The 60,948-nt window shown below is 40.1% G+C and overlaps 2 protein-coding genes across 3 annotated transcripts; one reads left to right on the top strand and one right to left on the bottom strand.

The window, feature by feature from the left end:
- Nucleotides 1-515: 515 nt before the first annotated feature.
- Nucleotides 516-1,316, top strand: CCB3 (cofactor assembly, complex C (B6F)). Its single transcript, XM_087393202.1, has 2 exons — nt 516-1,090; nt 1,183-1,316. The coding sequence occupies exons 1-2, from the start codon at nt 568-570 to the stop codon at nt 1,281-1,283; spliced, it is 624 nt and encodes a 207-aa protein (XP_087249328.1). The 5' UTR covers nt 516-567; the 3' UTR covers nt 1,284-1,316.
- A 5,607-nt stretch (nt 1,317-6,923) lies between these two features.
- On the bottom strand, nt 6,924-15,418 carry LOC147888232 (uncharacterized). Of its 2 annotated transcripts, none has more exons than XM_087393200.1 (6): nt 14,846-15,418; nt 12,686-12,764; nt 9,695-9,857; nt 9,449-9,577; nt 8,717-9,120; nt 6,924-8,615 (listed from the first exon to the last, which is right to left on the bottom strand). In XM_087393200.1, the coding sequence occupies exons 1-6, from the start codon at nt 15,298-15,300 to the stop codon at nt 7,308-7,310; spliced, it is 2,538 nt and encodes an 845-aa protein (XP_087249326.1). In that variant the 5' UTR covers nt 15,301-15,418; the 3' UTR covers nt 6,924-7,307. The 2 variants fall into 2 exon arrangements, with proteins under 2 accessions (XP_087249326.1, XP_087249327.1); XM_087393201.1 differs by having other exon boundaries at nt 14,839-14,972.
- Nucleotides 15,419-60,948: the final 45,530 nt, after the last annotated feature.

Raw genomic sequence — 60,948 nt, 5'->3', positions numbered from 1 at the left:
TGGCTATCATCCTTTCGATCATTCCGCTCCATCTTGCTCTTGCTTGACTAAGGGGTGCTTGCCTTGTCTAGTTGACTCCAACCTCCTTGTTGATTGCCAAGATTCAAGCCTTTGCTATCATCCAAGACTTCAATCCTTCCACTGCACCTTGCTCTTGCTTGACTAAGGGGCCTTTGAGTCCACCTGTGCAAGCTTTGCCAGATTCTCCCCGTACACTTGCTTGCGTGAGTTTAAAATGGTGCTCTATGCATCAATCTATTTAGGTGTTGTAGCAAGAACGGGTTGAAAGAAGTCAATGTCCAAAGGAAAAATTAAGGAACCTTTCCTTCAGAACTTCTAGAATTTATTTAGCTACTAAGTGTAATTAGATAAGAGAACTCACTAGTTTCATACACCTATAATATACCTATATGTGTTACATACTATTGTCCCTTAGTTTGTAGTGTTGGGATTGTATCTTCTAATATAAGTTGAATGGGAAAATCATTGCACTTAATGCTTGAGAGGAGGGCCTTTTCATGAACCTCCCTTCAATGGACACAGCCTTATCACAATTGTTTCTTTGCTATGGCAATCCTAGTGTTAGCACCTCCTGCTCTTGCTCAGCATCTACGCCCACGCCCACCTTCACCTACGTCCTTGGCATTGAAGCAACACCGACGTCTCCACACACACAAATCTTTCTCACCTGCCAAATGCAGCGCCTCTCTGGCTGTCCCCTTCGTTTCCGCCTCTCTCCTCACCGCTTCCGCAAAATCTATCAGCATGGACGGCGTGCTGCCCAATTCTTTTAGTGTGCTTCAAGCTTTGCCTGTTGCAGATTTGGACCCGTCTCTCGCAAGCCTTATGATCGGTGTTCTCGGCCCAGTTTTTGCATCGCTCAACTTCCTTTTCATAATCAGGATTGTGATGTCTTGGTACCCTCAACTTCCCGTGGACAAATTTCCTTATGTCATAGCGTTTGCACCAACAGAGCCTGTACTTGAACCAACAAGGAGACTTATTCCTCCAGTGGGGGGTGTGGATGTGTCGCCCGTTATCTGGGTGGCTCTCTTGAGTTTTTTCAACGAGGTTCTCTTAGGGCAGCAAGGTCTTCTTATATTGCTTTCTCAGCAGCAGACTTAAGGTCTTGCCTGAATCCAGAGGTTTCTCTCTCGCTAAGGACGTTCATTTGTTTTCCAGATTGTGTTCTCGTTTGCCAACTTCTGTGCTTGTTCTTGAGGATCGTGACTTCATTCTTGCGAGCAATGTGCTTGTTTGGAGTCCAAGTGCTATTGGCTTGAAATGAGATTCAACACGTTCCCATTTTCATTCAACGAATCTAGATTTCAAGGCACATCGCTGGCTTTGGATTCTGTAGAGCTTGCAAAGCAAACGAAGGAAGCTAATGTTTTCTGAACATACAAAACTTGGAGTATATTAGATGAGCTGGGGGTATGTAAGATAAGAACAGTTTAGCCTTTAGATTCGTTTAAATCAGATGTCGAAGGGACTCGAGACTTTTAACAAGAGGATTTTTCAGCCAATGCGTACGATCCTACTTGGTAAACCGTGGAATATGAACATGTCCTGTACAAAGAGCTGAGCAACTTGTTGAGCTTGAATACCCTCTTTATAGGAATGAATTTGTGAGAGGCGATCAACGGCAACCATAATCTGAACATTGCCTTTGATGATTGAAGCAATGTCGCTATGAAGAGGGAGGGATCAGCTTGCCTTGGTAAGCATCTTAAGCATGTCAATCATTTGAGGCCACTGTATGTTTTGTTAATTCTAGGATGGGCAGTACGTGGTATTTTTGTTAATATAAAGACAGCTTACACAAGCCCTTGTTGTGATGTATACAATATCATTTGCCAAAGAGCAGCTTGCAAACTGCTCTTTTTGAAGGACTTGCGGGAAGTCCTTGTCTTGAGCATATTTGCGTTCTTGAACTCTATGAAACAGCAGTAGATAGCCTCTCTCTTATCTTTGGCTCCTTCAGGATCAAGGGATCGCAGCAGAGGGGAAGGGCGATCGGCTGAGGCTCTTCTTAATTATTTTGCATTAACTTGGATGGTTGTGTGGAAACCAACATGGATTTCTCCAATAATTGGTTATTGAACAAAAGTGATTCATTGCATGAAGAATTCATATGAGCCAATAACTTTTCCATCTCTTTTGGACAGGGAGCCAATGGAAAAAGAGCATGGTGAATAATGCAAATGCGACGAGGGAAGACTTGAGCTTTGAGGCCTTGAAGACCTTCAAGTTCACTATGTTGGACTAGCTTGTGATAAGCTAAGGGAAGGATTTGATCTTCTAAAAGAAGTAAAGAAGAACAATATTATCTTTGTAAATCCATGTGATGATATATACCACATTTAGATGGGTGTTGTGCATGACAACAACGTAGAGTTAAATACCCAATGAACAAACTATAAGGAGATGAGCAAACAATATTAAACTCCTACAAGTAGATAGGGATGCAATGATGCAACTAGATTTAAGAAGTGTTGGACAAGCAATGGCAATGAAGTGAGAAAGAGCACCCAACAAATGGGAAACGTGTGGATTCAATTGTGTGGAGCCGAAGGATAACCAAATCTCCCAATAGGAAGTGCAAGTTTAAAATACCATGAAGTAGTTGCAAGAAAGCACAACACCACATCCAAATGGCAAAGGTATTGGAGATGATAATGATAGTGTCAATATAGATGATATCTTCTTGAGTTGGGAAACTTTGCATTGCAACAATGAACACATATGTTCTAATTTCAGTCACTTCCATCGTCCCTTTCTTTGATTAACATTTTTAACTCTCTTTAAAATATGAATAATGGTCTTGTTCTTGATGTGAATAAATTGATTCCACCTTTGGACATGCAACAATTGCACATGGTAACTCATGACATCCTTCTACAAGGTGCCCTACCAAAGAAAACCTTCTAGAGAAGCAAACGCAAACTATGTAATGAAGATACAAAATGAAACATATCATGAGCTAATAGTCTGATCCAATAAGGTTGTGAATAAACACAACAAGTCTTGTAAGGTTCTTTTGCAAAATGGCCAAATTACCAAATGGTTATATACGAAAATAGACAACAAGACTCTAAATTCAAATTGACCATTTTGAAAAGTAAGCAGTATTCATATGCACACATGCATCCCAAAGGTCAACTGGTGGACGATGGTGGATACTAGTCCTTCCTTAACAACAGTGCAAGACTACAAAAAAGCAACACTATAAATAAAATTTGATTGAGCCAACTAATGAAGTGAGAAGATGAACGCAATGAAGATACAAATGAAACATAACATAACAATGATCAAACAGTGGATAATTCATGGATTTCTCCAATGATTGGTTATTGAACAAAAGTGATTCATTGTGTAAAGAATTACTGTGAGCTAATAACTTTTCCATCTACTTTGGACAAGGAGCCAATGGAAAAAGAGCATGGTGAACAATGCAAATGAGACGAGGGAAGAACTTGAGCTTTGAGGCCTTGAAGCTTCAAGTTCACTATGTTGGACCAGCTTGTGATAAGCTAAGGGAAGGATTTGATCTTTGAACCATTTTATCTTTGTATACCACATTTGGATGGGTGTTGTGCATGAAAAACGTAGAGTTAAATACCCAATGAACAAACTATAAGGAGATGAGAATACAATATTAAGCGCCTACAAGTAGATAGGGATACGATGTTGCAACAAATATAAGAACTGTTGGACCAAGCACTAGCAATATAGCAAGAAAGTGCACCCAACATGATGGGAAACGTAAGGATTCAATTGTGTGGAGTCACAGGATGACCAAAGCTCCCACTGAGAAGTGCAAGTTTAAAATACCATGAAGTAGTTGTGAGAAAGCACAACACGTCCAAATGGCAAAGGCGATGGAAGATGCGAATGATTGTGTTGATATAGATGATATCTTCTTGAGTTGGTAAACTTTGCATTGCAATGAACACATATATGTTCTAATTTCAGTCACTTCCATCATCCCTTTCTTTAATTAATATTTTTAACTTTCTTTTAAGATATGAATAATGGTCTGAACAAACTATAAGGAGATGAGAATACAATATTAAGCGCCTACAAGTAGATAGGGATGCGATGATGCAATAGATATAAGAACTGTTGGACCAAGCACTAGCAATATAGCAAGAAAGTGCACCCAACATGATGGGAAACGTGTGGATTCAATTGTGTGGAGTCACAAGATGACCAAAGCTCCCACTGAGAAGTGCAAGTTTAAAATAACATGAAGTAGTTGCGAGAAAGCACAACAACACGTCCAAATGGCAAAGGCGATGAAAGATGCGAATGATTGTGTCGATATAGATGATATCTTCTTGAGTTGGTAAACTTTGCATTGCAATGAACACATATATGTTCTAATTTCAGTCACTTCCATCATTCCCGTTCTTTGGACATGCAACAATTGCACATGGTAACTCATGACATCCTTCTACAACCCAAAGAAAACCTTCTAGAGAAGCAAACATAAACTATGTAATAAAGATACAAAATCAAATATATCATGAGGTAATAGTCCAATCCAATAAGGTTGTGAAGAAAGGCAATAGGTCTTGTAAGGTTCCTTTACAAAATGACTAAATTACCAAACTTTTATATACGGGAATAAACAGCAAGACTCGACATCCATATTGACCATTTTAAAATAGTAAGCAGTTTGCATACACACACATGCAAATAATGGAATCCCAAAGGTCTATTTGTGGATGATGGTGGATACTAGTCCTTCCTTGGAAACATTGCAAGCCCACGAAAAACCAACACTATAACTAAAATCTGATTGTACTAATTGATGAAGTGGGAAGATGAACGCAATGAAGATATAAATGAAACATAACACAACAATTAGCCTTGCCAACATTGGTTGTGGTGTAAGAATCTTTTGCAAAATAATTGGTTCACAAATGGCTTAGAGGTAATTCGCAACAAGCACTTTGCATCCGAATAGCACAACTTTGTTATGCACATACACAACTAAAGGATTACTACAATCACATTGTCGATGATGGTATATACTAGCATCCTTCCTTCGTAGCATGCAATTCCATTGTGAAACAACTAAAAAGTTAATGAAACTTTGTCATGTCTATAGAACTAAAGGAATACTATGGTTACATTGTGGACAATGGCGGACAAGTTAGCATCCTTCTATTCTAGTATTACTGCACCACAAAAAATTACATTAAATTATGTCCATCAGGAGTACGTTTGATATTTTCCAGTTTGGACAATCTCAAAATCATGGGATTGTCTCAAATATCCTAAAACTAATTTGGGTACACCTTGTTTGACCTAGGGCAACATATGTGAGGTCTCATATGGTTGCTAATTATGCCATTACCAATGCATTTATTTAAGATGCTAAAGGCTAGCACCCATTATTCTTGTGTCTTTGTATCACTCTACCAACTCTTCATGATGCCATGCAATAATCATGATGATGCTTATCACTTCCAACGATGTCCAAAAAACCTCTTTATGCACATTTGTCTCTCACTATTTTTATAATACCATGCAGAATCCCATTGTTTGTGAGCTTGCAAAATCAGCTTGATGGGCATCTATGTGCGTAGAAAATCATATATGAAGCTACCTCCAATGCATACCCGTAAGGCTGTTGCTTGGAGTATGAAGTCCACATGGAATGTGGTTGCAGCTGTCTACATGTCTTGCAGGGTCAAGGAGGGAGTCAAGGCAATGCTTGAGCAAACCCTTCGCCTAGATCAAGAAGGCCAAGCGAAGTTTTCGCGAGCACTCGGACTTAACTCACTTAAGGGCACATAGTTACTTTGTTGGTACTTCAATATGCTTGCAAATTTGAAGTCCTTGGCACATGGAATGTGGTTGCAGCTGTCTACATGTCTTGCAGGGTCAAGGAGGGAGTCAAGGCAATGCTTGAGCAAACCCTTCGCCTAGATCAAGGCCAAGTGAAGTTTTCGCGAGCACTCGGACTTAACTCACTTAAGGGCACATAGTTACTTTGTTGGTACTTCAATATGCTGAAAATTTGCTGTACCCAACTTATGTGCTTGAGGTATAAGTTCAAGGTACACTATTGAACATAACTTTGCACAAACAACTGAAAGATGTCCTCTTTCATTTGATGGGAGCATAACGGGAGCTGCATCTATTGTCATCATTCTCAAAATCAGGCATGATAGAGTTTCGGCCTTGTATTAGGTTCTTCTTGTGCACATAATCACTGCACATATATTGCATCATGGGGGTTGAATCTGCCCATCATGTTTGCACATACTGCATCATGATTGGCGAATTGGCCCTTTATGTAACTCTACTTGCAAACCCACCCACAAAATTATATTTATTTAAAGAAAAAGCTTAAAAGCAGATGCTGAAAGCCCCATATAGGTGGAAACTGCAGAATTAAATAAACTCAGAAAATCAATTTCTAGTTGATATATCTAGAAAACTCTGATATATTTTTGTTCAATTTGTAGAGCACTAAGCAAGATTCAAAACATGCAGAATATTAATCAAGATAGCATGGGCTTGTAATCCAGGAGTCCATTGATTACATGGGCTGTACAAGGTCGACAAATACTGCAAATCAAATAGCACGAGTCCCCACCCTCTTTTTCAAATCTCAAATCATGAAGTAATTTTGCTAAGCGATTTGTGCAGATACTAGAATTAACTATTGTGTATACATATCATTTCGACAAGGCAATCTACTGCACAACTTTCATACTGTCATTGCAAGCTGAACAGCTTAAGTTGTTTGGATGGTCCATTTCAACATAAAGCCTCCACTAGCTGTACGGAGGACTCTCTTAAACAAATAGAAGCAATCAAATGAGCAATATCACAAGTACATAGTCCTTACTGAGAGGCCTCAAAAACCAAGAATCCTGAAATAGAGTCAGTCTATTACACTGCCATACAATACAACCTGCTGTGACAATTTCCACACACAAGCAATAAACAATCTGGCAGTCAGATTTCCTTTTGAAAACTTTTCGTATACAGTATGCAGCTACATCCTCGGGGTACTATTCAATATTAGAATATATTCCACATCAAACAGCCTTTCATCTTAAGCCAGCAATCTCTTTTTCCACGAATATGCATGATTGCAACTCATCACAGCTTTCTAATACATGTGTCTCATGAGACCTCTGTACAGCAAAATCACAATTTACACTAGTAGATGGAGGAAAGTAAATACAAAAGTGTGAATCCACGATCTGTAGGTGAGCTCCTCAAAATGGAAAGGGGCTGGGCCATTTAAAATAAATTGCAGTGAGGCAACAGATACTTTACCCCTACGAGCCATGCTTATATGCTGGCATTGTTTGCCCATCTTCCTGGGCATGGTAAGTATGTCCTCGATCTTGGACTCGATACCCAGGACCAGATTGTGAAGCAGCTGCAGAACCTGAGACTTCAGGAGTCAAGGCCTGAGTTTGGTGTACATGGGAGGCTAATGCATGCCCATATTGAAGGGCTTGTGTCTCAGATAAATGCACAGGATAACTAGGAGCATGAGGAAAATGTAGTGGTGGATAAGCATGAGGCTGAGCATATGCTTGTGTGTACGGCAAGTGAGGAGGATAAGGATACCTGTCTTGATAAGTTTGCTCAGAAGACACTTGTCTGTTTTGAGCATTGGAGTCCACAGCTTGATTTTGATGCTGCAAATGCGCTGAATAAGGAAGCCCTTCATCTTGTCCGCGATAAACTGCTTGGTCTGAAGGCACAGGTACACCCAGAGCCTCTGCCTCGACTCCTTGTCCCTGCCTAAGGTGTGCATACACGTATCTGTCACGACCGTAATACTGTTGCTGTGGCACACCAATACTTGATGCTTCAGGGCAGCTTTGCAAATGAGGATGGAAACCTTGTCCGTTGTCTTGAATGTGGTATGCCACTTGTCCCGATGAAACCATGCCCCCAGATCCGTCAGATTCAGGCACCTGCTGTTGATGAAAACTAGAAGGATATGCATATGCATGGTCTTGCACATAATATGGCTGCTCAGAAGTAGAGCCACCCTGCACCTCCAATGAAGAGTTGCTCACTTGTGAATGATACACACCGTCATCTTGTGTATTGTAGGCTTGCTCTGAGATAGGATATTGGCTTCCATCTTCCTGCCCATCGTAACCTTGTTCTGAACCAGGGTAACCATTCTCATCTTCATCAACCGGATATGCTTCTTCCAAGTCGGGATCACCCTCTTCATCATCTTCCTCTGCATAATCACCTTCTTCCTGATCATAAGCTTGTTCTGATTCCAAAGGACCACCTGATGTGTCACCTTGGGGAATGTGTGATAAAGGCCCATTGACATGATACCCAATTCCATCTGGGTAGCCCTGGCCTGACTGCAACCCATCCATTTCAGATAACTGTGGCTGTGCGCCCTGAAAAGACATAATGTCACCCTCTACATCCAAAGAGACATGATAATCATGACTAACATCATATGCACCATGATCATGCTCTGGGACAGGCTGTCCAGCACCATTATTTCCATCACAGATCTGAGACTGTAGCCTCAACCTTTCTTGATACTCCAGCAACTCCTTTTTGTACTTCTCCCTTTCTTGTTGACCACGTTCTATATACAGCTGCAACCAAAACTCAAACCATCATTTGGTAGAAGACAACGCATCAGAAACTTAAAATCTTAATGATATTGGCAAACCACCAAAAGAAAAAAGCAACTCACAGCCTTCTCATTCTCAGGAAGCCTGCTCCACATCTCAATGACCATCTTGCTGATCTGCTTATTTTTCTCCGGATGCAGCTGCCTTAATCTTGCCCGCTGCTCTTTGAAAAAAATATTGTATCCAGTTCTGGTTCTTCTTGGTGCATTTGGATCTTTCCTGTAAAGAAATTCTCTCTTCTTCCCATGAAGTCGTATCTCAACACCAGGAACGTCCCATTCAGATCCGACACCATCAAGTAGGCTAGGAACACTGGCAAATTGCTGAACATTGTTGTCCGCAGGGACATGGTACAAAACACCAGTAAGTTTCTCAGTGCCTACAACAACAGTGACAAGGTATCCCTCATCAAACTTCCCACTGATAGCACCTGTGACAATGGTACCAACAGCTGCAGCAGGATCAACTGCATCCAAAATCAAAAGTGAGAAATAATAAATATGTTGCAAACTCCAGATCGAAATAACATTGTTATAACAATTACATCCTTGTATAATGATGGTAGCTACAGAAAAACTTCGTCAACACCCAAAGACGGATGTGGAACATTACTGACAAATGAAGACATATGTGCACACTCACACGTATAATAAACCAAGGTTTCTGCAATGAGGTTCAGTCACAGTCACAGCCCTGGAGATGGCAGACTTGGAACGAAAGCTAGCACTCAGGTAGGAGTTTTACATTACAAGTATAAAGTGGATTCTAACTTAGAAGCATAATAAGAGAACTACCTCCAAATACTTGCATGGGATCCAACTTTCTCTTTCTCTTCTTCAATGATGACTTGATTTCAGGTGGAGCTTCATATGGAGATCCAATGTCAGCTGCAAGCAATGCTGGACTAGGTGCAGGTAACGGAACTACAAGAAGCCACAATAATCACATAAGTAGATGGCCTCGTAGAACCACAAAAATCACCCAATCACCCACAAGCAGGTCTCCAAAATTTACCCAAGCAAGTCTCCAAAATAATATACCAGGAGGAAACCGAAGTTGCCCGTCAGTTCTGAAGTAATAAACTTGCTCATAGTGAAACAGCAGGTTGGTGTAATGTTTGCGGAGCACAAAAGAAATACTAGGTGAAGGGATTGAGATGTCTAAAGTCTCAGCGAGCTCCTTCCATTGTGCATTTCGAATGACCTGCAAACATCAGGCAATAGATAAAGGGGCAGGGAGCTGAAGAAGACAATTCAATGATTGCCTTGCCGTATATAACAAACACTGCTTGCCGTCTTCCTTAATGAGATTTGCACACATTCTACAACACTTACCAACAAAATTCAAAGCATATGGCTTTACTCTCACAAAACAACGTTCTATCTTGCATTCAATTATAAAACTAACCGTCTAGCTTTATCTTCTAAGTTCTTGTCATGGCTACTAGCAGGCAAGCCAAAACCTCACCTTGGGTAGGCCAAAGGAAGGAATTATGAAAAAACAGAGGCAGGCCACATACTCAAAACAATATGGCGTAACTAGTTATGGGAAGCAATTAGGTAAGCTAAACCCTCCCTCCCAGGCCATATCAAACGAAGTACCCTAGGCAAGGGACACGTGTTAGCCATGCAAGGGCCCAAAACAAATATTCACAATTATTGATAATCTCAGGCTGAAACACATTGTCAGTAAATTCATTTGAGTAAATTTAAATCCTGAATGGAATGTAGTAGCATAAAAGACATAAATACTATTAGATAACGGTGATGCAACCATATAAGGGAGCAAATATGTCTCCCTTGCATCTCCCCAACCACAAGGCATTGTTGAGGTGACAACAAACTTCATGAACCATCAAGACCTGACCTTTTTATCCCGTTAGTATAGCATCCTTGAAAATGATGTACCCAAGATCCATGGTCCCCTGAAGAAATAGTTCACTTTCATGACATTGATATACAACGAATTTATGTACAAGCATCTTGAAGCCCGCTTTTGCTCTGCCTTACTTCATTGGAAATAAGCATATCATCACATGACACTGCTAATCCCAGAACAGCTCCATCAAACAGAGTTAAACCAAGAGCCACAACCTCATACTCATGCAACTCCATGTGGAACTAAAAGTTCACTTTTGCCATTTCTCAAGTCCATCAAAGAAAAGATCCTTGAGCATATCAAAAGGGTCATCAACTTTGGAAGGGAATGCAATGTCTTATTATAAGTATTTTTTAAAGGTAGTTACTCAACGCAACATACAAAAACAGCCACCTCTCTTTTGCGCACATAGGACTAGAGAGGTAAAGGGTGAACTATATATATACTCTGATTAAGCTTCCATAGTTTGATTACTTGAAAACCTCTTCTTCTTGAGTTTTATTGACTTGGAAAAGGTGAGGGAGGAGGGAAGATGCTCGATCTATTCACATCTCGCCAAAGACTTTGGGCTAGTTCATCACAATCTTCCTTCATAAAGGTCTCCATGTCACCACTGGTTGCTGTCAAATTACATTCAAGATGTGTGGCAGACTGCAGTCCTATCTACACTTGAAAGCAACTTTCCCCATTCATGTATTGCTTTCTTTGTCCTTGAGTCAACTTTCACATATTTTCTTTGATAGATAGTTCAGATTGAACACAATCTCTCTTTCAAGAAAAGAAATCTTCTTAAGCTTCAATCCCACATCAATTTATTCTTCAAGCCCCTTAGCATTCGAGACGTCTACTTGATTCTGAATGAAATACATAAGCCCACATAAAACTCTTTACTCCTCCCTTTTGTCCTCCCCCTCAAACCTTGTGCTTGAGAAGAGTCCCCCGCAACAAATTCACTAGCCTTTTCATCTTGCCTCAGCAAAAGAATTTTTATATGTTACACTAGAGAAATCCTTTCAACAAAACACAATGCAGCCCTTTCTACTTGCTATTTTACATGCTGACATAATACTTAGTTATGAGATCGAAATTCCCAATTTGAAATGTGTTTGTTTCTGCGCAGCACAAGAAATAAGTGAATAGTATTGAAATTCTCCTTTTTAGGTGTTCAACTATCACACAACCAGCAAACGTTGTGTGAAGCTTGGACTTTAGCACAGGATAATTACAAAGGGGTAGAAACTCTCACTTAAGGAGCAGATTTGTTGAAACTTCAGAACCACAATATATGTGACTACATTCATAGTCACCATGAAATGTTTCATTGAAACAGTTTCAAGGTTTCTTCAGAAACCTTGAAACTTTTGCCTATGAAACATCTGTCAAGTGGATATGTATACAGTTTCAAGGTTTCTGAACCATTTCAAGGAAACCTTGAAACTTTTGCCTATGAAACGTCTGTCAACTGGATATATCGACTTGACAGACGTTTAATAGGAAAAAGTTATCATATTTGATGTAACTAAACATCAAACCTACAACTCTATAGGGAATAGTAAACTTTAAATGGTTACTTGAAGTTGAAACCTCAATTTTTTTCAAAACTCTCAAGACTACGTTCTAACTAGTAACATCATGGTACATCACACCGTGGTTGCAGTTCATCCATGTATGAATCAATCCAGATATAAAACAAAAGCCTAATATGTGAGATATATAATATATGAAACGTATATACATGTAGAGTATATATTAGATATTACCCCAAAATTTCAGAAAACATATATACATATCTTTTAAATTCAATCTTTTTTTAAAAAAAAACTTTGATATGCTTGCATTTCAGGAGTTTCATTGAGATGTTTCAAAGTTCCTGGTCCCCGATTTATTCTTTTAACGCTATATTGGATTTAATACTAAAGAATACTGTTTCCAACTGAAATATAGACCTAGTGCAAAATAGGTAAATATTTAACAGCCAACTATGTAAGGAAAAGAAAAAGCACAGAATTGGGAATAGTCAATCTCTCTCAACTATGGCAACAAAATATGAAAGCTGGCCGAGCAGAAAACAACCATCAATTTTCACTCTTCTTTTTCTCTTTCATATGTCTTGAGCTAAGACAAGAAATAAAGCTTCAAAGGAGGAAAAGCACCTGCTCAAGTCCACCTCGTGCAGTAACTTCCTGATACATGGCATGTAGATCCATATCTTTTTCTCCCACTTTAGGAACCCTGTAAATCCAAAGATAAAACAGCAGCTTATCAGCTCGCCAATCTAATTAGTCTCCTTATATTGCCCTCTTTGAGAAGCTTTGAATGTGCGTGCATGCGTGCGTGCGTGTGTGTGTAAACATGTAGATACAGTATATATACAAGAAGGTTTTATTAGGCAGTCTGCAAGTGGGGCATCGAAACTTTCTTCAAATAGAACGTAAAAGATTATGTATAAAAAGCTATCATTGCATGAGAAGCGTTGCTACCTTGCTCATAAAGAACATGTAGGCCTTTCTTCAAATAGAACATAAGAGATTATGTATAGAATCTAGAAAGGCATCATTGCATGAGAAGTGCTTCAAGAGGCGTACTTGATTCGGGAAGGGGCCCTTGACTAAGGAGGCACAACTTTATAGGTATATGCATCTAGAATATGTTCAGGTATTCGTGTCTTGTACATGCCTCCTTTGAGATCTCAAGATGGCTTCTCTTTCCTGTGTGCAAGGCCTTCTAAGAAAACTCCTTTACAAGTATGTGAGGCAAGTGAGAAACCCCTAGTCTATAAATTTCCTCATATAAAGGGTCTTTTATGCATATGTACATACACCTACATGTTCTTTATGAGCAAGGTGGCATGCAAGTCCAAATGCATTGTACTTAGCAAACACCCACTTTGAGTGGGAGTCTTTTGACGTAGCAACTGGTTGAGGGATGGAGAGCGAGGAGTCGCAACTTGAGTGCCGTGAGGAGACGAGGAACATAATGCTTCGTTTCCATTGCTCCTTGTGAAGCCATGGTACCAAGTGATAACACAAACCAAGTGCCAACCCTTTTGCTAAGAAGAGCTATGCAATCTCCGTGAAAGCGAGTTGCAATCTCTATGAAGGCGAGTTGAAGAAGTTGCCCATAGATGGTGACATCCTATATGTGTTCCAAGGTTCACCAAGAACATGTCTCAGACTTGTCATTGTGAGGGGCTAAAGGGCAACTGCCCTAGAGGCAGAAGTGGATTGCAATTTAAGATTAGGCAACTTCATTGACATCTCACCCTTCTAGTTTTGCTCTTCCTCACATTCATCTTGGCACCCTATCGTTTGTTCCATCAAAACCATACACAGCCTCACAAAAAACAAGAGTAAGTTACTGCAGTCATAACTTCACATCAATTGATTTTTGTCCTTTACTATATATTTTTAAATCTCACATTAAAAAACTTGGATGGAAAAATCTGTGTTCCCTTGCTAGACGACAAGGCAATTTGTAAAAACTTGTATTGCGCAATTTCTAGCAGTGACAAGCACTACTTTTGCAGATCGACATGCACATAGATGATCAATGCTATCTTCGAGAAACCTTTTCATCACCAAAGCCATGACAATGGCTAAGTCTTGACAGCGAGGCAGGTTCTCTCCTTTAAGCTACAAATGTTATGAGAGCTTAACATGACAGCCTATCATTTGCACTATCAACAAGCAAGTAGAACTATTGATTTCTCCCTTCCCCATTAGTCCAAGGTCACCAAGATGGTGAGAAAGACCCACTCCACGTTTAACAACACGTACTCCTATCTTCAACTCTTTTGCTTAGTGAGGTACCCACCTCCGTTTGTGTGTGCATGTTTGTTTTCATACATAAGCCTAGGTACACGAACCCCCCAACACACACACAGAGGGGGTTCCTGTAAGCTTTCAGAAATCAGCTAATGGCTTTGGCATCTTGTGTCTGTCCGGGAGATCAAAGATATTTATTGCAATTTAATCAGTCCACGATGAGCTACCATATGATCCAATCAAATAACGCCAAGTATGACAATATTTGATGATAAAGTGTTTTCCACTCATGACACAAACACAAACCACCTTGATACGGGCATTAGATTTTAGAAACTAGCAGGGGGACGTACTGACAAACGTGCAATCTCAAATCCATAGACCATAACAGTAAAACGCTGCTGTACAGAGGCTGCCATGAAACACTACAGTGTTTCATTTGTCATGAAACACTGCAGCACAGAAGCTGCCTGGTGGGAATTAGAAGATAAATTATCTAGTTTCTCTACGTGAAACATTGCAGTACGGAAAGTGTGAATTACCACTCACGTTAGCCTCGTCCGAAGAGCTGCGAGAAAATTGTCCAGGGTTGTCATGAACAGTTCTTTGTCCTGAACAACAGCCTCATGCGACGCTAACGGTAGCGGGTACTGCTGCTCCTCGCTCTGATCATGAGGGGGAAATTGGGACGCCGGTACGAGCTGAAGCTGCAGACCGTCAGCCTGCTCAGGAGAAAAATTATTTGGGGGGAGCGCTGTCTGATCCTCGTGCTCTGGCATTTGAGAGGCCTCCGGTGTCCGACTATGGGGCTCCAACACGTGGCTGTTGCCAGCTGACATCACGAGGTACACTGACTGCTCGGGCTGCTCTGCGTGCTGGAGCGGCTGCTCCAGATCAAATGCGCGGACAGTGGCAGGACGAAGTGGCTGAGGAGGTGGCTGCTGAATCCGAGGGGTCGGGAAGGATAAGCGCTGCTGCTGAAACTGCTGAGAAAATGCGGGCATGCCGACGAACGGTTCGGGCTGTTCGAGGCTCAAAGAGAGGAAAGGCTGGGAGTCCCGGGAGGCAGAAACGGAAGCAACAGATGCAGGAAGGCGAGGGGTCTGTTGGCCTTGCCATTGGTGGAAAGGGGCGAATCCGAGGAAACCTTGGGGGCGAAGGGGGGGAGGGGGGGGAGGGGGATGGGGGGGGGCATCGGGGGGATGCATTTGCTCGGAAATCTGGGAGGGAGGGGCACCATACATGGCGAATCGGGGGGGGGGGGGGGGGCTAGAGGGGGAGATGGGATTGAGGGACGGGAGGGAGAAGCATGGGAATTTGGGGAGGGAGGGTGAGGCTATGGCGGACAGGGAGCTCAGCACCCCCCAAAAAACAGCAGCACCAGCACAGAAACAAAGAAGAAGAAGATGAAAAGAATGCAACAACAGGCCCTTTTCTTCAACGGACAACGAAGACGTATGTATATACGCCCCCCCGTATACGTATACCCTAATACGGTCCCCCTTTTCCTTTTTCCCTAAATTCTTATTGCCCCCTCTTCTCCACCGTCGGCTCTCCCCCATCCAACGGCCCCCTTTTTCCCTTCATTTCACCCATTTCCTCCCTCGCCCCTTCTCCGCCGTTGGATCGCCCCATCCAACGGCTCCCCTCCCCCGCCGTCCCCATCTTAAGTTTATCATAATCCAGCTACCTTCTGGCCTTTAATTTCGCCATTATCTTTTGCCATTTAATTTCCCATTTCCCGACCTTTAATTTCATTATCCTTGAATATATATATTTTCTAGCACTCTATACGCTCTTTATACCCTCCCCCCTACACCCATTGTGTATTCTATTGGCCCACCCTGAATTCAAATTTTTGAAAACTTGCCCTCCATGGGAGTCGTTTCCTTGCTTAGTTCCTAACCCCTCTCCCCCCCCCCCCCCCCAATTATGATGCCTTTGGCCCATGTGTGTGTTTTTTTATTCCCCCACTCAAATCTTCACAATTTTCGATTTACTTGCTAAGTGAGGCCTTGCAACTAATTGCATCTTACACCCTTACAATCCCCACCAACTAATTGCATCTTACACCCTAACAGATTAGCATCCTCTTCACTCGGTGCACAATAAGAGAACTGTTACTTCCTAAGTCACAACATACCTCTCGTTCATGAATTGTTCACCAAGTGTTTGAATCTAAAACACCAAATAGAAATCAATCCTTTACTACGATGGATGTGAGTCTGTCCCCAATAATTCATTAGAACTTGTCTCTGGATCTGTTGGGAGCATGCTTTTAAGCATTCTAACAATTGATTGTTCCAACATTTGTGATTCGACATGCTTTGTAGAGTTCTTTGCATGACCTCCCCTTTGCATGGCATTAGTGTTTGAAGCCTCCCCAAAGTATAGAAAGCTTCCCATGAGATTCGAAGATAAGTGAAGAATGTTTAATTTGCATCCCATGTCCACAAGTTAGTGCTTCTCTAGTTACCATTGAAAACCATTCTTAGCATTGCAAAATATCAAACACAATGGTACTTATCATGCCTTTTCGAATCATTGCATATAATGCCATAGCCTTGGAAGAGCAAGTTTATATACCACTCACCCCTTGGGCTTAGTAGGAATATATGAATTTCAAGCTTCTTTGTTATGCTAGAGTTTGAATGGTTCTTGTTCTTATTGCTCTACTTAGAATGAATGCCAATCTAATGGTGGTGAAAGGACACAACAAAATAAGTTATATCTATGAATTTATGCTACCAACATGAGGGAGAACCATACCTTCGTTACAAGTGATATTTTGCATGCATTCTAGAGGACCATCTAAAAGATAGCAAATCAACAAATCTAGAAAGGTGTGATATCTTCTAACTTCAGTAAATTGTCTGAAAATTAAGCATGTTTCCCAATTTGATGTGCTTCATCAAGAACCTTCCTTGTAATCATTGGAAAGTTTAAGGAGTGGGCTTTTGGGAATCTCTTAAAAATTATGTTGCCTTGAATCTTTGTTCATCATGACTACTGTTGTGAAACTAGAATGTTGAACTTTTGAGAAAGGGTTTGACTTGCATGTCCACTTATAAAAATCCATGTAGTTTCACAATCATATGGTGTGGATATGCTAAAAAAGGGCAATTTGTGAAACCTGTAAAGTATTTAAATAATCTTGATCATATACATGGTTATAAGTACAGTGGATGTCTAGAAGGTACAAAAGGAGAATACATACGTTTTTTAAAATAAGTGGATTTGTGTTTTCAAACAGTTCTCCATCTAGAATAACATGTCCATCTTTATCTCATTGGTTAAGAGAAAGATTATGTGGAAAGTGGTCAAAGGGGATTTGTAAATTGATCAAACTACAAAAACATATATTTTCTTCGCATTTTCTATTTTGGAATGGAAAAAGATTAAGAATACATGTTTTCCAAGCTAGCACATATAGCAAGTTTAAAATATAAAGAGTTTCATTTTGATCTCGCAAAACAAACTCAATGTTTTGCCTAAAACTCCCAAATTTTTTGGGTTTTGTAGGATGTTGATACATACTGTAGTGTCCCTTTGCTTGACAAGGATCATGGTTGACCTTGCAAAAAGTCAAGTGTGCATGTACATACCTCTAGGAATGTAATACTTTAAAGCAAGGCACTATGAACCATCAAACTCACCATGTTCTTACCCAGTGACAAGATGCAAAAAAAACAAATAAAAGATAGCTATTTTAACCAATGTGAGTAAAGATACTTTTATGTAATGTCATAAATCTTGATCCTTCATGCTAAAATTTTATTAGCCTTCCAACACACTATGGTGTCAAATTTTGTGAAATTTGTTATGGGTTTATGTTCACTTCAATTCACACTTTGTTTTGTAATTCAATTAATATAAATTCACTACTGGGTGTATAAAAGTCAACAAATCATCTTAAAATACTACAAAATGAAGCAATTAAGAAAAAGCTTAAGTTGCAATTCATATGGTTATTCAAACAATTTGAGACAACAAAACAGTACTTTTGGACGCTATTATTTAAGTGTACCTTATGAACAATAGATGGAACCTACAACATAGTTGAGTATACTAATTTGAGACACAAGCATGTCTTTTTTGTATAGGCTTACTCAACAAACCCTAGAAATCTTTAAAGAGACTATGTATGAAGGATGGCAAATTCCCATTTGTAAAATGACTAGGCATATTATACAAACATGGCACTTACCTTGAGGCATAGAGATTCAATGATTCTCACCAAAACACTATTTTTCCTTGTCAAAACTTCATGAATGACATAGCCTATCGAGTGTCCAAGAAACTTCATTTTGTCTAATCATGCACCTCATGGACTTTCAAGGAGGCTATGTAATTTTTTAGTCCTATTTTATTGTAAATTTTTAGTCCTTGATCTTGCCTTTTATGGATTGAATTTTTTATAATTGTGTTGTATTTAATGTCTAACCTTTTATAAAAGAATGCTAATGTACTTGAGTTTGTTTTGGTGCACAAAATATATTTGAAAGGCAACACCTGTACTTGTATTTGTTGTTACATTAAGCATTTCCCCCCCCCCCCCAAAACCTGGTCAATATATTTGGAAGGTAACACCTTTACTCGCATTCATTATTACATTAAGCATTCTCTGTCCCCTCCCCAACCTGGGTCAAAAGAAGCATGCATATATACATGCACACATAGCCACACCATCCCCCTTTTCACTTTGAGTGTTTTTCACTTATAGTTAGTAAACTTAATGCCATCTTGCCTAGTTTGTCCCTCCTTTATTTCCAATGTACAACCACTTCCCTTGCCATCTCCCTCCATCACCTACCATCGATGGCCCTTCCTCTTAAATTAGCTCACATTTTAAGCTAATGATGATCCATAAAATACATTTTGCCCTCATTTTAACACGTGTAGTTTCATTAACTTCCTTGTTTTTGCTACTCATCTTCGTCTTAACTGTAGTAGTATTCTTTATTTTTATCTATATTACGTTGGCCCCATCTTTGTTTATGGTTTTGAAGTTTTCCATCTTTAGGTATGTCCTTTTACCCCCCCCCCCAACACACACACACACACACACACATGCCTGCACATGCATGTGCCATCCCATGTGTGTATACCTATGGAGAAGGAAGCCAATCTTGGACTTTATTTCCATAGTTCATGAAGAGCCAATCCAAAAGAATATTTGTCTCAACCCACTACAAAGCATATGCAAGTCTTCAAAATTTATAGCTTATCTACATGTCAAGTTTAACACAATTTGATGTTTCAAATCTCATACTCATTGATTTGCACCTATTTCATTATATTACATCCTTCAAGGTGTAGGTTCATACTTGATCTAGCTCATGAGTCACTTGGTATCATCTACTTAATTGTTCAAATTTGAATCCCTATCTCCAAATCAAGTACTCCATCAATCCTTCTTACATTCTATGCGATTGTGAATTTATTGAGTTATCCCATCTGAAACTTTTGTTTGGGTACTTGGAAAAGCCCTTAATGCATCCTAAAATTTACCCGATTCAATGCTTGCAATTTATATAAATTATTGAAATGTTTTCATGCCCTCCACTTGCAAGATAATGTTCATAGTTTTAGTAACAAATCATGCGTAAGTGCAATATCCTTAGTTTACCTACATAACTTCTCATTGAAAACCATTCTTAATATATAAGGACCCAAATCCAAGATTAATTATTATGCATTGATTATAGAATGGCCCCATAGAATGACAAGCTCAAATACCACTATTTGAGTTCATCAACAACAATTGAAGCTCTAGCTTCCCATGTAGAATGTGATTGTTACATTAAGCTTCAAATCATTCCATTTGTTTGATTGTTGTATTTAGAACAAAATAAAACTAAGGGTGAATGGACAAATTACAATAAGTCATATCTATAAAATTAAAAAATTGCATGTAAGAATCACATCTTAGTGGCTAATGAATTTTTGTATGCATCTTTTGAGACTATCCAAAAGATGGAAAATCAAAGAATGCAACAAGGGATTGTATCTTCTTCTAGTCAACCTAGTGTACAATTCTCAATAACCTTTCAAATATGATTCTTGAATCATTGAGAATGCTTCACCAAGAAACATGCGATTGTGTGGTTATAACAATTTTATCACTTACCTCAAAATTTTTAAAGCAAAGTAAGGAGTGGTACTTTTTGATACTTTTGGGATAATCAACATTACATCATTATGACAATTCTTATAAAAGTAGAATTTCAAACTTTTAAGAACAAGGAATATACCAATCTACTCATAAATAAACATAATTTTTGCAATCATATCATGTGGATATGTTAAGAAAGGGGAATTTTTTTGAAACCAAAGTACTCAAATTTTTTGGCTATATTTGTAGGTTGAAAGTACAATAAATTTTCAGATGGTACAAATGCATCAAGGATGCATACACTTTTATAAATAATCACGTTTGTTATTTTAAATGATTGCTTCATCTTGACACTCATAATTTTATTCATCTCACCTTGGTTTGTACCCTAGTAGAAAGATTATTGTTTGTAGTGTTAGAAGAAAATATAAACGAAAGGGGAGCCAACGTTGAATTCTATTTTTAAAATCTATTTATTTCCTTTTGATTTCATAATAGAAAGTGATAATGAAGTATCTTTTTAAATTCCCTAGTAAATAGTGAACAAAGGTGATACAATTCTAGTTCTCCTTTTTGAGCTAACTATATCTGAGCCAATCCTCCCATCAAACTCAAATTTGTGAGCAAAACCCTTCATAGTGAGAATGATTATTTGCCAAAACTTCATCTTTAATTGCTCATCTTTTGTTTGAGACAGTCATGATTGACCTTGCAGAAGAAAGTGTGCATTTTTATACTTGTACAAAGCTTGTATTGAAACAAAAATATTGCCATCGAGAGTCATCAAACTCATCGTGGTCTTTAGACATTGAAAACATGCCCTACAAGAAAATAAGATAAACATCTCAACCATGTGAATAACATGTTTTAATGTAATGCATAAATTTATCTCCTTTATTGAACAGTTAATTCTTGTGGTGGCAAATTTCTACTTTTTCTTCAAAGTTTGTAATATTCTTTATTCATTCACTCTTGCATTTTTTATTTGTTTTTTTACATACCAAATGTTGTAATGCTAATTTTAGATGTCTTTGATGATGTAATTTTAGTTTTGAATGTCTTTGATATAAAATTTTTTGAGTTTAACAATACCATCTTAAGATGTGTGTGTGCGTGTGCGTGTGCGTGTGCGTGCATGCATGTGTGTACATGCCTACATGCATGTGTGCATGCGTGTGTGCATGTGTGTGTGCGTGCATGGGTTCGTGCATGCGTGTGTGTGTGTGTGTGTGTGTGTGTGAGAGAGAGAGAGAGAGAGAGATAGAGAGAGAGAGAGAGAACAACGGGAAGGGCATTGTCCCCAATGATGAACCACTCAAGAACACCTTTTTGAGCTACTAGGATCCTCTAATGACACTTCACGCTCTTGACTAGAATACCAGCTTGAGAGAACGATGCGGGCACTCCCGAGCTGTGACGGGTCGAGTAATGAGCACCCAGGAATGTGAACAAAATTGCAACAGTAGGAGAAGGTAATTAGAAGTTCTTTGATCTCCATGAGAGGCATGCAATGAGCGCAACGAGCTGACTATAAAGAAGCACCTAGAGCCTCACCCGACCCACGAAAGCGAAACATAGGAAGGCTTAATGTAGAGCATTTCAACACCAGTGGCCAACACCTTCTATCCAACATCCCGACCATCATGGGCACGACACAGTCAATCCAGGCTCTAGCAGTCTCGATCAAAATGAATTGACGAGCTACAAATTTCTATGCCTCCCTTCTTATTGCAGATCCTGACACACAAGCCAGAGATGATGCTCAAGTTGTTATTTGGCAGCACTTACCTATGTTGGTGACTAGAGATATGATAGTCTGACTTAATGCACCATTCACCAACATAGAGTTCAAGACTGCTCTCTCTACGGATAAGGTAGCTAATTCCGAACAAACAAAACTACCACCAGAAAGAGACAACAAGCTCTTTAAGATTCCAATAAATGTCACAGACTTAGAGAGGATGACTAGTGTGCTACAATACTCAAAGGAGGAAGCCACTATGGCTGTCTACAGCCAATCCTTGGTCGAACAACTATGGGATATGCCTCTTGCAGGAGAAGATTTGCTAGCCACACCAGCAGAGCCAAAATCTTCCAAGAAGATCAGGTTAAAACTTCAGTCAAATTCTGTGCTTGAAAAACCAAAAAACCGGAGCAACCGAAAACATTGCTAGCAACTGCTTACAACACCTTCCAGGAGCTCTTTTAAATCATTCTTCCCAGTTCACAGCATGGCCGACTTGCAAGCATCCCCAAAATAGAAGTTGAAGAGTCCGACTACAAAAGGAGTACAGGCCAGCATGGAGCCAGAACATGCACTCAGAGTTTTACAAAACTATGTTGATGAATATAGGACAATTCATCTACTACTGCAGCTAAGGTAGCAAGTACAGGAACTAATAGAGGACAAAGAAGGTTGGGCATGAATACATGCTAAAGTAGGCCGACATGCAGAAAAAGCTACATGCCATGCAATTGGAGCTTGAGGAAGTCATGAGGGAGTACGCACAATACAGAACTATGCAGGAGAAACAAGTCTCCAAACTCACTGCCTAGGTAAGAGTCCAAAAAGAATGCCTACCTACTGTCATGACTTGGTTGGAAGAAATGAAGTTGTTTTTTCCTATAGTTGGATTAAATGGGTGCAGCCCATTCCGACTTGAACATTGAGAATCTGTTACTCAAGGAACGGATAAATGCCTTAGAAGGGGTTGATCCAAACTGAGGGAAATGGCAGAGGAGGTTGATGGCATTTTCTTAAGCTCCTCTGATCTCACAGATATGAAGACGCAGCTAGCCAAGACATCTCAGGACCTGTGGTCCAATCTTAAGAAACGCTTGTTTGTTATTACACAGTGATTTTATGAGGCATTTGCATCTGCTACTAATGCCTATGAGATCATGGCACAGGAATTGGAAACCCTCAAAGCTGTAGCATAGAGTGCCAAATAGAATCAGGTGCCACTGGATGTTGAGACAAAAATTTTTGAGTTCAACAGAGCCTGGGAGGCCAGATGAAATAGAGCAAGGCCACTCCACAATTGTCTGCAAAGCATGCAACTTTCAAGGATGAAAAATATTAGGTTACAAAATTCATAGCTACTCCCAACCAGGCCTTAGCCCCTACTGTAGATTTTGAAAAGCCAGAGACAAAATTTGAGGAGGAACCAGAGCTGAATGACACCTGCAGGGAAGACATAGAGGAAGCAGACCCAATTGCTGCCAAGGCAGCAGTAATAGATCTAAACTCAACCCACACCATCAAGGTCCACCTAATGACTATTTTCAGTAAGGGTTCGAGTCTTCCACTTTTTTGCAAAAAGTCTTACCACAAGGAGTGCCAGGTGTTGAGGGTGACCTCTCCACCCATGTGGACTTCACCCAAGGAGCATTAGTACACCCCTAGTAAAGGGAAGTTACATTAGTAAGTAGTGGATAATTTTGTAACTATAGGGATAGTTATAAATGTCCCTAATAGCCAGTAGTAGTGGCCTTATCCACCACATCATGTTTTGAACTATTTCTATTTCTGACTGTTACCCAATTGAAGTCATACCCAACTAAAGTCAGATGATGTTATAAGTTGATCTTCAACTCCTATATCAGGGTTGTTGTTGTGATTTGTTGGAGTACAAACTATTAGCAACATTTCTACTATATACACAGCTATCTCAGTTCTTTGTATGTTTTGAGTTATGTTTTCATCTTTTCGACATTAGTTAGAGGCCCTGGCACTTCCATTGCCAGGTGTGGATATGTGTAGTTGTTTCCAGTCTTTTGGAGACACCACTAACATGCCCAGTACTAGTTCAAGAGATCTCTTTTGGAGAAGATACTTCACATCCACACATTATTGCCTGAAATTGCTAATACTTCTTAGTTCCTCAAGTATCTAGAAAGAAATGCCTTGTATACTTTAAAAGATCCTAAACTTTCTCTAGAAATCTCCAAGCCTTGACTCCACCATTGTTCCTAACATGTGCATGGGGGAATTCCCTAAAGAGGTCTTGTTTTTTCCATGGAGGATGCTCTAAGAAAGTAGCTTACAAACGGCCTCCAGGGATGTCAATCATGCTTTTGTTAATGTAGATTGTAGCACTCAAACAGACAATATATCCCTACTTCACATTCACTTCTTGTATAGCTTTTTTAAAGTGAGTAAGGGAGAGAGTTGTGGGATGCATTGGATGTCATGATTTCAAGGCTCATGAGGAGCTAGTTGGAGGGTTTTGAACCTCAGAGTCTGCAGAGATATCCATGTATATGAGAAACAAAATTGTAAGGAGTGAAAGAAGTCTTATAGGGATGAACACTGAGGTGCAAGGACTGCAAGAAGTAAGAAAGAGTAAGGTCAAGAGGATTACATGCAAGGCTTGTAGGGAAGAAGAGGCATGGCTTATAGGGAAGTTGACTAAGGTGGAAGGGCTTATAGGGAAAAGTGCCCAAAAATGATGGTGTGTCTGTAATTCACACAATTTCATTGGTTGATATGGGACACCATAGAGGATGACTTAGTACATTATGATGCACACTTCATGAGCTTCATCAAGGTAAGCAAATAAGGCATCACTCCTCCCAGTAGAATATTATCTTCCTTGTCTTTTACTTTAAATGTTTGAGGAAATATGCAACTTGATGGAGGATTGATGCAAGCCTATGGAGAGTCATCAATAAGAATTGTCCTCCTAGCATCACTTTCAACACCTTTGAGACTTTTGCTAAGGGTTTGAGCATTGCGTCTACACGAACCTTGTCTGGCCTATTTATCCTCCTCTTGCTACAAGTGCATCCTTGCTGAGCCCATATCACAAAGAAAGAAAGGCATTTTTATGCATATATTTGAAGTTTTCCTCCCATCTCAAGAACATTATAATCGATTGTTGTTGACCAAATACATATGTTAGATTTTTCTAGCAAGATCCTTAGAAATTCAATGGACCCAGTTCAAATAACCATAAAGCTATTGTGGACGTACTCAATAGATGGATGACTGGTGACTTGAATAAGCAACGAGTTAATAGTAGAAACCCATTCAAGTCCAATATCATAGTCATACTTGGATTTTCCAAAGAGGATATATTTGGATGGATTACACCTAAATTGGCCTCAAAGGTTTGGGGAGAGGTGCTAGATCTTGACTCCTTAAAACTTCCTTGTGCTACGTTTCCATGCATGTTTGGCATATCACCAAGATCCAATTTTGACCTGCTAGCTCATGACACCACTTCCATTATTTCTAATGGGGTTGCTTGTACGTGTGTCCATTGTTGGTGGCATGTTTTATTGTGTAGTAGTTATGTCCCTCTCCTTGCATGCATCATTAATTCCAAAATCCAGATTGAACTTAAAGTTGCTAGCTTCTTATAGCAATTCTAGTATTGTACCCATTTTTTATGTTATGTTTTCCTATGTAGTATTTGTCTCCCTCTCCTTCCATGAATCAATGATTCTTGTGAGTGTAATTTCAACAAATAAATTCATTATATTTACAATATAGTAGTGGCATTCTCTCTCTAATGTTATGGAGAGCGACACTAGTGCCATTCTCCCTATGTGCTTGTGGAGAATGGCACTAGTGTCATTCTCCCTATGAGGTAGTGGAGAATGACACTTGTGCCATAAAGAACTACACAAAGTGCTATTCTCTCTCACCTCATGGAGAGAAATTCACTTGTGCAATTCTCCATGGCACTAGTGCCATTCTCAACCTCACAAGGTTTCTCAATGAATGATTTCAAACACAATAAAAATTCATCACCAAGATTCCAAAACTTGTATGAAATGGACATGAATTACAAAGGCAAGAAAGGTTAATAAAATAGACATAAAAAATACAAATGGAGAGAATGGTACTAGACCCATTTTCAACAACCTCATACAAAGTGGTGGGGAATGGGACTAGTACCATTCTTCTTTTAGGGGATGGTAATAATGGCATCCCCCTTATGATGTTATGGAGAAATTCTCTATAACTTATTGGGAGAATGGTACAAGTGCAATTCTCCATAACCTCATCAAGAGAATGGCATTTTAATGCATGCTTTAAAGGAAAAAATACTACGATACATTTTAAATCAAATCACACAAAACCATGAATGCATCATAAAAGTGGAAACGCTATATTATCAAACTGGTTGCTTCAGTTTATAAAACAAGGATTGACATGATACGAATCCCTTTATAAATCTTCAAGTGATGTAAGAAGTGTAAAACTAGCAAGTTCATGGGCAACTATCAGAGGCAAAGGTCCATTGGGCTTAAGAAAGCACTTTAATGCATGCCTTAAAGAAAAATACTAAGATACATTTTAAATCTAACCATACAAAACCAGGAATGCATCATAAAAGTGGAAATGTTATATTGTTGAAATGGTTGCTTCAATTATACAACAAGGATTGACATGCTATGAATCCCTTTATATATCTGCAAGTGATGTAAGAAGTGGAGTACTAGAAAGTGATGTAACAAGGATTGACATGCTATCAATTCCTTTATAAATCTGAAAGTGATGTAAGAAATGGCATACTAGGAAGTTCTGGGCAGCTATAAAAGGCAAATGTCTCTTGGGCTCACCAGCAGCATCATCATCATCAGGTAGTGGCAATGGAAACATTTGTTTGAAGTGGCTTCTCATGATTTCGGACCAAAACTTGGTGATAGGATCATTTTTTGCTAGATCAAAGCAAAGGGACTCATCATCTATGGCTTATACATCTATCAACACCAAAGTGCCACCTTTCTTAGAGAGGATAACACGTGTTGCAACAACTCCTTTGTTGAAGAAGTCAACAACATACTGATCCTAGCTGCAAAATCTCTTGATGCTTTCTTTGATGATGCAACCTTTAGTAGCATCCTATGGATCCTTTGGTGCCTCTTCATCCTCACTATCAAGAAAAATGTTATCCTCCAATATACTATTGGGCTTGGTGAACTCCATGATGTCATCAAATTCAGAAAAACTACCATCTGAGCTCAAGAATGTCAAAATACCAAACCCATTAGAGCATTATCATCCATGTGAATAACATAGATGAACCTTTGACTCTAAATTGAACACTCATCAATGTAATTTAGATCTACCATCTCTGTCATATTAAGGAATGATAGAAAAACAAACTGTGATGGAGATGGTGTGGTCTGATCACACCTTTAATTAACTTATGAAATCTATCTTTATTCCACTGAATGTCCTTGGTAACCCTTGTCTAGTATCAAGCACACACAAGATAACAGGAAGGCCATCCTTAAAGTGCCAGGTTAAGAATTTATAGCCCTCCATTTCCATATTCATCAGAGAGACCATCCATGGGAAAACAAGATTTCGACCTGAGACTACCATTTTCTTAAAGATGTATAATCCATTCCAGATACTTGATTGTAGCTAATGGTGTGGGAAGTTAGGTGTTGCTGTGCCAACTTGGAGCTTTTCCTTCAGCCATGTCTCACAACATCCATGCAAGCTTTGATAAACAGCTGGACTAATGTCAAAACAATTTGCAAGGTTGTCCTAGGTCCTAAACTAGGGATTTTGGTATCATGAGCTGAACACTTTGAGTATCTCCTCTTTAAATACTTTTTGTTGGTTCATGCCCCAACACCCTTCGAGACATGTCTATGACTTCCTTATCATTTTTAGACTCAATGAGTATAATATCACCTGATCTTTCTTCTCTTAGATCTTCCTGACACTAATATCATCATACCCCAATAAGTTCCTCATATCTATTATTGTTGGTTGACAACCTCCCTCTTGCACTGAAAAAAATAATGAAAAGTATATTTGAAACCTTTAACAACAACAAATACATCAAATAAAAGGTAGGAAACCTGACATCCTAGTTTTGGCAATCCTTATGACCTTTCACAAGGCCTGGGGCTGGCTTATTTGGTCACACAAAAGCAATCCATTGGGACCTAAGATGCTACAAGACATCAATGTATGGTTGGTTCTTTAGAACAGTTTGAGCCTCCATATTTTCCATTGATGTTAATACTTGCAGGTTGCACATCTCGAGGCATTTACCATGATGCATGCCTTTTTCCTTGTATAACAACTCTTCCTTGTTGCAAATGCTTCTCCCTATGGTGCATCTCTTACAAAAACTATTGCCATAAATATTGACCATTGGCTAGTGGGAATGTAGTAATTATACTCCCACAACTTTTCTTTTTATACCTCATCCTTCCGCATTGGATTAATCATCTATGCCTTTATGAAATTCTACACATGTGTGGGGTTAAAGGTCACTATGCCTTAACCCCAGTTATGTACAATACTCAAACACATATATAAATGAATGAAAAAGAAGATTAGGGTGTGGTTCTGCACCCACCAAAACTTGTGTGGCTCTCTGTCTCTCTCTCTCCTTCTTCCATTCTTGCTTCTGTTGAGAGCACTCTCAACTGGTATTAGAGCCCGGGTGATCTAGCTGAGCGTGCATGAATGCTTTGAAGCTCAGCAGCTGTACAAGTCTTGCCAAACTTTTTTATCATTGCAAGGATATAGCATATGTTTCGATGCAAGTCCATTGCATAATTGATGTGATATCATGCTACACATTGCTCCATTGACAATATTTTGATGATCCCTCATAATTGTTCTCCTTGGAAGCACATAGATAACATGTGGCCAGACTTTGCAAAGGAGCCCCGTAACATACACCTTGGTCTCATGATGGATGGCATGAATCCTTTGGGTTATGCTCAACGTCTTGGTCAACATGGCTTGTATTTTTTGTGAATTACAACATCATGCAATGGTAGACAATAAAGAAAGTACACATTATGCTTGCCCTTCTTGTGCCAAAGCAGTACAAGGTGAAGGATACGCATGTGTACATGGCACCATTGATAGAGGAGCTCCACACCCTATGGAGAGGCATACATGACTTTGATATTTGTAGAGCTCTAAGTTAAAAAGAACACATTTTAATTAAGAGAATTTTGATGTGGACATGCGTGACTTTCTAGGATGCTCGGATATATGCTTGTACATTTATGCATGCCTAATGACCTTTTTATACTTTGTCATGTGATTTATACATGCTAATGACCTTTTTATGTATGTAAGTCTTCAAACAAGTGGGTACCATGCTTGCCCTATTTGTGGTGATTGTTTGGATACACGACATTCCAAACATCTTAGGAAAGTGGTTTATGAAGTTCATACTCGATACCTTCCGCTTGACCATCCTACGCGTGAAGGTCAACTTGGTCATACAAGAAGGAAACTAAAGGCTGATGATTGGATCGAGGCTTGGAGAGAACTTGGCGAGTGGCTTCGATCCAATAGGAAGAGGCTATCGATCTTTCACAAGCTTCCTTATTGGAGTTAGTTTTAGAAATCAATCGTCTCTTAGATTCCATACATAACTTCAAGAATATGGAGGCTTCTAGTTGGGCACCTTTGGTTGGTGACAAAGAAACAAGGGGAGAATGAGAAGAATTAAAAAGAAATGAATAGGATGTTTGAGTTGTGGCCCCAAATGCATGACTGCCATCTTGTTCTCCCAAAAACACCATGGATCTTTACCAAGAGACAGGAGGCAACTATCAAGAACGGCATTGCCTCTTTTCAGACACCGACGAGACAGATGCATTTTTTGAAAGGAGCATTTACAAAAGACAATAAGCTTAGTGTGGCCTCAAGTCCCATAACTACCACAAGTTTTTACAAGTGATCATAAATCGATAATCATAAATCGATATTAATTCTTAGGATTGTGATGCGTTGCTATAATTTCTTTAATTTGTTGCTTATATAGTTTATCGTCCCAGCTGTGGTGAAAGGATGCTTATCGAAAGATGTTAGAAAAGCTATTTGCAAGATCAGTGGTGTTGTGAGGATTCTTATATCACATCATCTTAAATTTGATTTAATTAATTTTGGTTGAGTAGCAAATTTTGAATCTTATTTTTATGTGAAATAGATGGATCCCTCAAAAAGAGATCTCCTTAGAAAGCATAAAAAAGACTAGTTTGGACTCCATCAAAGATGCATGCTTGCTTGAAAAGCACTTTTTCTCAAGCATTATGACAATTTAGCTGCATATATATAGTAGAGGAGGTTGCCATTGCAGGAGTCATTGGATGTTTTTCTCTGAACAATTTCTAAAAACTTTGAAGGGATTCATCTGACAAAAGAAAGACCCGAGGAAGCATGGAAGAGGGTTGGATTGTGCAAGAGTCACTATTTTATATCACTAAGTTTCTTGCATCCATGGATCTCGACATGCAATAGTAACCAAACAAGAGCAAGAGTTTGCATGAGGATGTGATCTATATGTAAGTTTCTTACTTTTGGGCTTGCTTAAGTTGCTAATGGTCACAATCGTTATAAAATTAAACCAAATTGGCCTTAGTTCACTTGAATTCACACAAACATCCTTAATTAAATTTGGTTGGAATCATTCCATATATCAAGAGAAAATGCAAGAAAATTTGCTATCATAAAAAAAGGAAAATTTGAGAATTTCAAGCCAAGTTGCATCAAACAAAATAGATAGAACACATTTTCCTACTAAACCAATTTGGAGATTCCCAAATTCATGATATTTTCCCACTTTTCCTAATATGGTCTTATTGCATGTAGCACATCAATAAAGATGATGGGATGACCTGACATGAACCGCGCATACAAAATTTTTGCAAAATAAAATGGAAAGTTCCAGTGTGTGTTCCTTGTGTGGTTTCCTTGTATGCATCTTGAAAAGAAATAATGCATTCTCATGAATGGACTAGTTTGTACAATTATTTATGGGGCACTACCCATGCCCAATATTTTTCCTAGGTCAAATAGACACAATCTACTCATCGGTGACAATAGTCTTTATCCATTCCCGATGCCCAATATTATCCCAAGACAAATCGACACAATCTAATCACAATAGTTTTTATCCATTCCCACTTCCACCTTGAAGGCCATGGTAGGAGCTAGCTTTTGTGATACTTCTTCCTCTACCCTGGATGGAAGGTAGCATCAGCCACATCTTTTAAAGATTTCATTTCTATTTTGGCACAACTACCTTGGCCTTGTGCCTTATATGAAATTTGCATAAGTGGTGCAAAGATGATGCCATTACAAATTTTCTATGAAATAAACAAATGTGGAAATAATATGAGCTGCATAGGCATTGGATAATTGAAATAAAGCAATCATTTGTATGAATAAAGGCAAAGAATAAGGTATGAATCTTTTTCTAGAGAACAATATGAAAATGATTAAAGTAACTGTGAAAATTTCCATGAGCCACGCATGCATGAAATATTTTAAAGAAATAATAAAAATTGTTCAATTATGTACACACATTGATAATCAAATGTACAAAATACAAATTCTAAAGAAAGAGCTAATTCTCTATAAAAACCACCCTTCATATCTTCCATGGCTCATGTTTTGTCATCCTCATCAATCTTATGGGTATGTAATCTGGTCAATATATCTTCCACATTTTCATGCTCTAGAGGATTTCCTTTTTTAAGGCATATTTCACATTTATCCAAGAGTGCTACCACATAAGACTCTTGGACACAATGTTTTCGTGAGATTTGGCCATTCTCCAAAAAACCAACCCATTGTATAGCAATCTAAATGTGCTAAAAATTAATCCCTTGGTTTTATATGTGAATTTTTAAAATGAATATCTTCCAATGACTCATAATCATTTACCATTCACAAAGTAGTCTTGCTTGCAATTTGATGATAGAAGACCTCCAATTCATGTGGGAATCTTCTATTGGTGAGATACTATTTATCCATTTGAAGTAAACCAAAGGAGGGAGGGAGAGACATGAACTTATTGTGCATAATTTCTCTACTAAAATATTGATTGATAGCCCATAGCTACTCATCGTTTAAACCCTATTGCTCCATATATAGTTCTATGCATCTTTTCATTGTTAACTCAATTTTAAACAAGACATGATTCTATGCATCTATGCCTACTTTTATTTTCACAATAATACTTCTCGTACCTGCTTGTACCATCATTACTACTAGAAGTACTTAATGGAGCTGTCTGAGTGAGCTAGATGGGCTGATGTGGAGCTCGTTATCTAGCAATCTTTGCTAGTCGCTGCACTAGGAGAGTCATTGAAGAAGGTCATCTCGTGTAGCTGACTGGAGAGGCTGTTGTAGCACGGAACATGGTTGCAGTTGTGTTGATGATGAAGGAGCCGAGCCATAGGTGTAGCTTGAGCTAGCTCTGTGTGCTATGATGTAGACCATTAGGAGAGGTCAACGGGGGCTGGGGGTTTTGAAGCTATGTGTTGACTATGTCACAGGGCTGGCTACTGCATTGGATGTTGCACTGAGAAGGGCCACTAGATAGTCGTTCGAAGCTCAGCTCTAATACCATGATAGCAGAAGTGAGAGAGGGAGAGAGAGAGGAGTGCACATGATATAGCTACCTGTACACTTAGTGTATTGACAATGAACATGAAGATATACATGTGAACCCCTTAGGTTAGGGTTAGGGTTAGGGTTAGGGTTTGCCCCTATGCCCTATGTGGATAGTGCAATTTACACTATCTTTAATAGGGGTGGGGGAGGGGGGGTTTGGTCATCTAGTACAGAAGGCAAGATAACATGTTCATTAAAGGAAGGGAATTTATTAATTTGGGGGACTTATGAGCCAGTTACAATTATGAAGGGGCTAAAAAAATAATCAACTAGTATAATTATGGTGTGTACATATATGGGAGGGGCTTTTAAAGTCCAAAGTACAACCCATATATGTATGGAATATGGGTATACAATTATATACAAAAATGTAAAATTTTAAATTCAGGGGTAATTTAAATACATGCTTGTCCTTGCACGTGTTTAGAGAGTGCCCACCTTGGCTACAATTGGTCTATAACCTAGTATACCCTCAAATTCCACTTGATCCGCCTTTCCTTCCACTCCCTTTCCTAACTACTCCTAATCTACAATGCTTTTAGTGAAAAATGCACATCATAAGCACACATGTTTACATGTTGGATGCAAGTCTGTAACTTTGCCCCCCCTTATTCTATAGCAAGATTTATATTATTATGTAAGTCACTTGTCATGGCAACAAAGTGCTTCAAGGCACCAGATGCCATGGCTCCTATTGGTCCCTTCTCTTTAAGATTTTTAACTTAATTGAATCTAGCCATTATTCCCTTTCAAAAACTGGAATGGAACTAATCCCATTCAAGGGCCAATGACACTTGCAAGGTAGAAATTATCACTAGTGCCATTTTGCCCCTATAAAAGGAGAATAACACTAGTTTCAATCTCCACAATCCCATGCAGGGATTGGAACTAATGCCATTCTCTACATACTCACATGTAGATTGACACATTCACAATCTCAAAGTAAGATTGTGGAGACTAGCACTTTTGTCAATCTCCCTATGAGTGTGGAGAATGGCACCAGTGACATTCCCCCATTGAAGGGCAAATTGGTAGTAGTGCCATTCTTATTATTGCAAGGGGTAGAATGGCTCTAGGGCTAACACCCCTTTGCATATAAGTTCCATTCTCCTCTTTGCATGCAAAAAATGGCACTTGTGCTAATCTAAACCTTGCATGGGAATAATGGCACTAGTGCCATTCAGCCCCTTCAAGGTGGAGAATGACACTAGTACCATTTTCCCCTCCCAAAAGGTAGAATATAAGTAGTTTTAGTGTCCTCCCTAAGGGGAAGATGACACTAGTGCCAAACTCCCCAATACAATGGGGAGAATGGACCTAGTGCCATTCTATCCTTGCAAGTGGGAGAATGCAATTAGTGCCACACTCCCCCCCTTGCTAGGAGGGACTTGCACTAGTTCCATTCTAGCCTCCCAATGGTGATAATTGAACTAGTGCCATTCTATTTCTCCCATGGGGTGTGAGTTGCACTAGTGCCATTTAGTCCTTCTTATGGGGGGAATGCACTAGTGTCATTTTGTCTATGTTGGCTAGTGGGTTTAGGTCATTTTCAATTAAACTTCTTATTGAAATAACTAATTTGTTGATGTGAGTTTTCATTTGATTGTTTTATAATTCAAATCGTACATTTAAGATTCATAATCTTGTCGAAATTTCCTAATTTTCTTGCGCTATGTTGTAATTCTTATTGACTGAATTTGTAAATATGACCAAGGGAAAGCTCTCAAAAGTGTCATATTGTGATGGGGTTTCTTCTAGAAAGGGATGGTATTTGGACTTATACAATAGTGAAATGCAAAGGCTCCATAAGATACATTGCTTTGTAAACCTCCAAGGAACATCATTTTTAAAATTTCAAGGAAATTAAAGAAATGGTGGAAGATGAAGCTCAAGGAATGGATGGCCTCCCTTGCCTTAAGGTTCATAACAATTGTGGCAATGTATATTGTTGGAGGTGGTGGCCTTCACCCCTCAAATGGTGTGTGGAGCATGGTTTATTGAAGGAGGCTCATGGCTGGTGACATGTGGATTTACGGATATAAAATCCCATAAGCATTGGTGCCCCCTTGGGGGCCTTGGATATAAAGAGCTTATCTGACCCTTGTCCCTCATCCCTCCTGAGACTTTTTGGGGGGGAGTGGAGGCATGACGTGGCTAGGAGGTGGGGGATTGGGACCCCCCACACTTGGCGTCACCTAGGACATGTGGCATCCTACCACATTTTCCAACATGGTATCAGAGCAGGGATCAGACCTACGGGCTGTGGGACTTTGTTGGACACAGTCCCCGCATTGACATGTGGTGATTGGATGTTCTGTGGCCGATGGTGGATTGTCGTGATCTGTGCGACGGCTCAAAGTGCAACATTATGATGGTTGTTCCTTCTTGAATGCTCTCACATGGCAGGCTCCCTTTATGGCATTTGGCAGATGTACCTGTGGAATTTCTTGGTGGCTGGTCCTTGTTGATTGATCTGACCTTGTGTTTGGCTGTGGTCAGGTTTGGTCAGCACCAAGTTTGGTTTGCCTTGGGGTTTGGCCACAGGGGGGTGTTGGAGGTGGTGGCCTTCACCCCTCAAATGGTGTGTGGAGCATGGTTTATTGAAGGGGGCTCGTGGCTGTGACATGTGGATTTGGGGATATAAAATCCCACAAGCATTGGTGCCCCCTTGGGGGCCTTGGATATAAAGAGCTTATTTGACCCTCCTCTCTCATCCCTCCTGGGACTTTTTGGGGGGGAGAGGAGGCATGACATGGCTAGGAGGCAGGGGATTGGGACCCCTCGCACTCGATGTCACCTAGGACATGTGACATCCTACCACATTTTCCAACATGTATTTGTAGGATCCCACATGTTATGACCATGCAAGGATGATATTCAGCATGATTTACTCCATGGAATCTAAGGGCTAAAACATTGAGCTTAAAAGTTTTAATAGTTCTAAGATTTGAATGCCTTTTCCACAATGAATTAAATTTTAAAGGAAGGTAGTGCTAAGAGTGGGAAGAGGTCTAAGAAGGACAAGGCAATAGGAGAAGAAGGGAAAAGTTCATTGGTATCACCAAACAAAAGGAGAGAGAAGGATACAGGGACTAGTATGATGGAGAAAGAGTCAAGTTCTTTGTCACATACTGGCTTAAGAATAGGTCTAGGGGATAAGGAGACAGACAAAGATGGAGAAAAGAGTCAGGCACAAGTAGAGGGGACAAAGAGGTAGGCACGATACAACTACTAATGGGGACAAGGTGAACAAATCTAGCATGGGAGATGGTGCATTTGGAATGGGACATAAAATAGTGTCATAAAAAAAATCACAAGTTATTGACTACAAAGAAATTTAGAAAACACCTAAGAAGGACATTGGCTTTTTAATAGGCTTGATGGATTATGTGGAGTACTTTCCATTTGGACTTGAGATTGAGGTGTCGATTCCTATTTTGAACTGCAATCTAGAATATGTGTATAGAACTTTGACACCTTGGGGCACCAACTCCCTTTAGTAAGAAAACCCATCAAAATCTTGAGTATGAGATGAATTTAACAATATACCATTAGTAGAAATTATTCAAATTAACATGGTTGTGTTCTACACTAAAAGAGCTTCATATATGTCTTTACACCTTCAAATTTGGGTAACACATGAAAAAGTTACATTAATTTGAAAGGAGATGGGTATTCATATTTTAGTGTTGAAAAAAAAAACCCCCCCTCATCCAAAAGACCCCCCCCCTCGAGCCTCACATATTATGAAAAATATGTACAAATCTTAAAATCTTGCATATTTTTCAAGGTATATACCTTATATTTTGAGGATGGGGGGACATGAAATTTTCATATTTTCCCCTTGCATATTTGAAAAATTGTAAGGATATACATGCATATTATATATGGACATTGTCCCCCCATACCCTAGATTTTGGATGAGGGTAGTAACATATTACATATTGAGTTGGCGCCCTAGGCTTGACACTTACGACATTCATAAATTGGTTAGAAAATTTGCCATGATGTCAAGACATCCAACAACATGTTGAGAGTGCTCTCAACGGAAGCAAGAATGGAAGAAGGAGAGAGAGAGACAGAGAGCCACACAAGTTTTGGTGGGTGCAGAACCACCCTAATCTTCTTTTTCATTCATTTATATATGTGTTTGAGTATTGTACATAACTGGGGTTAAGGCACAGTGACCTTTAACCCCACAACCTCCCACTTAAAGGACAATGTGCCTTTAAGGGAGAACAACCAGTGAGCATACTATCCAATGCCCATCAATACACGACAATACTCAAACCGCTGACTAGGTAGACTCTTCGTCAGCATATCTGCAGGGTTATCATCTGTATGAACCTTGACAAGCTCTATGCGCTTGTCCTCAAGTACCTCCCTGATGAAATGGTACCTGACCTCAATGTGTTTGGTCTTTGCATGAAAGACTGGATTCCGTGCTAGCTGAATAGCACTCATGGAATCACTATGCAATGTCGGTACACCTATATGAATCCCCAAATCTCCCACTAGCCGATCAAGCCATATAGCCTCCTTGCAACCCTCTGTGGCTGCAACACATACTCAGCCTCTGTGGTAGACAAAGCAACGCACTTCTGTCCGTGAGACATCCACGACACTGCACCACCTGCAAAGGTGAACACATAACCAGAAGTGGATCTCCTACTATCCACATGCCCTGCATAGTCTGAATCTGTGTACCCAAGTACACGCATGTCTCCTTTACCAAAGCAGATGCACATCTCCTTGGTACCCTTCATGTACCTCATGATGCACTTAACTGCCTCCCAATGCCTCTTTCCTGGATTAGCCATATACCGGCTAACAACTCCCACTGCAAATGCAATGTCTGGTCTAGTAGCTATCATAGCATACATAAGACTCCCAACTGCTGATGCATAAGGAACCTTGGCCATCATGGCCCTCTCCTCATCTGATTTGGGACTATCTGTATGACTCAGTTTCACATATGGAGGCAATGGAGTACTCACTGCCTTCCCCCCCTTCATATTGAAACGCTACAATACTTTTGTAACATACTCTTTTTGTGAAATCCAAAGGAGTTTCCTACTCCGATCATGCGTGATCCGCATACCAAGAATATGACCTGCAAGTCCCAACTCCTTCATATCAAAGGCCTCATGCAACTTGGCCTTTAAAGCATCTAGCTCATAAGTATTTTTGCTAGCCAATAGCATATCATCCACATATAGTGCCAAGATTATCAGGCTATTATCCTTAGCCCTTTTAGTGTAGAGGCAGTGATCAATTTCACTCCTTCTAAAACCCTGGGACCGAATGAAAGCATCAAACTTCTGATACCATTCTCTAGGTGCTTGCTTAAGACCATAGAGACTCTTCTTCAGCTTGCAAACTAAATGCTCTTTGCCCTTTTCTTCAAAGCCTTCCGGTTGCACCATGTAAATTTCCTCATGCAAATCCCCATGCAAGAAAGCAGTCTTGACATCCATCTGCATAAGCTCCATATCCTCTGATGCCACTAGTCCAAGCATGCATCTAAGTGTGGTCATCTTCACAACTGGAGAGAATATCTCATCAAAGTCCACACCCTTCTCTTGCTTGAACCCTTTAGCAACCAAACGGGCCTTGTACCTAGGCACATCATCACCTGTGACCTTCATTTTGTAGACCCATTTACATGGCAATGCTTTCTTTCCATGTGGCAAAGAAACCAAGTCCCAAGTCTTATTCTTCATAAGTGAACTCATCTCTGATTGCATAGCATACTCCCACTTGCGTTGATCCTCACGCATCATAGCCTCTTTGTAGCAAGAAGGCTCCCCGCAATCAGTAAGCATCACATAGTCTACCCCTGGAACAAACCTATCAGGCGGTCTAGACACTCTAGATGATCTTCTCAATGGCATTTCAGCTTGCTGTCCCATTTGCATATCAGCCACATTTGGCTCATCATTTCCACCAATAGATGATCCATCATCCACCCTTGATTGTATACCTGTGGGAGTACTTGGTGGCACCATTTATTGCACATTTGTTGCACATTTGGTGCATGGACAGCTTGCTATCTATCAACATATGTAGGTGGATTCACATCTTGGAAAGTGATTCTCCTCATTTCCACATCCCTCATGGGTGCCTTATGCATCTTCTTCTCATTGAAGACCACATCATGGCTGCGTATGATCTTCTTTGCTTTTGGATCCCAGAGACGATAGCCCATCTCTCCACTTTCACCATAACCCAGAAAGATGCATTTCCTAGACTTAGGATCTAGCTTCTTTCGAAGCTCTTTTGGCACATGTGCATATGCCTCACACCCAAATATACGCAAATGAGAGTAAGAGGGCTTCTTGCCACTCCACGCCTCTTCAGGAATACCACCATCCAAACTCTTACTAGGTGATCTATTGATCACATGCACTGCAGTCTTCATTGCCTCAACCCAAAAACCACCAGAAAGACTTGCATTGGAAAGCATGCATTGCAACCTTTCTTGAATGGTACGGTTCATCTTTTCTGCAACTGGATTTTGCTCTGGAGTACGAGGGGATGTGAGCTCCCTCTTAATCCCACGTGTATCACAGAAATGCTAAAAGTCATGAGAGAGATACTCTCCACCATTATCAGTCCGTAGGCATTTAAGCATTCTACCTGATTGATTCTCAACCAAGGCCAGCCATTTCTGAAATACCTGGAACACATCACTCTTTCGAGCTATAGCATAAGCCCACACTTTCCTAGTTGCATCATCAATGAATGTCACATAGTAATCAGCCCCACCTAATGACCGTGTAGGCATGGGACCGCATACATCTGAATGCACTAAATCAAGCTTTTCAAACTCTTTCTTTCCCCTTCTTTTATGGGCTGATTTAATCTGCTTCCCATAGAGACAATGCTCACAAAATTCAAAATCAGAGAAACTCAAATGCGGTACATAACCCAAACGGCATAAGAGTTTCATTCCATTCTGGCTCATGTGCCCCAACCTGCAATGCCACAAAGAAGTGCTTGGCTGCTCAGTTATTGCAACAACATGATCAAATACCCCTGATACATGTAAGGGATACAAAGTCCCACACTTGGCACCCCTGGCCAAAAGCATAGAGCCCTTCTGAATTTTCCAACTTTGAAAGCCAAAAGTGGTGTGAAAACCAGCATCATCTAGCTGACCCACTGAAATAAGACTCTTGGTCAGCTTAGGCACATGTCTCACATGTTTCAAAACAAATGCAGACCCATTTGCAAAAGAAAACTTTATGTCACCTGCTCCCACTATGTCACATGCATAGTCATTTCCAAGATGCACACAACCTGTCTTTCCACTGTCATAAGTGGAGAACCATTTCCTATGGGGAGTAACATGGAATGAAGCACCAGAATCCAAAATCCAATTCCGGGAATATGCATCATCTGAAGTGGTTAGCAACTCTGCAGATAAACTAGACATGAAGAGAACATCATTGTCACTATCATGTGTGACTGCATTGATCTCCTCGATCCTTTGTCCTCCCTTGGACTCTCTTCCTTTTGATTTGCACCCCAATTTGCATTCTTTTTCTTATCCTTTTGCTCTCTTTTCAGCTTGTAGCAATCCTTTTTCATATGGCCCTTCTTGCCACAGTGGTAACACTCAATGTTCCGTGCCCTGGATTTGCTACGAGACTTCCCTCTTTCTTGGGACTTCCCCCTGAACTGTGATCTGCCCCTTTGCACATTTAAGGCTGCATCCTGCTTGTTGCCATCCATAGACTTCCGTCTAATCTCCTCGGCCAACAAGCTACCCACAACATCATCAAATTTCAGTACTCCACCAGGTGCAGAGTTACTGACAGCTGTACGGAAGGTATCCCATGAGGATGGCAATGAACATAAGAGAAATATTGCCTTAGTCTCCGCATCAAAATTCATTTTCTGAGCCTGAAGCTGGCTGAAAATAATATTGAATTCATTCAAGTGAGAAGCAATGGAGACCCCTTCCTTCATCTGTAGCTCAAACAACCTCTTCATGAGGTAAACTTTATTAGAGGCAGTTTCCTTCTCATAAGTGGCACACAGTTTCTTCCACAAATCTTCAGTAGTCTGCTCATTTACTACTGTGAAATAAACTGACTCTGCAAGATGAAGTCTAATAGTAGACTTTGCTAATGCATCCAACTCATTCCAATCATCCTCAGACATATTTGCAGGCTTAGCTTCAATCCCTGCCAAGGGTTTAATCTACTTCTTTTGAATAAGCACATCCCTTATTTGTTCTTTCCACAAAGAAAAGTTTGTCCCATCAAACTTTTTAATGTTGAAAAACTCCTTTTCAGACATGGAAGAGGATGCCATGATGCAAATAAAGCAAAATCCCAAATGCTGGTGCCTCAAGAGAGAATCACACCAAATACCAGGTGCACCCAAATGTGTATGCCACAATAGAGTGAAATATCACCAAAACTCAAAGCTCAAAGCATCTGACTCATGTGCATATACTATGCATCCATATGAGCAAATCTGGCCCAAAAGAAAATGCCAATAAGTGCCAAATGATTCAAGCATAAACACCGTCCACTGGCATATGCATCAATTATATCTCATCCAAGAGAGCATAGCACTATCAGTGCATCACCAACAATGTGTCAAAGCTGTCCCTTAGCATAAAATAGCATCCATGTGCAAAGCGTCCATAAAAAATAGCATCCCACAAGGCAATTTGGGCCTATCAACACATCCAACAAGGACCGCAATGCATCCAAATGGCCTATAAATCATCCACTGCAACTCAATGCACACCACGAATGAGCGCACACTGCTCAAACTGCAACCAAAGTGATCTGCATAAGGTATGCTCAAGAAATCATAGTCCACAGTAATGAGCGCTACTGAAAATAGAACCTGAGATGCTTCAAAACATGGGCGCCATTGCATAATCGGAATCAGCAAGAAAATCTGCAAATATCTCTCTTCTGCCAGAACTCCAAAATCCCAACCGATGAGTGAGAAATGGGAGTCAACACTTATCCACTGCCATGTGGCATAAATCTAAGGTTTCAAAACCATAGAATGAAAAATGCATAACAGAGAGACGAAATCAAATACACAGAGATCTATAACTCTGAAAATCCTCCACCGAATCGCGCAAGAACTGACAGGTAGGGGTTTTTGGGCATCCGGAACACAATGGGACAGACGGTTTTGGAAACCGTGGTCTCAAGCACTGGGTCCAACGCACGGACTGAAAAACGTTTTTGGAAACAGAGCTATCTGTAAACTCCACCGGAGTGCGAATGATGAGCAACATAGAAGTTTTAGGACCTCCTGAGTCCACCGGAACTGACAGATCTACAAATGGTTGCTCCAAACTTGAGTTCCAACACCCGGGCAAAAAACGCAAGAATTGACACAGTGACTCAGAAATCCAATGAAATGATCCCAGATTCAGGAATGAAGGTGTTTCCAGGTTCCTGAAGTAATGTGGACACCAAAAGCAAGCAATAGTTGCCTCTACAAGTCAATACAGAGTCTCTGTCATCGAACGGAACAGGGAAAAGCTCAAAAAACGACTTTTTCTTTGAAACCACTTAACAGGCTCTCAAAACCACTTCGCAAAGCCAAAGTGACTTTTACAAAGGTTCCTCCAAGGTCTCTGCACACTATGTGAAGTCCACATTGCAGTATGGACTATTTTATGAGACTGGGGTTCAGATATAGTTGCATGGATACACTGGATGCTGATTGGGCTGGTAGTATTTCTGATAGACGATCTACAAGTGGATATATGTTCTCTTTTGGGAGTGCTGCAGTCACTTGGAGCAGCAAGAAACAGCCTACAATTGCCTTGTCGAGAACAGAGGCTGAGTAGAGGGGTGCAGCAATGGCTGCATGTGAGGTAGCTTGGTTGCATAAGCTACTTTATCATATGCATCAATCTACGGATGGGCCAGTTGTCATTTATTGTGACAACATGAGCAATATACACTTGGCAAATAACCCATTCTATCATGCTAGAACAAAGAGCATTGAGGTGCATTATCACTATGTGCAGGAGAAGTTCTAGTAGGTTTCATTAATCTAATTTATGTCAACACAGAGGATCAGGTAGCTAACATATTCATGAAGGCATTGGGTGCAAAGAAGCTGCACAAGTTCAGAGACCTGCTTGGTGTGCAGGAATTGGGATTGAGCTCGAGGGGGAGTGTTGAGATATCGATCTCCACTCGTGATATGCCAAGGTGACCATTGTGCATTTATGTCACTAACTTGTTAGCTGTAGATGCAGTTGGTACACCGTCCATGAATAATAGCTAGATGACAACTATCTTTATGTACTCTAGTTAGTGGCTCACTTAGTATGCCACCTTAGTTAGGTGAGTTTGGTTTGAGACCCATATATAGGGTTCACCTATTCTTTTGTACTTAGAGTTCTGTTGGCTTTCACAACTAAGAAGAGGAAAACTGTTTTCAGCCTCCACCTTTGTGTATATTCCCCCATTGTGTATGTGAGAAAGCTGCAAGTGAGACTCCTTCCTTCTCTCCCACTCTCTTCACACCTCCACTTTGTGTAGAGACCCAAAAGGTCCCCCCACTTTGTGTAGAGACTCAAAGGTCCCCCCACTTTGTGTAGACCCAAAAGGTCCCCCCCAAAAGTGGAGGGACTTCTGTCCAAAAGGTCTCCTACAAAAGAGATCCCACCATGGAGGTACCTACGGATTGTGTAGAGACCAACATGTATAAATATCTCTCAATAGAATGAAGCTCCCACTCTTTGGGGTTCAGTGTTCAAGCTCACTATTGTGTTCATGTGATTGATCTCCATTGCGTCCATGCTCTCTTACACTATCTTGTTCTAGCATGCCCTTACCCTTGCACTCTCTACCCTTGTTCTCCCTCCTCCTCCTTCCTCCTCCTTCCTCCCTCCTCCTCCTCTTCCTCCCTCCTCCTGCTCCTCCTCCTCCTCCTCCTTCCTCCTCCCTCCTCCTACTCCTCCTCCTCCTTCCTCCTCCTCCTCCCTCCTCCTCCTCCTCCTCCTCCTCCCTCCACGTCCTCCTCTACTCTCCTCCCTCTTCCTCCTCCTTCCTTATCCCTCCTCATCAACCCTTACTTCTCGAATCCACGAAGGAGACTAGCTCTCCACTCCTCAACCTTGGACTCCTCCTTAACCCTGCAACCCCCTTTGAACCCTAGAACTCCTAGTTAGCTTTCTCAATCTTGTCCCCCTTTTGAACCCTAAAATCCCCTTCTAATCCCTTGAAGTCATGTGGAGGCAAGAGCCTCCATCAATAATTAAATGATCAAGCTCGCTTTCTCATCCACATGCGCATGAGATCTGATTTCCATGCTTTAGCCTACACCTCTCACCGAAACACGACCCGAGGACCTATGCTACACTTGTGAACACCTATTCTACAATGAGCAATGACACGACTGTAGGTGACCAACACCCTCGGAACCTACAATTGGGAGAAATAGAGACAACAGTAATCCACATAGATCCCCCACAACCCAGATGTATCTCTAGAAAACATGGATCATGAGCTCCAAATGAGCTCTCAAGTAGGTAATCTTCTAATATTAGCATACTCTTTCCAATTGTATATGTCCGTTTGTCCACCACGAGGGCTTCAAAAGGTTCATCAAATTCACCTTCCAACAACCTACAATTGAGCTTCGAAGAAGCACCAAGATTTCCCCTTCTACTTTCCAAGATGCCTTTCATCATTGAGTAACTCACAACGTGAGAAACATGAAGCAAAGAGTCTCCCCATAGCGTGCCACTAAGGTCTGAATGTACATACAAAGAACACACATAATAGTAGATCCATTCTCTTATCTTCTTGCTCTGAAAACAAGCCATGTACCTCATGATTCACAGCTTCCTCGTGAAATCCTTTAGTGCTTTCTTCAGTGTCCGAGATTCCCTCGGACCTTTAATCTTGAGATACTTTCCCTCATGTAAGTGATATTTTCTTTGTACTCAGAGCAATGTGACCCCTTTTTGTTGTCCTTCACCTTCACAAAGGTTGTTGGTTCCTCTCCAGATCTTTTTCAATGTCAAACATACAAACCAAAATACCACGGTCTGCATAATTCACCCCAACAACACTAGTTGTTACCAAGAAAGCTCCTCACCGATTACCACATTTGTTGTTTGTTTTGACTCTTTTTATTCTCTTGATGGAATATTTCTTCTTCTTCTTCTAGTTAGCCTTTTCCTTTCTACAGTCCTTTGCCGAAATGTCATGGCTGATTGCAATAGAGGCATTTATTTTTCTTCTTTTTTCCACTCAAAGAAGAGTCTTCATCATCACTAGACTTATCATTCTTCTTTTTATCATCAAACAAATTCTATGTGCTCAAGCCAAATAGGGGAGGACTAAATCTATAGTCATGCCAATGATAATGACAAGGGCCAGTGCATCACATAGTTCCCAATCCCTCACTACAATGGGATCTTTTAGTGTCACCACTCCAACCACATTTGTGATAGGTTGTGGATTTAGCTCCACTCTTGTCATAATTTCCCAAATCATTCAAAGCACTAGGTGGCTTTGAATGACTCTTCTTTTGGGTTGTATGAGTTTTTGGTCATGCCTTTTGGACTCACTAATGCTCCTGTATGAAAAAGACCTACCAGATTATTATTGGGCTGAAGCAGTTGCTACAACAATTTACATAATGAACAGGTTTCTCACTGCAGCAATACATGGCATGACGCCACAGAAGATGTATACTGGTAGGAAACCAGATATTTCTCATTTGAAAATTTTTGGTTGCATTGCCTATGTTCATGTGCCAGATGAGTTGAGGTCCAAGTTGGATCCAAAAGTTGAGAAGTGCATCTTTATTGGTTATTCTCTACAGCAGAAAGGGTATAGATGCTATAACCCTTATACTCGTAAGTTTACAGTGAGCAGAGATGTTGTTTTTGATGAGATGAGTAGCTGGTATAAATCAGTAAATGTGATTGATGATGTAGATGCAAAAAATGGTAATGCTGCACAGAATTCATAGCAGTAATCACAAAATATTAGTGGACTTGCAGTGTCCTCTAGCAGTGGTTCACATACTTCGCCATGGATAGTCAGATTGAGATTAGGAGAATCTCCTCAAAGCAATGCAGATAGTGGTATGCACGTATCACGAAAAGAAAAAGAGAAGGTAGATCAGCCCATGTTTGATGTGAATGCAGTCATTCTTATCTCGATGGTGAATCCAGTGGCTTTGAACAGAGCATTGATGATGAGTTGGGTATTCCTTCTGTTGTTACACCTAGAGTAAGGAAGACCAGGGATGTTTTGAGAGCACCTGGAAGTGAGCCTATTTTGCACAGGTCTACCAGAGCTAGGTATCCTGTGGATAGGCTGAAATATGATGGATTTACAGCCATTCACTATGCCTATATGGTCAAAGTGATATAGGAACCAGAACCCACTTCTTTTGAGCAAGCCATGGGAAAAGAAAAATGGGAGAAAGTCGTGGATGAAGAAATGGATGCCTTGGAAGCAAATGCTACATGGGAATTGGTGCCTTTGCCTAAAGACAAGAATGCAATTGGCTGTAAGTGGGTTTATAAGGTGAAGCACAATGCAGATGGTTTTGTGAATAGATACAAGGCAAGATTAGTTGTCAAGGGGTATGCACAGACATATGGCATTGATTATGAAGAAACATTCAATCCGGTTGCAAGGATGGCAACCGTAAGAGCAGTCATTGCTATGGCTACATCAAAGGGATGGTCTTTACATCAGATGGATGTAAAGAATGCCTTCTTGCATGGTGATTTGCAAGAAGAGGTCTTTATGGAGTAGCCACCAGGTTATGTTCATGCTGTTCATCTTGAGTTTGTTTGTAGGTTGAAGAATGCCTTGTATGGCTTGAAGCAAGCACCTAGAGCATGGTCTGACAAGATAGGACAATATCTTGTCACTATTGGCTTTCAGATTTCCAAGGCAGATTTCTCACTTTATGTGAGAAAAACAGAGAAAGGTATTATGCTGCTTGTCATTTATGTTGATGATTTGATCATCATAGGTGATAGTGATGAAGATATCCTTCAATGCTATTGAAGCAGAAGTTTGAGATGAAGGATTTGGGAGAGCTACGTTTTTTCTTGGGCATTGAGGTGATTAGATCACCAAGTGGGATACGGCTCTTGCAGAGGTAGTATGGATTAGACATGCTGTCCAAATATGGGATGACAGGTTGTAAGCCTATTTCAATTCCTTTGGAGCAGAATGTGAAGCTGAGCGCAGATGCAGGTGAGCTTCTGGAAGACCCTACTATGTAGAGATGCATAGTAGGAAGTTTGATTTATATGACTATTACCAGACCAGATTTGAGCTATGCTATTGGATTGGTAAGTCAGTTTATGCAGGCTCCAAGGAAACCGCATTTGGATGCGGCTAGATGCATACTCAGGTATGTGAAGTCCACATTGCAGTATGGACTATTTTATGAGACTTGGGTTCAGATACAGTTGCATGGATACACTGATGCTGATTGGGCTGGTAGTATTTCTGATAGACGATCTACCAGTGGATATGTGTTCTCTTTTGGGAGTGCTGCAGTCACTTGGAGCAGCAAGAAATAGCCTACAGTTTCCTTGTCGAGCACAAAGGCTGAGTATAGGGGTGTAGCAATGGCTGCATGTGAGGTGGCTTGGTCGCATAAGCTACTTTATGATATGTATCAGTCTACAGATGGGCCAGTTGTCATTTATTGTGACAACATGAGCAGTATACACTTGGCAAATAACCCAGTCTATCATGCTAGAACAAAGCACATTAAGGTGCATTATCACTATGTGCGGGAGAACGTTTTACTAGGTCTTATTGATCTAGTTTATGTTAGCACAGAGGATCAGGTAGCTAACATATTCACGAAGGTATTGGGCGCAGAGAAGCTGCGCAAGTTTAGAGACCTACTTGGTGTGCAGGAATTGGGATTGAGCTCGAGGGGGAGTGTTGAGATATCGAGCTCCACTCGTGATATGCCAGGGTGACTGTTGTGTATTTATGTCACCGACTTGTTAGCTGGAGATGCGGTTGGTACACCACCCATGAATAATAGCTGGATGACAGCTATCCTTATGTACTCTAGTTCGTGGCTCAGTTAGTATGCCACCTTAGTTAGCTAAGTTTGGTTTGAGACTCACATATAGGGTTCTTTTATTTCTTTGTACTGGAGTTCTTTTGGCTTTCACAACTAAGAAGAGGAAAACTGTTTTCAGCCTCCACCTTTGTGTGTATTCCCCCATTGTGTATGTGAGAAAGCTGCAAGTGTGAGACTCCTTCCTTCTCTCCCACTATCTTCACACTAAGAGCGTTTAGGTTTAGGATAGAGTTCAACATTTAAAATTTAGGTTTATGTTTAGGGGTTAAGGTTGTAGATCTAGTTTTATGCTTTAGAGTTTGGGTGTTTAAAAGTTATGTTTAAGACTTTGGGGTTTAAGGTTTGAGGTTTAGGTTTTTATCTTGAGGATTTATAGTTCTAGTTTTCTTATGATTTAAGGTTTGAGATTTAGGTCTACGGTTTAATTTTAGGTTTAGGGTTTAAGGTTGAAGGATTAGGGGTGAGGATTCAAGATCTATGTATTAGGGCTTCAATGTTAAGGGTTTCAAGGATTAGTGCTTGTGGTTGGGTTAAGGTTTAGGGATTTATGCTCTAGAGTTTAGGGTTTATGTATGTATAATGCCTCTTGCCTTAGATGTCAACCTGAAATCCTTAAATTTCATAAAATCTAATTAGCATGAACCTAAACTTGTACTTGTATTACTACTTGCAAAGGTTTATCATAGCTCTATTATGGTTGCCTTTCTCCAAATAAAGCCATGGTCCATGCCTTTGGTACCAGTCTCCTTGATATCTACTATATAAGTGTTCCATGTTGTAAATGTCCCATCTTTATAGATCATAGTGAAATGTATGTCTCGTGTCTTAACATAGTTAGTCTTGGGTGATCCATGATCAATATATCTCTTTAATGGTGCTCCTCTGTAAATGTAATGGATCTCTCTCAAATGCTATTTCTCATAAAGTTGCACTCATTTTAGATTTAGAGCTTCAAGTTTCTAAGTTCAGGGTTTAGGCTTAAGGTCTAAGGCTTTTAACTTTAGGTTGTAGGCCTAATGGTGGATATCCCTCTAATGGTACTCCTCTCTAAAGGTAATGGATAAAGTTGCACTTGACGGTTTAGGATTTAGATTTAGAGCTTCAAGTTTTTAACTTTAGGGTTTAGGCTTTGGTGCCTTAGCATTTAGATTTAAGGTTTATGTTTAGGTGTTTGGGGTTAGTTTTAGGGGATTAGGGTTAAGGGTTTGGGACGTTAGAATTTAAGGTTCAAGGGTTAGGGTTTAGGTTTATGGCTTTAGGGTTTAGGGCTAAAATTTTAGAATTAAGGTGTACAACTTTGGGGTTTACGCTTTTGTGTTTAGGGCTTTCTGATTTATTCTTTAGGGTATATTATTTATGGTTCAAGGATTTATGATTTATGGCTTTAGGGCTAAGGGCATTTGGGTTTAGGATAGAGTTCAACATTTAAAATTTAGGGTTTAGGTTTAGGGTTTAAGGTTGTAGTTTAGAGTTTAGGTTTAGAGTTTAGTTTTATGCTTTAAGGTTTAAGGGTTGAGGTTTTGGTTTTTGGCATGCGGAATTATAGTTTTGGCTTTTGAATTTAGAGCTATATGTTTAGCCCTATACATGAAAGGGGTATTTGTTGAGTTGTGATAGTTATAGAAACCATGGATGCATCAACCTTATAACCATGAGAGAACCCAACTAAGACACTTGGCCCTAAGTCATGATGTGTGGAATGGATGCAAAAAGATTATAGCCAATGGAGATGCCTAGTGGAGATGATCCATGCATAAGAGTTCATTTTTTGGATTAGATAAATATCAAATTATTGTGTGCAAAAGAAGAGGTTACATATCAATTGAAATAACTAGGGTCAATTAAGCATCAATGCGATGTATTAGAGCCTTTTCCAAGAGGAACAATTGTATAATTATCATAGGGGAGATTAATAGGGGAAGCATCGAGAAACTTTAGAGGGAACAAAATTCAAAAGTACTCTCTTCAATGTGATGACTATCTCTCCCAAAAGAGAAGCCTTCTACAAGTCTTAAGATACAAATGATGAGATCAAATCTAGTGAATACATAATAGATTTATTGAGGAAACAAATAACAAGGTGAAACCCAAGGACGGCGTATAAGTTATCATGGAGAATGCAAAGTATTGGACACATAATGGTGCCGTTTTGAAAACAAAGTATAAGCACCTTTACTTTGGTGGATGCAATGCATATCTATTAGAACTTGTCTTGGAGGATTGTTATAAAAAATCAGATACAACTCGATACAAGACTATCCAGTGAGATCAATATTGATCTGTTCATAATGATGCATCAAACAATTCTTGGCATATATATATATATACAAAAACAAAGTGCTTCAAAGGCTTATTTCCCACAAGATTTTGCACTCATTTCTTTACAATGGAGTCTTTCCTAGAGAATTGGGGTGCTCTTATAGGGATAATTAGCTCATAATATTATGTGGCTAGGGAAATGAATCATAATGTGAAAGCTATGATTACAAGCATAATATTCTCAAAATGGTGGAAGATGCAATCACTCAGTTGACCAATCATGTTTGCAATAGGGATGATAGGAAGAATACACCATTTATTGCAACTAGATGGGAAATGTTTCATCTGAGGAAACATGGACAAAAGGTGCATACTCTTCATAGCACATGCTTGCTGTTAGACTTTGATGTTGGGGCATGCAAAATCTATTACTATTGGATTTGATGGACAAATTTTATGAAGCAGCATGCATATTATCCAAACCCCTATGGTTTTAGTAAGTGCATGCAGGAATTTGGTAAGTATCACATTTGTTGTAGCTGAACACAACCTAGAACACTTCTATACTTTCATGCACAGAACATAATCAAAACTTCAGAACTACCTATACAAGCAGAATTGAATCAGAATAAAAAGAGACTATGAAAAGATAATTGTACGTAGACTTTCAGACGCAAAAACTGCAGTCACTGCTACATGAAAAACTTTCTATATAATTTTTTGTCTTGGAATTTGGAAACAACAACAAGATCCCCATCTTGAGGCTTGCAACAACCATTACAACAGTCCACCCACAGTCCAGTAGCTGTCGGACTGATAACATCATTGCCGAGACAAATCCCAAGATAGTGGTCTTGCCAAAACTGTTATAACTGCCTTTTCAACCAATAGATAATGTTTCAAGGACGATGACTTATTAGGGTGGTAACCGAGTGGTAAAACACCCCTCAACCCTCGCTCAACACTTGGCACTCCCGGTGGAGAGGATTCCAAAAATTCGAGGACACGAACCCTTACTGAAAATATTCCTTATTATATTCAAAGTTGATTTTTTGGCTACATTTTATGCCAATGCTTTCTCTCATGCCTTGCAATGTGTTGTCTTCTGATGTAGATATTCCTGCATCAGGTGGTTGGTCCTCTACTGAGACTGTGAGTCGGCCTCATTCTCTGTAATAGTCTGCTCTTTCTCCCTGACTGTCTCTACAGGATCAGTTGCAGACTCTGTAACTATATGTTTAGCATCAACTTGTATTGCCTCTTCAGCATGAGCCTCATTTCTAGGCTTTGAAGATATATCAAGTGGGACATCCGCTAAAAGCTACACATTTTTTGAAAAAGTCTAGGCAGCATGAATGGAGTAAAGTGAGAGCAAAGTGGAATGCTCACTGGTTTTTTCTTGGCCCTGGCTTCTGTTAACTAGTGCTTGCATCTTCTCCATTTCATTTGCCATAATGTCATATGCATAAGTTGCTGAGGCAAAAGCCTCATAAGGTCTTTTTCAATAAGAAGCAACCTGGTTTCATATTTGCCCAAAGACCCTGTGAGGTCTCAGTTAATTGCATTTTTAAGTCATTGATCTCTGTTGTTGACATGAAGATGCAATCCACTTCCTCAGTCATCTCTTTCAATGACTGCTCTACTGCTTCCAATGCTCTAATTCTCTCTTTACGAATAGTATTCTCCACTTGCATATCTGTTTTCTCTGCTGCTAACCTCTGTAGCTGCATGAAAAACTCAATTTTCATCTCCTGTAGCCACTTTGTCATTGTGGGCATGCGCTCTTTTTGAACCTTTACCTGTGCTAGTAATTTAGCCACATATTGCTCCTGAATCATAGAAAAGACATGATCAAACATGGTAAAACACTAAGAAACTTAGATAAGTGATGATGCAAATAACTTATAGAATGAATATGGTCACAATAAAAGCTAGGTTGAGTTGGTGTTATGGAAATCTTCCATTATTATTTTTTCGTAGATGGTAGTGTCAAAGTGATCCATAGAACCACACTAGATGTCGCAGGGGTTCCAGTGATACATTTTTCAAGGTTTAATTGGGAGCCTTGATTAAATCTATGTTTTCTCAAGATAAATGTCTTGTATTGTGGGTAATTCCATGTTATTACCAATGTCGCCAATGTGATTGGTGTTATTCCAACTAGATTTATTTGATAGCTATGTGACTAGTGTTATTGTAACTAGATTTACTTGATAGTTGTGTGTTATGATGTTTAGAAATCAAGTGTGTGTTGGGATTAGTTGATATGATGATTCATGAATTGATTGTTACTGAGGCTCTATACTGCTGCAATTCCTCTTTCATAGTTGCTAACTCCCGCTTGCAATTTTCCTGTGCTAGTAATTTAGCCACATATTTCTCTTGTGAGGCTCTATACTGCTGCAATTCCTGTTTCACGGTTGCTAACTCCCGCTTGTAATTTTCTAACAGCTCTTTCTCGTGTTGCTGCATATCCAGTTGTTGTTGCATGGCATCCTTTTCCTGTTTTGAATTTGCTAGGTTAGCTCTCTTGTTGCATTGCCTTGTTGCTCATGAAAGGACTTTAAAATTCCCATGGCATTTTTACAGAGACATGAGTTATCATATTTGTAGTTGAAGTGGCCTTCTGTGTGGTCGGACTAGATTCCGAAAACCATTTAGATGGTGACAGTATTACTGTCTCAAGCTCATCTCCACCAACAGCTTTGGACTGTCTGTCAAGTGTTTTGGCAGTTACCTTCTTTGGACCAACTTTGTCTTTTTGATTTTCTTTGGCTCAAAAGTAATTTCGAACAGGTTGTCCCCTGCAATGGGTGTATCCCATAAGCTATTTGCTAGAGATATACCAAATGCTGATTGACTTGCCTCCTCTGTACTATAATTTGTGGCTTGCAAATCTACAAATGTTTGCCAATTTGCCTTATGCATGCCATGCTTCTGGTCGGATCTCTCCTCTATCTGGGGCATAGGCATCTCTGACAACATTACCTTAGATTTGTCAGCAATATTGTAGAGGGCAAAAATAAACAGAGCTACCTTCAAATGTTTATTTGTGTTGCTTAGGTCCTTCTTTGTGACCTCGTTCATTAGCCTGGAGTGAAGGAGATTAGCCCAAGATACCTTGTTACCTTTCTCTGCTACTCTCAAAATTGCATAGGTGTCTCTGCTCATTTTTGTTGATCTTTACTAGGAGCTAAATCCTCTCCAAGTATCATTCAAACTATTGACAATGATGGGGATCTTGGACATTGTTATAAAGAAATAATTTTTTGTTGTTTCTACACGCTCGAATTCTTTGCTCATTTCAACCTCGACGTCTTTATCATAAGAGAGCTCTTCTTGGGTCAAGGGTAGGTTGAAGACCTGTGAAATTAGTTGTGGATTAACCTTTAATCCTGGCACAAGCATGCCCCCTGTTCTTTGGAATCCCTTGTATTGCTGCAAGGCATCGTGTTGGGATTTCCACACACTCCAAGGAAACTGGCAAATGTAAATAATCCTACCTTTTGAAGCCACTTACGATTGTGATTGAGGTCTAAGGAGACCAAAACTCTTTGAAGCTTGCTTGGAGCATCTGCTTTTTTGCCGGTGGCAGGAGTGCATCTTCATCCACCTTGTCTTCTTTGGGCAATTCAATTTCCAACAGCTCGAGCTCTGAGATGTCCTTTTTGCATGGGCTTTTGCAAACTGGTGTTTGGCCTCTTTTCTTTGTCATTGCTTCGGTGGCGATGGCTGTGACATTGAGGAGTGCCAATTGCAAATTGTCTTCAGCTAGAGCTAGCGATTGAGAGTGAATGCTTGGGAGCCATGTAGCCTATGAACTTTGTGAGAGTGGAGTAGTGTGTCAGTGAGAAATAAAGATTAGTGCATGTGAACTGAGCCAAAGTATCAGTGGGATTTGTAGCTTGCCCTGCACACAGTCGATTGGTGCATGTGGATTGTGATTTTTGTGCCCGACTCATCGTGAGAGTGATTGTCAAGTGGAAGATCGATTGGATCAAATACTGAGAAATCATCAAAAAATACTCGCATGGAAGATGTTAAGTATTCTGCAAATACTTCCTCGATGTACTTTTGGAAAGTTAGTGGTGCATTCTTGAGTCCAAATGTCAATACGTTAGATGCAAAGACTCCCCACTCAGTTACAAACGTTGTTTTATCCTTGTCTTATGAGGCCATTTTGATATGATTATAGCTGTGCTGAATCCATCCCAAAAATTGTAAATTTCATGACTTGCACAACTGCATCTAAGACTGAGTCACAAAATGGGAGTGGGAATGGATCAATACTTGTTGTAGCATTCAACTTTCTATAGTCCATACATATTCTCAGTTTGCCATTCTTTTTTGGAACAATGACAATTGGTGACAACCATGTGACATGATCTAATGGATATATGAATCCAACTTTGAGTAGTTTATCTGGCATGATTGGGGTTCATTCTGTACCTTTGTTGAACCACTGGAATTGCATCTTTTTTTAAGGTTGATCCTATGTTGGCAGAATGTAGGATCTACCCCTTTCATATCAGTATAGTGCCATGCAAACACATTTGTGAATTCCATTAGAAAATGTCTAGTCTGTTCTTTGAATGGCTTCTGAAGCCTAGTGCTTACAAGCACTGTTTGTGGTTGATGACAATCTCCAAGGTTTATTCCCTCTAAGTCATCCTCTTTTACTCTTGTAATTCTATTCGTATGTTCTTCAAATTGTTGCTCTGCCTCAATAATGGCCTGCACACATGTTTTAAGGTTGTCCTGCAACATATCATCCTCAGTGTATGATTGATCTGCATAATTATCCTTTGGTTTGACAGAGTTTGCATCCGACTTCTGTTCGATTTCTTGTGCCTGTGTGGTTGGGACAGTCGGATCAAAATGCTATGGTTTGTTGTTTAGACTGATGCATTTCCCCACAATGCTCAGCACATCTACCTCAAATAGAGGTACAATTGATAAATTCCTTCGGAGGAACATTTCCTCTTCATCTTCTTCTAATTCAACTACGATGTTTTGACACCTTCTACCTGCAATGGTTGCATATGGCAAGGGAAAGTTTTCTTTGTTGTCACAGAGATCTTAAGCTTTTTCTTACCTTTTCTGATTATAATTCTCTCCGCTCCCCAATCTTGCTTTACTTTGGCAGCCCTGAGCCAAGGTCTTCTGTGAGGAGCATGGAGTATGAGTTGTCTCTTTCCTCCATTCGAAGTACAATGAAGGTGATAGTGAAGCTTAATCCCTCGATGTTGATTTCTTGGCCTCTGAGAATGCCTAGTGGTGGCTGAATCCTCCTCTAATCGGCCATTATTACTTCGAATGGGGTTGGAGCTAATTCATTACAATAGAATTTCTTGAACAATTCTTCAGACTGTATGTTTAATCTAGATCCTCCATCAATAAGTACATAATGTATTGTTTGTCAATTGTATAGTATATCAATTGTGGGTATTCTATAATCCACCTCTTTCATAGCTGAGGTGTAGATATCTGAAGCTTCTTCTTCTTCCTCCTCAAGCATTCCTTCTGGTGCCTTAGGGCGATTGTCATTTTGTAAGCCTTGGAATAATTGTGCCTTAAATGTAGGTACCAAATTGAGTAGCTAATCCAATGTAATTTGGACTTTGGAGTCCAGTAATTCTTTGAAGAAGGGATCATATGGACTATCATTTGTTGACTTGTGGACAACGTCCCTTTGCAAGATTACATTATTGTCATGCATGTGAGGTATATCCCTTGTCAAATTTGTTACTTGGTGTTGGCTATGGCTGCTCTTGGCCTTTTGATTACTCTCCGACTTCAGTCCAAGTGGAGTCAGAATCTGTGCCTTCAGGGCATCTATTTGATGTGGCTGACTGTACTTTTGTTGTTCCTCATGATCTGGATGTCTTGCCTATGTCTTGTTGTGTTTATTTGTCCTTGCAATTGTGAGGTTGTAGCATCTTTTCCATGAATGGTATCCTTGTTAATTTCCAATAATACTATTGGAAGCTTGAAGTTGGATAACTGTGTTGTTGGACTCGGATCCACTTTTGGTTTTTCCATTTTGTGTATCTAAGCTTCCTTTGCTTCCTTGGTTGCATTGATTTGCAAGATTTTTCTCTAAGGCTTTGTTTCTAATCTTTTGTTGTTTATTCCAATCAATTGGTTTAATTGAACTCTTAGGAGATCCCCCCAAACCTGGGAGCGGTTGTTTACATTTGGACCTCGTTATTGCCATTGGATCCACTTCGTTTGAGCTGCAAGCATGTCCTCCTTGTTTTTGCATTCTGTGCCTCCATGTTCCACTTCCAAAAATAATTGGCGTCTTTTATTTGTATGGATTATTTTGACCGTCAGAATATGCTTTTGCTGCATTGGCTCTATCGATTCATCAATGTGAGTGAGAAACACCATGTTAGCTCCTGGTGGTGGTTGGGGTGGGGGATTTGGGTTTCCTCTTACATTGTAGTGCACAATTGGAATGCCTCTCTCCTCCTTATGCTTACACCATAATTCACACCGTGGACCTTGTCTGTGGCCATCCACACCCCAGTAAGTACACACTTGATTCATGCTGGGTCTTTGTTGAGCTCCCCAATCCTGATGGTTTTGTCTTCTTGGTGCAATGCTATTGAATCTTTGCTGCATTGGTCCTCCTTGATTGACAGTATACTGGTGGTGGGTTGGCATTGTTTGTTGTTTGAATGTGAGGGGGTACCCTCCCTCTAATGTTTGGGTTGTACCAACACTTCTCTTTGTCATGATTATCTTTGCCACAGTACTCACATGAAATCTTGTCCTTGTTGGGTGACAACCTAAGATTTTGTAATTGTTATTTGATCATTTGCTCTAATCTAGAGTCTTTGTTTGAGCTCTTGTCATCTTTCTTTTTCTTTTCTGCCTTATCCTCGGCATTTTTCTAGAGTCTTTGTTTGAGCTCTTGTCATCTTTCTTTTGTTCTTTGCCTTATCCTTGGCCTTTTTCTTCTTGTGTTTCTTCCCCTTCTTGCTTTTGCTAGACTCTTCCACTTTGTATTCTTCATCAGAGCTACCTGACTCTGAGTCATCACTATCATCATCTGCATCAGAATCAGTTTCACTGTTTGATTTTGTGTCAGAGTCATGGGTTTTTTTCTTCTTTCCCTTCTTTGATTTTTTGTGATATCCACATCTCCTCTCAACTCTTTTGGTTGCATCCACCAAGCTGTTGAGGTCATTTGCTCCTACCAACTTATCTCTTCCTACCATTGTAGTTTGCAATTCTTTGTTCAATCCTTTGCATAAGTGATCACCAAGTCACTCTTCACAAGGCCTTTGTGGGCCGGCTAGCCTCTGGTTTAGATTTTTGAACTTTTGTGCATAGTCTTTCACTAATAGGTCTTTTTGCTTCATATTCTGAAGCTTTTCAAGAATTGCCTCTAGAGTCTTTTCTTTTCAGAATCTATTTAGGAATGAATCTTTTAAAGCATTGTAATCCAAAAAATTAGCAAGCCATATTGCATAAACCAATTCATTGCCTTACCCTCAAAGGTAACTGCAAATTGTTATTTCTTTACTACATCAAGTAGTGCTCCAAAGCCACTAGTAATCCAATGGGTCTCGAACTATTTGACATGGCTGTCTGGATCCTGTCTTTTCTTCCCATCAAATTTTGTTGCTTTGACTAATGGGTTCTACATCCTGATAGGTTGTGGAACCGTTGCTCTCCTCTTTGGTTGGAGTGGCAAGGGATTGAAGTTTAGTTGTCTTTGAGCAGTAATGCATATGCTAGCAGCTAGATGTGTGCCAAATGTAGTTCGAAGAAAGTTTCAACTGATTTTGAAGCATTCAACACTTTGAGCTCATTTGTTGCTTCTTGTATTTTTGAGCTGTGATGTGAATCTATTTGTTGAGCTTTCTCCACTTGGTAGGTAGTCAGGATCCTTGAAGATGGTATCACCCATCAGTTTCAGTCTGACTTCCAGCTTCAAATCATGCTCTATTTCTTATGAAGTATAGTGAGCCAACTTGGTCGGGTGACTGTGGGAACTTAGTTTTTCCAACATTAGTTGGGAGTGCCTCCATGAAATAGATTGTCCGCATCAGAATGTGCTTAACTTGAGTCAAATGCTAGTGAAGAGCCTGTCTTGAGCTTTTTGGAATTTTTGATTGTTGGCCTTGATTGTTGTCGAATTAGAACTTGTTCTGTCTAATACTCGGCTTTGTTGGTTGAGAGAATGGCTTGTTTAAGGGAGTAGTTCCGAAGACTCCTTAGCACCATTATAGCTCTTGTTGAGATATTGAGCTCCACTCGTGATATGCCAGGGTGACCGTTGTGCATTTATGTCACCGACTTGTTAGCTGCAGATGCGGTTGGTACACTGCCCATGAATAATAGCTGGATGACAGCTATCCTTATGTACTCTAGTTCGTGGCTCAGTTAGTATGCCACCTTAGTTAGCTGAGTTTGGTTTAAGACCCACATATAGGGTTCTTCTATTTCTTTGTAAAAGACTTCTTTTGGCTTTCACAACTAAGAAGAGGAAAACTATTTTCAACCTCCACCTTTGTGTGTATTCCCCCATTGTGTATGTGAGAAAGCTGCAAGTGAGACTCCTTCCCTTTCTCCCACTATCTTCACATGGTATCAGAGCCTGGTTCGTGGTAAGGAGCTCAAGAAACCAAACCAAGTTCACAGTGTCCTGGTAAGAGGACCAGTGTTGCTTTCCTTTTTTGAGTTTGGGAGCAAATCTCTGCAGGTAGCACAGCCGAAAAGTACAAGAGTGCATTGTCTCAGATTGAGACACCCTTCGCGGTGTGGCGAGAGGGCAATATATGCTGTGGGATGGGACAAAGCCCTTGGTGACTTTATTTTTCTGATTTGAGGCCATTTCGGGGCCTGTTTTAGAGGCGGAAGTTCTCCGCAAGCACTGAGAAAAAGGCCCTGTTTTTGTTGTGTGACCATTGCTTTGCAGGTCGGTGAAAAGTTGCCACAGAAATTGCATCGTATGCCTATGCGCAGAGATACTGGGAGTTACAAAATCATCCTTATTGCCTGTTGATGCAAAATCGTCACTAGGAAGTGACTGTGTGGTCAAATACCACTTTTGTCAGTTTTACAGATTTGCCCGTGTGAGGCAAAAGCTGTGTTTTTTACAGTGACAGAATATTTTGCAGTGTTCTGTAATGGCGTCTGATGCTCTTTCATAGATTGTCACTGAAAAGCTTGACAAGAACAACTTCCAAGCATGGAAGTTGAGAATGACGAGTTTCCTTATGGGAAAAGGCTATTGGGAGTTCATTACAGGAAATAAAGAAGAACTAGTTCTTCCTAATGTTCCCAATCAACAGGAAATGCAGGCATTTAAAGGATGGCATGAGAGAGCCAGAAAAGTTATGTACTGGCTGTCTATCAGTATTTCAAATTCTATGATTATGCATATTCAAGATGCAAGTACACCAAAGGAGGCATGGGATACTTTGGCAAAAATGTATAGCACAAATACACAAGCCAGGAAAATGCAGCTCAAGCAAGAGTTGCATGATGTGCAGAGAGAAAATATGAGCATCAATGACTACCACATGAAGGTGAAGAAAATTGCAGATGCACTTGCTTCCATTGGGTCGCCAGTGGAAGATGATGATCTGTGACCTTGAATGGTCTAGGAAAGGATTATGCATAGTTCCGAACATCCATTGCCGTCCTTGAAAACTTTCCTGATTTTGAGGAGTTGTTTGCTCTTTTAATTTCTGAAGAGCAGAGAAATGGTGGTGCATCTTCTTCAGGAGGAACTTCAAAAGAAACTGTCTTCTACTCAAATGCTGGAAGAGGTAGAGGCAGAGGTAGAGGAGGCCGATCTGGCGGCTGTGGTAGAAATCAAAATATGCAGCAAACTCAAGAAAACCAGTCCTTTGGAGGAGAATGTGGTAACTCTAGAGGCAGGGGGAGCCAAAGAGGTCGTGGTGGATGGTAGAGAGGCCAAAATGGAAACAGCAATGTTGAATGCTACTATTGTGGTAAAATGGGTCATATGGCTAAAGACTGCTACAAAAAGCAGAAGGACATTATGAATGGAAAATTGCAGCAAGGCAATTATGCATCCTCTAGTAGACAGGGTGATGACAGAAATGAGCATTTGTTTATGGTGCAGCACATGACCAATTCTGTGACAAGTGTAGAAGAAAGTAATGATGTGTGGTATGTTGACTCAGGTGCGTCAAACCACATGACAGGTCATGCAGAATGGATGCAAGATGCAAGGAAAATGGAAAGACCAGGATTTGTGGAGACTGGTGATGATACTGCACATCCTATTGTGCAGATTGGTAAAATTCCTTTGTCTATGCAGGATGGGAAAAAGAAATACCTGCCTGATGTATTTCATGTCCCGAATAATATCACCAAGAACCTGGTTTCTGTTGGTCAAATGGTTGAGCAGGGCTTGCAGGTCAGATTTAATCCTCATGGATGCTTTGTTGAGGATATGAAAAATAACGGTCGCTTGATAGCAAAAGGAAAGAAGAAGGGCAGGATGTTTACGTTGGATGCGGACATGCCTAAATTGAGTGCAGCAATGTTTGCACATGGGACCGGTGTAGTTGCAGATATTGATATCTGGCATAAATGCATTGGTCATGTTAATATACAGCGACTTAAATCAATGTAGGCCCAAAATTTTGTTGCAAGATTGCCTAAATTCAAGGTTGCAGAAATGCATAAGGTATGTGAAGCCTGTCAATTTGGAAAACAGGCAAGGAAACCATTTCCTAGACATGTTCAAGAGAGTAAGAAGCCATTAGAATTAATCCACTCTGATGTGTGGACTACTAAAGC

The sequence above is a fragment of the Dipteris shenzhenensis genome, chromosome 22, assembly GCF_047967505.1.
Source record: "Dipteris shenzhenensis isolate YYH24624 ecotype China chromosome 22, Dip_SZ_1.0, whole genome shotgun sequence".
NCBI lineage: Eukaryota > Viridiplantae > Streptophyta > Polypodiopsida > Gleicheniales > Dipteridaceae > Dipteris > Dipteris shenzhenensis.
Note: the sequence above shows the minus strand (reverse complement) of the source record. Positions and strands in the feature narration are given on the sequence as shown.

Bases quoted from the DNA above. Each gene is read 5' to 3' on its own strand.
- CCB3 (XM_087393202.1), top strand. From the start codon at position 568: ATGGCAATCCTAGTGTTAGCACCTCCTGCTCTTGCTCAGCATCTACGC. The intron at 1,091-1,182 runs GTCTTCTTATAT...TTTGTTTTCCAG, and splicing joins GGTTCTCTTAGGGCAGCAAG to ATTGTGTTCTCGTTTGCCAA.
- LOC147888232 (XM_087393200.1), bottom strand. From the start codon at position 15,300: ATGCCCGCATTTTCTCAGCAGTTTCAGCAGCAGCGCTTATCCTTCCCG. The intron at 9,858-12,685 runs GTGCTTTTCCTC...TGATGTTTGCAG, and splicing joins CACGAGGTGGACTTGAGCAG to GTCATTCGAAATGCACAATG. The intron at 9,578-9,694 runs GTATATTATTTT...GGCTTCTTGTAG, and splicing joins GCAACTTCGGTTTCCTCCTG to TTCCGTTACCTGCACCTAGT.